Source organism: Pinus tabuliformis, chromosome J (assembly GCF_031772625.1).
Source record: "Pinus tabuliformis cultivar Carrire ecotype Pingquan chromosome J, CPIR1, whole genome shotgun sequence".
Lineage (NCBI taxonomy): Eukaryota > Viridiplantae > Streptophyta > Pinopsida > Pinales > Pinaceae > Pinus > Pinus tabuliformis.
The window spans coordinates 1221121263-1221193351 of NC_142295.1; the positions used below are offsets into that span (position 1 = coordinate 1221121263).

The 72089-nt window shown below is 35.0% G+C and overlaps 1 protein-coding gene across 1 annotated transcript; it reads right to left on the reverse strand.

The window, feature by feature from the left end:
• Positions 1–12046: 12046 nt before the first annotated feature.
• Positions 12047–18726, reverse strand: LOC149231526 (protein VARIATION IN COMPOUND TRIGGERED ROOT growth response-like). Its single transcript, XM_089379218.1, has 5 exons — positions 18354–18726; positions 15276–16224; positions 13990–15148; positions 13457–13873; positions 12047–13351 (listed from the first exon to the last, which is right to left on the reverse strand). Exons 2-5 carry the CDS (start codon positions 15788–15790, stop codon positions 12224–12226), a joined length of 3219 nt encoding a protein of 1072 aa, XP_089235344.1. The 5' UTR covers positions 15791–16224; positions 18354–18726; the 3' UTR covers positions 12047–12223.
• Positions 18727–72089: the final 53363 nt, after the last annotated feature.

Genomic DNA, 72089 nt, shown 5'->3' on the forward strand with positions numbered 1-72089 from the left:
AAACATCATGTTTCTTACTAATGAAAACTTTCTTGGGTGTCTTGAAGACCAAAGCTTGATGTGGGCATCTGTTTTGGACATACACAATGGTGTTGGAAACTTCTCCCCATAAGAATTTCGAAAGACCTTGTTCATGAAGCCTAGCGCAGATGGATTTTATGAAAGTATGATTCTTCCTTTTAGAAACACCATTTTTTTTTATGAGTATATGCAGTAGTGGTCTTCCTCTATTTCCATATTCTCTACAATAGTCTTTGAATTCATTTGACTCATATCTTGTCCCATTATCAGTGCTCAATATTTTGATCTTCTTCCCTATTTGATTCTCGACCAAGGCTTTGAAAGAGTGCAACCATTTGAATACTTCATCCTTCTTCTTTAAGAAATAGATCCATGATTTGTGAGAGAAGTCATCCACAAAAAAAACATATTACAAATATCCACCCAAAGATGTCACGAGAAACATACTTGATAGATCATAATGGACCAATTGAATAATATCGGTGGTTTGAGTTTCACTTGAGGGGAATGGTCCCCTTGTATATTTTCTAGCTTCACATCCCTGACAAACACCTTCATGATTTAAGTTGAATTCAGGCATACCTATGACCATCTTACTTACATTAGGTAAGGCTTTGAAATGAAGGTGAGAAAATCTTCAGTGCCATAATTTGAATTGAAGAGAAGTATCACAAGTCATTGCTCCCAACGAACTTCCTCCAACCTAATAGAGACCTTCAAACGTGAATCCAAGAGTGAATGCATATCTTGGGTTCCGTTTCCAAACAAAAACTTTTTTATCAATGAATATCACCTTGAAAACTTGGTCTTCCATCACATAAATAGAGACCAAGTTATTTTCAAATTAGGTACATACAGTACTTCTTGTAAATGAATAGTTTGACCTTGATTTAAGTGGAGAGTAACAATCCCAATTCCTTTTATGGGATCAGTGGCATTATCCCCAAGTATAATCTCCATATTCATCTTCTTTTCAGTCAAGTTAGAGAGAGATTCTTTGTACCCAGTGAAGTGCCTTGAGGCACCACTATCAATCAACAAATGATCCAATGTATCCAAAGGAGAGGCAATGGTGAGGGAAGAAATAAGATAAAATTATTTTTTCTTTACAACATTAAATTATTCATACCTAGAGTTTCTTGACCTCTTGGGAGGACGATCATTTCCATTTCAAGCAGCGAGAGCATTTCTCTTTCCTTTGTTATTGAATCTGATGTTCCTTTGATTATCATTTTCCTTGAAGTTGTTGTTATGGTTATCATCATCTCTTGGACTATCCTTCTTGTGATGACACTCTCTAGTGAAGTGGCCAAACTTGTTATAATTTAAGCATATTCCTCTTCTTCTTTCTTTGAATCCTTGCTTGAACCCTTGTCCTCGATTCCTTGGACCATCATTGTTCCTCCTTTTAGAATGAGAAAAGAAGGCGTACGATTGTTTCCATTTGAGGGCTTGTCTCTTTCCATCATCCTTATTTCTTCTTGAGTGCATCTAGCCAATAATTCATCAAATCACTGAATCTTATCATTGTTGAGGATGGTAGTGTTGAACAAATCTCATTCTCTTGTAAGGCCTCCAAGTGCGATAAGAGTAAGCTCCCTGCCACCAATGACTTCTCCAATAGATAGGAGATCATTCTTGAGCTCAATAATCCTCATGAAGTAGACCATCAGTATATAAAACCAAAACCAAAGTCATACCTTGGAACACTTCTATAATTAGAGGTTTGGATCAACACATCTTCTTGGCTTCACCAAATAACAGACAATGCAGGCATATCTGGATCACGGAGCTAGCTCCATTCAAATCTCTCTGCAAACATAACACTTTTCCAAACCAATATGCTTAGTCTCACATAAATAAATATTGTACAATCAAATCAAATAAGTCAACTCATCAAATTTTAGAAGCCAGATCAAAACTAATATCAAATTCATCATAGTATCACATTCTTTAGACCAAGTGACAGGTAGAGCTCTCATCAAGTCATTACTTCATCTATTATCATGCCAACAAGTTGTCATAAGCAATATCAACCCAAAATTCATCCAAATGTCAAGTTATGAATTTATCTATGTCAATAAGTAGTCATTTCCAAATAGTATGCTCATAATATAAGTCACTAGATGCAAATGCATACACTAAGAATAAGTCATGCAGATTCCATCCACTTATCGAGAGATTACTTCATACTAAAACACAACTGTCAAGACTTCAACCAATGTGCTAAGAATGAGGAGTCCAACACAAAACCATTATCGAATACCAATGTTAGTCACTGAAAGTCATCATTCCCACATAGCATTGTCATCAAGGAAAATCATCAGTCATCAAATCAAATCATTAGTCATCAGGTCAAATCCCAAATTCACTATCATAGTGATATCTATAGTCCAAAACATATCTCAACATCAAGGCAAAGTTCTAAGTCATTATCAAGTATCATGTTAAGACTCCAAACACTGCTCATCTATATCAATCAGCCAAATCATGTCAAACTCTTGTAGCACAAACTTCAATAGATAAATCATAATGACATATCTATATGCATGTCCTGGACACCTGTAAACACAAGTTTAATCTATATATTCATATTATAGTAAAAATTCAAACTTTACAGCTCACGTATCTTTCTTTTGTCTACTCCACATCTGTAGGATAGACATCTTTTAGGTGAACATATAATATCATGCACAAAACCTCAATTTTGTGTCCTACAGGCATAGTCGCACCCATAGGCCTTCCTTTGTGTGGTCAGGATACTACAGTCACACCCTTCAAGATGTTATGCAAGCAACTGTGGCTTGTTAGTCGCTCTCTGAAGCACTGTAAGTGAGCGAATGTGGTCAGATCTACCCAGAATTATCTCAGTGCCTCAATCGCACCCTTTAGCTTGCTTCCATGTGGCTGGGAGGCTATAGTCGCACCTGTAGGATTTCTTCCATCCGACTTAGGCTTAGAGTAATAGAAAACTCTCTCACCTCATATTAGAACTTTGTTGCAAATCAATATTGTCATATATTTGTCTATTCATGCCCATAAATTATACTTCAATAGTAAAGAGTATATAATGCAAATGAAAATAGGAGAAGGGATCTTATGGAGAGGTTCTCCCTATGAATGGGAATCCACTTCTGTCATCCTCATTCATGCCATCAACCTATCTATGATCATATCATGCATTAGCAGATCTGTTAGACCATAAATTCATATTATATCACATATATTTATCATGTTAACAACTACTTCATCATGGAATCATGACATCAATATTTCATCAAGGGTTTTTGTCAAATAGCTAATAGGATCATACTTCAAGAATCATGATCACATGCATTACTTCTTTGTCACATAGCTCAATCAATTCAGGGCATTCAATTTTACCATAATCCATAATTACTAAGCACATGAAAACATAACCATGGTCAACAAAAGATCCTGAATATCAACATCATTGTTATATTTCTATCATCACGGCTATCATTCTTTTCACAAACAATATTAGTAGCATCAAGTTACCATCTATTAGAATCAAGGTGCTAGCCTTCTTCATGGGATCAAGATACCAAAAAATGATAGATGTAAGTCAAACATCAAGTATGCCACTATATCAAAGATCAACTTTTAAGTAGTCTCATAGAATCAAGAAGTTCATCATGTCTAGAAGGTAAGATACTTGTTCAATATCAAGTATGAATCCAAATTTCTTTCATATGCATGCATGAACCATTTGAGAAGGAGACATTCTAATCATACCTTAGGGCTTTCATTTCTATCGAATATTACAGTTGAAACATAACATTGAAACAATATACCATGCATACCTTGTAGTATTCAAATACTTGTGTATCTTTTCATTTGACATAGGAAGCTTGTATCATTTTGTCATCTTTTCATCAAGTGCCTCTTTACATTTTCCAACTCTAGCCATCTTTTTTTCATCTCAAATGATCCTTAATAAGGATACACTTATCACATCTCATTAAGGATGTTAGAAACATCCATATAATTAAATATACATGATGGAAGTATAAATAATTATCAAAACAATAATAAGATCTGTAAGTCTAAACAAAAGTAAGGACATAAATAAGCATCATAAATCGGAATGAACTTATCTTCAATGAGAGGTGATCCTCTCCCTCTTGAACTAGACTTTAAGAGCCATCACTATCCATAGTCCAATTGATGTATTTACTATTTCAATTAACTTTATCAACAACCAAGCCTACTAGAGACTATCCCATCTAGGGCTTCATCAAATCTGTCCCGAGTGCTTGAGCATCTTTACTTTGACCATGCTATGGTTTCTAGATTTAATATCTCAAATATTTCCATAAATCATGGTTTATCTCAAACTCTCACCTCATGATATCCATCACACCCTAATACACAAATTGCCTAAGGTTATCTTCAAACCCTAGAATTATTGTAGGTCTCCTCCATATTCTCTTGCTTCCATCAAAGTTGTCTCAATGGGGGTGATCTCCATGAATTTTCTTCATCCCAACATTGATACCATGTTAACTTTTCATAGGGTTATATTGTTTTTCGTTTTGATAATTGCATTTCCTTATTAACACATTAAGTTCACCCCCATAACATCATAACATTATTCATATTACATCATTATTCATTATCATATGCAACTATGTAGAAACAACAATATCATCATCATCAATGCATCGAAACATAAAGGAACAATAGAAGGAAATCATTCACACATAGAGACACCACGATTGGTCAAAGACTAGAGAAAAACCCACTATGGGTAAAACCCTTTCAAATTCTTCTTCTTATTAGATCATCATCAAATGATTCAGAAAAAGAGAGTAAAATGACCCATATATACATATATGCAACTAACCATAAAAAACATCCATAAATGAACCCAACAAAACATATACTCAAAAATATGATTATGAAGTCTGTAATCAACTGTTATTGTCTGCAGCCAATTTCCAAACCCTGCAATCACTCAGTGAAATCTTCGGAAGATTGAGATTCAATATTTAAGGTCTTGGTTGCATGGAGGAGGGTGTCATGTGAGTGACGTCACTCCCTTAATCCTAGCATGCGAGCGACTGGGGTCAAATCTGGACTACAGAAACCTTAAACCCCCAATCACATGTATGGAGAGTTATCCATGCAACTGGAAGGCTCTAGTTGCATGGATGAGATTCTATGCGAGTGATTGCAACTCGAAAAGAGGAATTAAATGCAATCATTATCTCCATCAATTAAGCTATCTAAAGTGGAATTTGACCATAGTTGAAAATTTTTAACAACATCTTGCGCTAATCTATCAGCTTCCCTGGTTTTTTTTTTCCTTCTCTAGATGGTTCTGCTTGAGTGGATGTCTCCACCTTCTTCTCCTCTATTTTTGGCTGCTCTGCAACTTCTTGAGGCTCCTCCTTTGGAGCTAAAATCTCTTCTTCTTGTGGTATCTAAAGCTCCCTCTCAAGTGAGCACTGCATCGCTTTCTCCTCATCAAAATTTACATCCCTTCGCACAACTGTCATTCTGAGGGAAGGTCGGTACACCCAATAGTTTTGTAGAGTTTCATTCTAACCCACAAAAACTCCTAACTCTATTGTCAGCTAAAGCTTCTTCCTTCAATCTTTGGAGACATGGCAGTAAACAAAGGCTCCAAATATCCTAAAGTGAGATACATTTGACTTTCTCCCCAATAAAGCCTCCTCCAGTGTAATCATACCAAGAATCTAATGAGGACTCTGGTTCTACAAGTAGATTGTTGTGTTACATGTCTCTACACATGAATGCAATGGTAGTCCTTGGTCATGTAGCATAACTCTTGTTTCTCCAACAATTCTATGGTTCTTTGTGTCAACTACCACATTCTATTATGGGTTTTGGGGTTTTGTCATCTCTCTTCGAATGTCTTCTTTCGCAAGAAATATTTGAAGTCATTCGAAACATACTCACCTTCATTATCGCTCTTGAGAGCCTTCACCTTCTTATCGATCTCTTTCTCAACTAGTGCCTTGAATTCTACAAACTTTGAGAATGCCTCATCCTTTTTTCACATGAAGAAGATCGAACATTTCCTTGAGAAATCATCAATAAAAATAACAAAATATTTATGTCTAGCAATGGAGGTTGTCGAGAAATTTCCACAAACATCAAAGCGGACTCTTTCCAAGAGTGCATGTGCTTTGTTGTCTCAGTCATGGAATGTGGATTTTACTTACTTCCCTAAGGTATAGCCTTTGCAAAAGTCCCACTGCTCAAGTGCTCCTTTAGGAAGGCCGGTGTTTATTTGTTGCATAATCTTTAAGGTGTCGTGATGCAAATGGTTTGATCTCCTGTGCCAAAATTCACTGACATTGCAACTTTTCACTTTCAATTTCTCTTTCTTACTTCTTAATCCAGCACAATATTCCACATCAAGTTTATATAGGTTCTTCACAAGAACTTTGATCTACTTCACCTTTCCAGTGGCTATGTGTCTCCAAAATGATTTCCCTTTGTTGAAGATCACATCATAACCATAGTCTTCCAAAACTACTACAAATATGAGTTTCTTCTTTAGGCTTGGAAAAAACATGAAATCTTTGAGACGAAGAGGGGATCCGGACTCCCTCTTAAAGGTTACTATACCAATCCCAGCAACATTGTACCCTCTGTTGTCCCCAAGCTCAATATGCATATGGATATCTTTTTCCTCTAGGTCATTGAAAAAATCTCTACACCCTGTCATGTGGAACGAGGCATCAGAGTCCAATTACCACACACTCCCCATCATAGTGTTGACCATGCATACGATAAGGGTGAAGTCAAACTCGAACTGTGAAGTCAAAGCTTCACCTACTACTCCTACTGAGTTCTTCTTGCTAGAATTTTTGTGTGGAAACTTCATAGCATGGTGCATAAATTCATGACAATTGAAGCATTTTATGTTAGAAAAGTATTTCTTCTTGCCCCCTTGGTTAGATTCTTGTTTGGTTTGAGATTTCTTCCCTTCAACCTTTTTTCCCTTTCCAACCAATGCAAAAGCTTCTTCATCCTTGCCCTTGGATGAACTTCCATCTCTGGTATTCTGCCTAAACTCTTCTTGTACCAAATCGGACCACAAGAGTTCCCAATTTGGTAATTTCTCCCTCTTGTTCACCGAATCCTGGTAGCTATGCCAGATTTCGGGAAGGCCTATGAGAGCTAGGCTCACTAGGTCATATTTTGCAACATTCACACTGGCATGTTCAAGATTGTACCAAACTTGTATAAATATTATGAGATACTGCGAAATAGTATCATTCTTTTGCATCATGATGTTTCGAAGTTTGTCTTTGAGGGCCAATTTTCTATGATGACTATTATTCTCGAAAAACTCTGCAAGTGCCTTCCACTTTGTGAAAGGAGTTTCTCTCCCATGGAGATTTGATGCAATGCGGTCTCACACTCCCTCCAATATTATTCTCCTCACCTTGGATACATATTTCTTTCATTGGGCTAGGTTCTAGGCATCAGATTTTGTCAGTTTTACAACATTTGTCTTGATGTATTCTAGTAAGCCGTTGTCATCAAGAACTACCTCCATGCGATCCTTCCATGAAATGAAACTCAAGCTGCCTTTCAAGGCATACTTTAGTCTCATTCCATTGAAGGCCATTCTCCCAACTCTGAAGAGATCCTGCTACACTGAAGCTGCAAATTTGAACATCCTGAGAAAACACTTAGAAATTCATGTTCTAATGTGAATCATGCTTTGATACCATGTAGAAATTTGGTGATAGAATTGCAACTGCTCAAGAAATTTTAATCTAAATCAAGAAACACAATTATACTCTACTGCTCTGCGGAATTCAATTCACAATTTAGAAAAACAATCGCAAACATACAATTATAAGTAACATGCACAGAATTTTTTTCTTGAAGGAACCCAACTGGGAAAAAACCCTCAAGCCTCTTTGCATTAATCACATGAATAGAGATGTATTGCAATTTCTGGCTATGTTTGAGCTCAACCTACAAGTGAATAACCTATCTCTCTACTCAATGAGAATCTCTTATCTAGATTTAGTTAATTGTTGCCTCTGATTGAGCCCCTATTCCTTTCTTAAATCCTAGAGAATTAGCCCCTATGTTTTAGGAATTTTCCTCCAATTGATTGTGCAATTCCCAAGGTTTTATCATCTGACTCCATGTAACACGTGTACACTCAAAATAGTTTACAACTTCTTTTTACACTGCCCTGGAATCTCCACTATAGTCGACAACTCAAATTCTCTGCATGCATTAGTTATTTTAGCCTGATTGATCAGTTAACTAGATGATCATTGAGTTAGACTATTGTCTCACTCCACGACTAACCTTCCACTAGTTCCTACAACTTTTAAAATTAGTTTAACTTAACTCAACTAGATATGACTGAATTGGATTACTATAATTTATCAATCATGCATGCTTCACTGAACTCAAGCCCTCTAACTTGAATTTACTGAGCTAACTGAGTGACAAGAGCCATGTCACCCAAGTTAACTGCCTCCAAGTTGTCTGCTGGTGTGGAAAATCAATTTTTTCCAATTTAACTAAGGCAAAGTCAAATTGAGAATTTCTTGCTACAGTATTCAACATTTACTATATCTCATATAATTCTTTGTAAATAAATGGTGTACCAGATAGAGAATCTGACCATTAACTCAATCAACCTCCCATGGCGTGGATTAATTCATATTAAAAAATTAATTAAGGCTTAATCCTATGATTAATAAAATCTCCCCTTTTGTCGACACGTTTCGAACCAACTAGTGTGGTTCATCGTCAGGACAAGTTGAAAAATAGATCCAGCTTAGCCTGTTTAAATAGCTAGAGTAGAGACACCAACGGTTACCTGGGCAAAAAGTTGACTTCAGGAGCAAGGTCAAATTTAGTTATATTAGGTGTAAAATAAATAAACATATAAATATATAAATGAAAATATAAAAATAAATTATAAATAATTTATAATTTATTTTAATATTTTCATTTATATATTTATATATTTATTTATTTTACACCTAATATAGCTAAATTTGACCTTGCTCCTGAAGTCAACTTTTTGCCCAGGTAACCGTTGGTGTCTCTGCTCTAACTATTTAAACAGGCTAAGCTGGATCTGTTTTTCAACTTGTCCTGACGATGAACCACACTGGTTGGTTCGAAACGTGTCGACAAATGGTTTCTCATGTGATTTTCGCCGAAAAATCTATCATAAACTTGTTATGGATCACAGAAGCCTCAACTCTACAAAATCTCCCCTACAGGTAAATGTTTTTTTTCGCCATTTATTGGGCAAATCGACATGTAGTCAAGACATTGTTTGAGTTCTTAATAACATTTACTCTAAATCATTTTGTAATAATTACTAGTTGTAAACAAATGAAGAAGGTGTAGAGGGCTCTGCAATCAGTATTTGTCATAGTAGCTTGCAAAAACAAGAGGTGCAACACGAAAAAAACTATTTTCAAATAATGACAAAATGTGGACCTTGTACTTCCTCAACAATGCTAGCATACCGATAAATACCAAAAGAGGCAGGTACTATGTTGCTATATAGTTATCCCACTTGTTTAATTGATTGTGTAGAGTTTTGTTTTATTTGAAAATGTGGTAGCCCTTTCTATATTAATTTTTTTTTCTTTTTTCTAATAATGTTAATAATTTTTTATGCTTTGAATTATAATTTTTTTTTGTATTATTAAATTAACTAATAAAAAAGAAAAGAAAAACTAAAATAATGTCGAATGATATTTTATTAAAAAGTCAATTAATATGGATAAATGAACTAATGTAGTCATAGAAAATATCAGTTCAAAGAATTGTTCATACATATATATATACAAAATTTCATAAAATTATATTTTATTTTCAAATAAAAATATAGTATTATCATCGTTGTTTTGTTGATTTTCAAAATCTTTCAACAAAGTTCCTCGGGATAAGCTATGGTAAAGACTCGAATAGATAATGGTTCCTCTCGAGTTGACGGTTGTTGTGATTTGGCTATACGAGAATGTTGTCGCTAAGCTTAAGACCACCAAGGGTTGGTCTAAAGAAATTAAATGCAATATCGACGTTATGCAAAGGTGCCCCCTATCCCATACCCTTTTTGGCATTTACATTGATGAGCTAAAAGAGTGGTTGGAAGCCACAGGATGCAATGGCCCCAAGCTTGCTAGTATGGTCATTACTCTTCTCCTTTATGTTGATGATATCTTCCTCCTAACCAAAATCCATCATGATCTCGACAAGCAACATAAAATCCTCCATGATCATTGCTCCAGGATGGGTATGACTATTAATACAGACAAGACTAAAGTCATGATAGTTAAATCCAAAAATATCAATCATGATACAATTACTTGGATAAGTTTTCTTCATACAAATATTTAGGTATTGACATTAATCATCAACTCAACTGGAATTATAACATTGAGAAAAAGATTATTTGAGGATGGAAAACTTATTATGAGCTTGAAAACAATTGTAAGTCGATTGACCTTTAGGTTTGGAGTAAAAAAGAACTCCTCTTTGAGACTCTTGTCAGCCCTACTATTTTATATGGTTGTGAGGTTTGGGGTTGTAGTATGTCTAGAGAATCATGAAGGAAGATTGAATAAAGAAATTTATAACCTACAACCTTAAGATTAAAGGAAATACTCCCTATCATATCCTCTTGATTGAAGCTAGTCTTTCCCCCATTGAAAACATGGCTATGTTTAGGTATCTGTTGTATAAGAAGAAGTTTTACATGGAAGGCAAGAAGTTCCCCAAAAGTGTTTCTAACTCTAGTCAAAACCCCCACCTCCGGCTCAAGCGAGCATGGCACAAGGATGTCCAAGTTTGGCTCGACCATTGTTGGATAAAAGAGGACCGCATTGGTTGTCTCCTCAACCCTTATTGCGCTTAGACTAGTAGCGGTCGTCCCAACCCTCGGGCAGTGATCCCGCAGAGGAGCATGCCCTTTTATTTGGCTTTTTTCCACCTCTCAATCTAGACCCGTGGCGACGACATAGTTAAAATATGGGGTTCGGGTCGCCCGGCCGAGTTCGTTTTCTTGGGGTAGGGTCCTTCTTTCAGAGCAGGCGAAAATAGAAGTAGTTGACTAAGTAGCTTATTCCATGAGATATAAAAATACTATTACTTCCAAATTTAAGGATAAGTTGTGGGATGATGAGGAGCTAAAGGGGAAAGGGAAGTTGAGATATTATAAAGAGGTAATGAACCCCACTCTTACAAACTAGAATTATGTTTGTCTTTACCAATCCTAATAAGAAAATGAACATTGTGAAGATAAGAATCAATTCTTATGAGCTTCAAAGTGAAACCAAGCGTGGGTCTATTCCCATAACACTTTTGGGATGAAATAATTTGTCGCATCTTTTATACTAAAAGGGTTGAAGATGAAAAGCACATTATCTTGGATTACAAGGTTCTCATTTCCAATACATTTGTCACACTACCAACCTTCTTGACTTGTTAAACAAAATATTGTGATTTAAAAACTTTTATTCCCCTTCTTTTTTATTATAAAAATAAAATATTAAAAATTATGAATTAATTTCTTACTTTCTTAAGATCTAACATACCATCATATTCATCTAATATATTTAAAAATGAAAACATAAATTTTAATAAGAAATAATTATTAAATTTAAAAAACAATAATATTAATTAATAATAAATTTAATGTAAATTATTAAATTATATACAGAAATAAAGATAATAAAATTTTTCTTTTTATAAATTAACATTTTTCATAATATAATATATAAAAATAATAATAATAATAATAAATCAAATATATTATTGAAGTTTAAAAAATAACAATAATAATTAATAATAAATTTAATGTTAACCATGAAATCATTTATTAAAATAAAAATGAGATAATATTTTATAATTTAACAATTTTTCCATAAATTAAATTGAAAGTATTATGAATGAAGCAGAAAAGAATACGACATTTAAAATACCATTCAATCTACGGTTTATTATTTATTATTTTTCTTAAATTTAAAATAAATAAGAAAAATAATTCGTAATAAAGCTTTTCAATAATTACAAGTTACAATAATTAGCTGTATCGAGACTTCAACACAGATTGCACATTTCCAGCCCTCATCACCAATAACTTCTGGTGCTGGTGCATCGCATAAAGCCACGGTGTACTTCACGCCACCTGTTGAAGCCACGGTGTACTTCAATCCAGCTGCTGCTGTCTCTGTGGTTGTCCGTCTATATATACAACCACGCTACACTCTTCAAGCTGTGTCAGCTGCCCCAGGCCCTCTATTCTTTTTAACTTATGACACCTATCAACCTTGATACTCTCCAAAGATATTAACCTTTCAAGACACGGCAGCTCCTCCAACTCTTTACACTTCCTGATGTGTAGTTCTTGAAGGTTTGTAAGATTATGAAGCCCTTCCATTTTCCTCACCTTTTCACAATTAAACAAAGAGATCGTCTTCAAAGATATTAACCTTTCAAGACACGGCAGCTCCTCCAACTCTTCACATTTCTCAATGTATAGTTCTCGAAGGTTCGTAAGATTATAAAGCCCTTCCATTTTCCTCAGTTTGTCACATTGTTGCACAGACAGTTTTATGAGTGTTGGTGGCAGTGCTCCAACCTCCACCAGATCATTGCAACCATCGATGTAGAGATGTTTAAGGCTGGGACAAACACCCTCAACCAAACATATCTTCGATATTTCTGTTCTCCTCAGCTCTAAGTATTCCAGTCGGGACAGTGCTCCTTCCACCCCGCTTTTCAATGGCAGCTCGCGTATCGGACAGGATTCTACTGTTAACTTTACCAGGTTGCTCAATTTCTCCATTTCTGGCGGTAAGGACTCTATTCCACATTCCTCTATCTTCAACTCTGACAACTGAGTCAGCAGTCCCAACGAATCGGGCAAAGATTTCAGTTCTCTGCAGTGGACGAGCTCCATGTGCTTCAATCTGCTCAGGTGACCCAGCGAACATGGCAGTTCTTTCAAGGAATGGCTTCCCACAGTAAGTACTTCCAGATTCCTCAGGTTTCCGAAGGAATTTGGAAGCATTTGCAAACTCGAGGAAGAACTGAGATCAAGGTGCACGAGATTTGTTAAGCAACCAAAGGAATCTGGAAGCATTTTCAAGCGTTGGGAACCAGAGAGATCAAGGTATTTCAGGGAGTGCAAATCACAAAATTCTTTTGGTAACAATTCGAGACAATGAGACTTCACCACAATCTTTTCTATGTGCTTCAGCTGACCAATGGACTTTGGAAACTCGAAAAGAGAATGATGAGAATGAATAGTCAATTCCCGCAACTCTAGAGGTGCCTGCAACCCAATAGTGAAATATAAGATATTTTCATCTCATTAAATAGAGCGGCAAATAATAAGAATAATAGACATGCAAACGAAGGAATCAGCGTTAACTTTCACCTGAGATTTTGTTCGCCATAGTGTACCCAATTTCTTTCCGCTCACTTCTAAGACCCTTACATTCTTCATCAGATTCAGAAGCCAGGGAGGCAGGCAGCTGTCCGGACAGTCACTCCAGCGTAGCCATATCAAATCTGGCGACTTAACCCTATTCAATATGCTTTTTAAATCATCACCTTCAGTTGCAACAAGTTGTAACTTACTGAAACGATACGGTGAAGGATCGATCAACTTCCTCAGGCAGTTTCCGAACACCTCTTCACACCAACTTTTCAACCATGACGACCCTTCTGCTGAAAGTTCTTCGTCTGAAAGTTCTTCGTCTGAAAGTTCTTCTGCTGAAAGTTCTTCGTCTGAAAGTTCGGAGTATTTTGTGAGGCGATAAACCGTCTTAATTCCGCGCACCTCAGTTATTACCTGTTCATTCGTTTAAAACAAGCAACAAACAAATTAAACAGAGCAACAAGATTCCTCTTTTCTGCTTTTGCTGAATAAAGAAACCATAAAGTTGTATGAATAATTCAAGCACTTACAGAATATTGCCGCCACAACTCAGGAATGTCCTTCATCACACGCCATTCACGATGCGGGATTACTCCACATGACTTCTGCTGATCCACAATTTGTCTTTGGTCATCCACAATTTGTCTTCCCACGTCTCTCAGATGATCGTGCATTTTTATGGTATTAGTTTCTGTGTCAACCTCAACGAGGCACCTGTCCTGGAGATTTGCAAGGCCCACCAGACCGTTCCAGCCTGATCCATCCCATATTCTTATCGCCATATCCCTGTCTTCCCCAATGAAATAACAGGAAATGTCTAAGAAGATTTTCCTTTCCTCATCTTCATCCAGAGCATCGTAACTTATCTTAAGCCTCTCCATAATCTCATTGGGAAGTTTTTGGCGAAGTTTCTGCAATTGACCTTTCCAATAACATTGGTCGTCCTTTCCATAGAGAAGTGCCCCAAACACCTTCAAAGACAAAGGCAATCCATCGCAGGCTTTGCAAAACTCGTCTACAAGGTTCTCGAATCCTACCAGTGGATGAGGCTGCGAGAAGGCATGCGAACAGAAGAGTTGTCGAGAGTATTGATCATCGAGGCCTGTTAACTGATATATTGATGACTCTGCTATTCCTGAGCTTGTGAGGACATTCTTGTAGCGAGATGTAACCAAAATCAAGCTATTAGAATGGAGGACGTTTGCCACTGGCAAAAATGCATGTAACTGTTCTGCATCATCTACATCATCTAAAACTATTAAAGCATGTGCAGATGAAAGATGTTCTCTGAGAATATCTATGCCTTTTTCAATGCTATCTATTTGCTCAGTCCTCTTTGTCAAATCCTCAAGAAGGTTTCTCTGCAAGGAAGTCAAAGAGCTTGCACGCACTCTCTCTCTCACATCATATAAGAAAGAGGATTTGTTGAAATCGTTCCTCTTCCTGTTGAAGAGTTCTTTGGCTAGCGTTGTCTTGCCCACTCCGCCCAAGCCAACAATCCCCAACACCCGAGCTTTGTCATTCTTCTGTTGCTGCCATAACACACTCCTTTCAAAATCTTCTATTTTTTCTTGCAGACCAGCTGGAAAATCAGCCACATACAGCGGTGTCTTTCTGCGCTTTTTAAGCACGCATTCCACGACCTCCTCCACTAGCTTGTCTTCCTCCTCCAATAGCTTGTTTTTGTCCCTGGAAATTCTCAACAAAGCACATAAAAGCATTGTAAAATCCACTCCAAACAAACAAAACATTAAGTGTATAGCAATACCAGTTAGATAAATAAATAATAACGACAGGAAGAGTTAAGAGTTCCAACTCATTGTCGGCCTTGAGTTCGAAGCCGTTTATTAACGAGGCTTTGTTGAGGGCGATTCTCCAATTCTCAAGTGTTTTATCGTCGTATCTGCCTTTCTCTTCATGATCACTCAGTGCTTTAGCATACCGGTTTGTAATCCATCGCACCTCCGAAAACTCCACTTTATAAAAGATGGGAAATATGGTATCCCCAGACTTGTTCAATATAAGGAGCAGCTCATCCAGACACCACCTAGATTCAGCATATCTGGGTGAGAAAATGACAATGTGGATAGAGGCGGTTCGGATGGCATTTTCAATTTGAGCATCTATGTAATCTCCCTTCTGCAGTTCATCCTTGTCCAGGAAAGGTCGCAAATTATGTGAAAGAAGGCGTTTGTAAAGACGGGTAGCCAAAGTTTCTTTAACGTCGGGACCACGATGATTGATAAACACATCGTGGTAGTAGCTGTTTGGGTTCGTGGAGGTTGATGGCATATCCATTGAGGAATCGGTGGAAGTTAGCCGATCTGCCATTGAACAGAAATACAAAACAGAAGTGAAGCACAGGTTGATAGATTAAGAAAATGAAGGTATTTGGCTCCTCACAAACTGAAATCTAAATCTTATTTATATCATAGCATCTTAGTCTCCAGACCAACGTGGCAATGGCGCCAGCCGGTGGGCACACGATGGTAATTGGTGCAAGCTGGAACCCAATAGGAATACAACGAGATTATTGATTCAATCTCTCACCGGTCTCTCAATTTTCCATGAGTCTCTAACTGCAAGCTGGATCTCAATACCACCAGTCTCTCAATTTTCAATGAACATTTACCTGCAAGCTGCCACCCGTCCCTCACTTTTCTATGAATATTTGACTGCAATAACATAAACTAATCATTCCATTTGCCACCTGTCGCTCGATGCTTGACTTTGGAATGTGTATCCTTTAAAAAGATTCATTTTTCCTGCCACAACATAACACCCACACAGTTTAATATGCGTTTTTTAATTTGCATTAACAAAAAACATTGAAATGTTTGGAAACCTATTAATTTGTTATCAACTTTTGAATGATTTATTGAACATATTAATTTTAAATTCGTGTAAAGGTAATATTTAAGATTTGCTCGAGTACATAAGTGATATATTATATCCACTAGTCACGCTATGGTATTATTTCCAACTATTATGTTTATTAAATTTTTTTATTTCTATTAATTTTCTTTTATTTTATATTCTAACCACTATCTTTATTAACTCACTTTTATTTTTATTAATTTATTTTTATTTACAGGAAAATGATATTTTACATAATTAGGCTATAGGATTATTCTAATCACTATTTTTATTTTTTTTACTTTTATGTTTTTTAGAAAAATGCCATGAAAATATTTATCTAGTTAAAATTTGTGTTTGAAAAACTCCAACCACAATTTCTATTTTCTTTTATCTCAGATAAAAGCTAAATAAAAAAAATATTTATCTTACTCAAAAATCATGTTGAAAAGATAAAATGATAATTCTTTTAATGTTATATCAAAATCTAAAATCTTACACATATCATATAAAAACAATGATACTCAGAATCCATATTATTTACAGTCTATAATGCATTATTATGTATGGTTCACATTGTTTTTGAAATTTAAGAAGTTTTAAAATTTAAAACCAATTAAAAATATCATAATTAATATTAAAGAAAGTGTGACAAGAGTTTCACATTACTATGTTTGACATTACTCGAATTAAATGAAAATGAAAGTTAATTTAATATTTTCATATTTGAAAAAGTGTTATTCTCTTAAATATTTTAATAACTCTGAGCTATTAGGTGGAGAATTTGATTTTTCAAGCCTTGATGAAAGAGAGTTCTCTCTTTTTGGTGCTTTGCATGCTTTCTCTGCAATGAATGCCAATAACATCCCATCCCAAATTTTGACCTCACCATGGTTACCATTAACAAAGATGTTATCACATTTTAAGTCTAAATAGTTTTGTGTCAGCAGATAGATAATGACTCGTCTGATCGTCTGAACACGACCAACACGTCTATAGTAGTTGAAATTTACTCTTATTCATATATTTACTTTCTTTTTCATTATATATATATATATATATATATATTTCTAAAAAAACTGAATTGTGACTACAGATATAGCTTAAACACTGCAAAAATGGCCTATCCTAGCCCTTGATTTGATTTGCCTTGCCCAACCCTTGATTTTCAGACTTTCTGGATTATAAATATTTTACAGAAATTCACACGCGACAAGGCTTTGTATAGATTTTTTGAATTCTGAAACTGGTAATACGAAAAGTAATTAAATCAAACGTTTGGAAGAAAATATTCAGCATTTAATTTTTTTTTCAAAAATTTTAAAGAAACATTGTCATGAAACTCACCCAATTTCATACAGCATTACCGACTCGATTTGCAACACCCAGTATATATTAAACCCATTTCTTTTTGGTATAGCGGAATAACTTAATCTTGTAATAAAGGGATTCAAGTACCGATTGAAAGAGAGGTCACGGCTCGGGTTCAATTTTCTGGACATTTTCACTAATCTGGTCTTTTAATCACAAACGAAAAAAAATTATCTAGATTTCTGTCATAATTTAAAAAACTCTGAAACATCACCAGTCCAAAGTCCAATGGTCTAGGAACTTGTATAATCAAAATTTATTTCCAGCTTTGTTGTTTGGGGGACGATATAATCGTTTGCAAAACTAATTGAAAAAGATTCTGTCTCTTTCAAAACCTCTGTTATTATAAATCCGTAGGGCTTTCCTGTCTTAGTTGAGGCCATCTAATCTCCGCGAATAAAATATGTGTGAACTTGTTTAACGGTTTTATGTGATGAACTTTTATATGAATACCACTACCAGATTGTGCCAGTTAACCAAGCTTTAGCTAAACCAAATCCTGAAGAGAATGTAAAATATCATAGCACTTATGATACCACTCTTTCTGCTAACATCTCTCCGGTGAGGGGTGTTTTTTTTGCTTAAGAACCCTTGGTCGAGATTTTTTATTTATCTTGCTATAACATAATATAACTTTTATATGATTGCGAAAATATTGAAAACTAACCTGGATTCTGGACAGCCCTAGCCACTGCATAGACATGCTCTCCCAGAGTTGCACCTCTCAAATGGTTGATTTGAGTTCTGGACCTGCAATTCTTTCGAACCCAGAAACAGTGTACGCCCTGACGCTACGCAGATACCCACCTTGAAAGGTTGTTCCAAACGTGAGAGAGAAAAGCAAAATGGTTAATAGAAATACCCAACATTTCTGGATCATTGATCATGAAATCAAATGAAGTGCTCTTCACGTCCACAACGCAACTTTTCACGGCAATTATCAGAAATACGATAGTTAAATCAAGGGTTCCAACATTTAGGAGATAGAAACCAGTAATTTATACCCGGCAGCATCTTTCGGTGACAGTAAACCTCCCTGAAACGCATTCCCCAGACTCAAGTCCACATCCTAACACATTGGCATTCCCGCTGACCCACTCAACTCCAAATCCAAATGCATCGAGATCATCATTCGCCACCAAAGTCAAATACATCGAGATCAACATTCTCCACTAACTGTTTAAATATTGTACACAAACTTCATATTTTATAAAATATTTCATATATATTATATTCGTCATAAAATTTCATCTTATTTAGTTTAAATTAAAACATATTTGCATTATTTTTGCGTTGGAAATTAATTCAGCTTTAAATGCATACCAAACTTGTAATATGTTCAGTGCGTTTGATTGTGATACATCTAATATTAATTTTTTTATTTAAAAATGGTAACAATTATATAATGTGTAATTTTAAGGGCTAGTTTAATTGGAGGAAAGAGATTACATGGAGGATGGAGGGTTTTTGGAAAGCTTTGTTTGGATTTTGGCAATTTTCTATTTTTTTGATTGATTGGTTTTTTAAAGTTTTTTCTTTGTGGGGTTTGGTGGTTGCTTTTTGGGGTCTATGCTTAAAGGTTTCACATTATAAAACACTCGGATTATAGTAGCCCCAAACTTGCATATAAGAGAAAGTTTATCGAGACACCACAGAGATAGGCAGAAGTGAAGCAGAGATGGATAGATTAAGTGAAGGAAAGTATTTTGTGTTAGAATTAATAGAGAAAGTTACACTTACTTGTTTTGAGGATAGGATTGATACTGTAAGATTAGGTCTCAGATCTTACTATCTGGGGAGTGGTTGAAACCACCGTATTAGTGTGAAAGCCTACATGTACTAGGGTCTCCTGATTGAATAGCAGTGTGTATTGTGTGAAGTGCTTGGACACTCTTCAGGGATTTCACCTCGAAATACACTTAATTAATAGACTATCGGTTTTTATCACGGTATCAGAGCTTCAAGATTGAGGAAACCTGTAACCCTGAGTGGTGGCAGAATTTTTTACCTGTGTGTTTGGAGGGCGATCAGCGTGGATTATAAAGTGATAGTCGCGTCGAATTCACCTGTAGACTTGCATGATGTTTTTTATGTCCACAACAATGCGAGTGCGAAAGTGAAAATTGCACCGACTATAAAAACTCTGCAGGACTGCGTTTTTAGAATGCGGTGACAGTCTCTGTTGAAATCTAATTTCAACTGTGCTCCCCAAAACCACCGCAGCAAAACCACAAACTCGTTTGAGGCATATCGGACCGCTCTTTGGTATGGAGTGGTTTCCGTACACAAGGGCCCGATAAAATATGGTGCAGAGGCGTGGCTCTCCCCATACGTAAGCAAACGTAATTTTTCGGGTGCTATTGTTCAGTTATGTAATTCCTTCCGATATCCATTCCAGCCGTCCGATTTAATCCTTCGCTCTCCGTCGTCGATCGCCTGAAGCTGCATACGGGCCCCATCAAATCAAGGATTGCGTGGAGTAAAAGCCTTTGGGTTGACCACCGAAAAGAAATTTAATGAACTAATTTTTGTTCGTAGATAGTAGGTGAATATTGAAGTTTTTATATAAAGCATGTAAGTTTTTTATGTTGAAGGTATGGTGCATTTAAAGAAAGGCATGGTTTGGTCAGTGTGTTAAAAATATTTACGGCACGTAAAATGTAATTGTGTGTTTTTTGTTTTGTTTTCAAAAAAAATGAAAAGGGGTCGTGTGTTGTAATATATGTTTTTGTGTGATGTGTTGACCAATTGTAATGTGTGAGAGCTCGGGGGCAGCGAAAGAGAACAGAGAGAATTTGCACAGCAGTGCATGAAGAAAAGAACAGAGAGGAGCGCATTTGTTTTGTAAGCCTGTGTAAATTTTGTTTTTACAGCAGTATGTAAAAGAAGGTTTTACACCAGTAAGTAATATGTTTTCACAGTAGTGAATGTAAATGAGAATTTTACCCAGCACAGTAAATTCTCATGTGGAGACAGAGTAAATGTTTTTGTTGAACGTATTTTTGGTAAATCCCTCTCAGTAAAAGAGGATGAATATGTATGAGGCAATATATTTTTGAATAGAAATCATTTTATGGTGGTGTAATACTCTGTTCTTCAGTAAAAAAAAATTAAAGCTTCCCTGTGCACAAAAGATCCTGGAAAGGTACAAACAGAGCATTGCCTCTGTGGAGTTTATTTTTTTTGTTTTTGGGATTTTATCAGAAAAATCCCCAAGAGTGGTATCAGAGCAGGCTTAGGCTCTTTGAAAGTGTTCAAGAAGCTGAAAGGAGGAGTCTTTTGTTGCAACAGTAGATCTTCTCCAGCAGAGTGAAGCCTCAGTCAAGAAAATACTCAGGTATTTCACAAAGTTTTTTTGTGTGTTGTTGAAGAAGCAGTCAGTTGTTTTAAAATACATAGTCAAGAAATTGAAGCATAGTTGAGGCTGCAAAAATGGCTGGCGCAAGCACCAGTAATAGCGTGGGTATGCAGCTCCCATTATTTGATGTTAAAAACTATGACTATTGGGCAATAACAATGAAAGCCTTGTTTGCTTCCCAAGACTTATGGGAAATAGTTGAGGAAGGTTTTGAACAACCAGCAGATGAAAATGAGTTTAATGCATTAACTCAAGGAGAGAAGGATCTGCTGAAGAGCTGCAAGAAGAAGGATTCAAAAGCCCTTTTCTTCTTGTATCAAGCAGTGCATGGAAGCGTGTTTCCAAGGTTAGCAGCAGGTAAGACATCCAATGAAGCATGGAAAACCCTCAAGACAGCCTATCAAGGCATGGAGAGAGTGAAGACAACAAAACTACAATTGTTGAGAAAAGATTTTGAGAATCTGAACATGAAGGAGTCAGAAAACATTGACGCATTCTTCACACATGTAATTGGTTTGGTCACACAGATAAGGACTCATGGAGAAACCCTTGAAGATAGGAGGATTGTGGAGAAAATATTGAGGGTGTTACCCTCAAAGTTTGATGCGATTGTCCCCACCATTGAAGAGACAAAGGATCTCTCAAAATTTTCAGTTGATGAGCTACATGCATCACTGATAACACATGAGCAGAGGTTGAGTAGAAATGAAAACTCATCTCTAGAGAAAGCCTTCAAGACCCAGATGTCCTTTGGAAGATGAAGAGGTCAAGGCAAAGGAAACAAGAGAGGAAGAGGCAGAAGCCAGAACAGAGGTGGAAGGAACAACCCAGCAAATGCACAAGGAAGAGGCAGCAATCCAAATCAGAACCAAGGCCAAGGCAGTAGCCAACAAGGAGGACATCATGCTCAAGGACAAAGGTATGAAAAATCCAATGTCCAATGCTATTATTGTAAAAAATATGGGCATTATGTCAGTGAATGTAGGAAGAAGCAGCATGATATGAGTAATAGACAAAATGCAAATGTCACTACGGAAAACATCAGCCAAAATAATGTGTTGTTAGCTTGTAACATGGCTGAAACAAACAGTGAATACATATGGTTTTTAGACTCAGGTTGCAGCAACCATATGACAGGAAACATAGCCTTCTTTTCTGCTCTAGATCAGAATGTGAAATCAGAAGTTACACTTGGAACTGATAACAAAATCTCTGTTATGGGAAAAGGAGAGGTAAAAATATTTACAAAGCAGGGAGAAAGGAAAACCATAGCAGATGTCTACTATGTCCCTGGAATGAGGTGTAACCTCTTGAGTATTGGACAGCTTGTACATAAGGGGTACAATGTTTTCTTTAAAAATGATGTATGCACCATCATGGATATAGCACCCAGCAAAAGATGCATTACTGAAGTAAAAATGACAAGGAACAGGATGTTCCCTCTTAGAATCAGGGCAGATTTGAAAAACAGAAATGTAATTGCAGCAGTTACCCAAGAGGCCTTCCAAAGCGTGCCAAAGGATGAAAATTGGTTGTGGCACTTGAGATTTGGACATCTCAATTTTGGAGGTCTAAATTTGTTGAGTAGGAAAGGAATGGTAAGAGGATTACCATTGATAGAGAAACCGGACATCCTATGTGAAGGCTGCATTTTGGGAAAACAACATAGAGAAAGTTTTCCATCAGGGAAGAGCGTAAGGGCAAAGGCACCCTTAGAAATCATCCACTCAGATTTATGTGGACCGATGCAAGCTCCATCATTAGCAGGCAGCCAATATTTACTAACATTCATTGATGACTTTACAAGAAAGACTTGGATATATTTCCTTAAAAACAAAAGTGAAGTGTTTGAGAAATTCCAAAACTTCAAGGCATTTGTGGAAAATCAAAGCGGGCTGCATATAAAAGTTTTGAGAACTGATAGAGGAGGTGAGTATATCTCCAAGGAGTTTCTATGTTTTTGTAGAGAAAATGGAATTCATAAACAGTTTACAGCAAGATACACCCCATAGCAAAATGGAGTTGCTGAAAGGAAGAACAAGACCATCATGGATATGTCAAGGAGCATGCTGAAGGCAAAGCATTTGCCAAATGATTATTGGGCTGAAGCTATAAATTGTGCTGTGTATATTTTGAACAGGTGTCCTACAAAAGCAGTGATGAACAAGGTGCCAGAAGAAGCATGGAGTGGGAGAAAGCAAGGAGTCACCCACATGAGAGTTTTTGGATGTGTGGCCTATGCACACATACTAGATCAGCTAAGGAGGAAGTTGGACAGAAAAGGGGAGAAATGTCTTTTCATTGGATACAGTGAGGAATCCAAAGCCTACAGGTTGTATATCCCATCCACCAAGAAGTTTTTCGTCAGCAGAGATGTTCAATTCATTGAAGAGGAAGATTGGGATGGAAGCATAGAGAAAACAGTGAATGTCAAAAACTGTTTGTCTCATGATGAAGATGAAGAGGAGGTGTCTGAAATGCATCCCCAAACAGCAGCGCCAACACAAGGACAGCAAGGGACACCATTAAGGATAAATGAAAGTGCTTCTCCAAGCACACCACAAGGAGGAAATTCAAGTGCATCTTCAAGCACTTGCACACCAAATGAAAGAGGTAAGAAGTTTAGAAATCTAAGTGATATTTATGATGAATGAATGAATTCCTTATTTTCCTTGTATTGTCATGTTGATGATCCTATTCATTTCGAGGATGCAATTAAAGATAGGAAATGGGTAGAAGCTATGGATGAGGAGATGAATGCCATAGAGAGAAACAAAACATGGATTTGGTTGAGCTACCAAAAGGCAAAGAAGTCATTGGAGTGAAATGGGTCTACAAGACCAAAAGAAATGCTGAAGGCAAGATAGAAAGGCACAAGGCAAGGCTGGTTGTCAAAGGGTACAAACAGAAATATGGGAGAGATTATGAGGAGACTTTCGCACCGGTTGCAAGAATGGAAACCATGAGAGCAGTGTTGTCCATAACAGCACAAAACAAATGGAAAGTCTACCAAATGGAAGTGAAGTCAGCATTCCTAAATGGAGTGTTAAAAGAAGAGGTGTACATTGAACAGCCTCTCGACTATGAGAAGAAAGGTGAAGAGCACAAAGTGTGCAAATTGAAGAAAGCTATTTATGGGCTGAAGCAAGTGCCAAGAGCATGGTACAGCAGGATAGATTCATATCTATTGGATAATGAATTTGACAAGTGTGAAGGAGAACCCACCGTCTATATCAAACAAAAAGATGGTAAAATTTTGATTGTTGTCTTGTATGTTGATGATGTAATTTTCACAGGAAATGATGATCAGCTCATTGAGAATTTTAAATCAGTCATGAAGGAAGAATTTGAAATGACTGACATGGGTTTGTTGAGATACTTCTTAGGCATAGAAGTAGATCAAAATGAAAAAGGAATTTTTATCTCACAAGCAAGATATGTAAATCAAGTATTGGGCAGATTTAACATGCAAGAATGCAAAGCAGCGATCACTCCCACAGTAATGGGATTAAAACTCAGCAGAGAGGACAGCAGCAAGGATTTTGATCCTAGTTTGTATAAGAGTATGGTTGGCAGCCTTATGTATTTAACAACTACTAGGCCTGACATTATGTATGCTGTTAGTTTAATTTCCAGATTCATGGAGAGGCCAAAGGAGGCACATTGGCAGGCAGCAAAAAGAATTTTGAGGTATGTCAAAGGTACCAAAATGTTTGGCATATTATATAATGTCTCAGAACATTCATATTTAATTGGATACACTGATAGTGATTGGGCTGGAAGTGTAGATGATCGGAAAAGCACTTCCGGTTATGTTTTCCATATGGGTTCAGGAGCCATTTCATGGGCTTCTAAGAAGCAGTCCATTGTAGCATTTTCTACAGCAGAGGCTGAATATGTGGCAGCTACAGCAACACCATGTCAAGCAGTTTGGATGAGAAGAATGTTGAGAAGCTTAGGCCAAGAGCAGGCAAAAGCGACAGTGATCTTTTGTGACAATAGCTCAGCTATTGCATTGTCAAAGAATTCAGTGTTTCATAAGAGAACAAAACACATTGATACAAGGTTTCCCTACATCAGAGAATTGGTGAACAATGGAGAAATTGTCCTAGAACATTGCAGGACTCAAGAACAGGTTGCAGACATCTTGACAAAGCCATTGGATCAGAAAAGCTTTGAATTTTTGAGAAAGTGTCTGGGTATGACCGAATGCCCAACAGTTGAAATTAAAGGGGAGTGTTGAAATCTAATTTCAACTGCGCTCCCCAAAACCACTGTAGCAAAACCACAAACCCGTTTGAGGCATATCGGACCGCTCTTTGGTATGGAGTGGTTTTCGTACACAAGGGCCCGATAAAATTTGGTGCAGACGCGTGGCTCTCCCCATACGTAAGCAAACATAATTTTTCGGGTGCTATTGTTCAGTTATGTAATGCCTCTCGATATCCATTCCAGCCGTCCGATTTAATCCTTCGCTCTTCGCCGTCGATCGCCTGAAGCTGCATACGGGCCCGCATCAAATCAAGGATTGCGTGGAGTAAAAGCCTTTGGGTTGACCGCCGAAAAGAAATTTAATGAATTAATTTTTGTTCGTAGATAGTAGGTGAATATTGAAGATTTTATATAAAGCACGTAAGTTTTTTATGTCGAAGGTATGGTGCATTTAAAGAAAGGCATGGTCTGGTCAGTGTGTTAAAAATATTTACGGCACGTAAAATGTAATTGTGTGTTTTTTGTTTTGTTTTCAAAAAAAATGAAAAGGGGTCGTGTGTTGTAATATATGTTTTCGTGTGATGTGTTGACCAATTGTAATGTGTGAGAGCTCGGGGGCAGCGAAAGAGAACAGAGAGAATTTGCACAGCAGTGCATGAAGAAAAGAACAGAGAGGAGCGCATTTGTTTTGTAAGCCTGTGTAAATTTTGTTTTTACAGCAGTATGTAAAAGAAGGTTTTACACCAGTAAGTAATATGTTTTCACAGCAGTGAATGTAAATGAGAATTTTACCCAGCACAGTAAATTCTCATGTGGAGACAGAGTAAATGTTTTTGTTGAACGTATTTTTGGTAAATCCCTCTCAGTAAAAGAGGATGAATATGTATGAGGCAATATATTTTTGAATAGAAATCATTTTATGGTGGTGTAATACTCTGTTCTTCAGTAAAAAAAATTGAAAGCTTCCTTGTGCACAAAAGATCCTGGAAAGGTAGAAACAGAGCATTGCCTCTGTGGAGTTTTTTTTTTTGTTTTTGGGATTTTATCAGAAAAATCCCCAACAGTATCCATGCCACACGTCCGAGGGCTGGTTGATCGCAAAGTTTTTCTGATGCATAGAAGGAAGGATCGTGTCTACTGATCCGTTCTGCTGGAGATCCAGTCCAATTGTGGTGAATGACCTTCGCGCGGGAGGCCGAACAGTTGTGGAGAAAATGATTCGTGGCTACAGAGAAGCTGTTGAGCGTGGAGAAGTCAGCTCAAGCATTGTTGAGAGACGTGTAGCAGAGAATATCGCTAGGAGAGCTTGAGGCCAGGCTCTCAAGGGAGAGAGGCTGCCATGGTAGAAGAAGACATGATTGTAGGTGGGTGGAGGCTGCGAGGAGCTGGACAACCATTCCACCTGTAGAATCACTGGACTGCCAGATCACGTGAAATCAGTGGAGAAGAGATCGGCATGCCCAAATCTGCATGTCTATCTATTGATCAGTTGAGAACTACTGGTGCGTGGTTGGTTGAGGTCGCATGGCACTGTTTGGAGAGTGGGAAAACGAAAGTATTCCTGAAATGTGACATTAGGGTGTACACGAAAGTATTCCTAAAATTTTCGAGCAAATTCTGGCCCATAGGGGGGAGGGTACATAATTCTTCCTTCATGCTCACCAAAAGCGTGGCTCACCAAAAGCGTGGATATTACACTTTCTGGCATATCTAGATTTCATCAGTGGTAGCCAGTTCTGTCCCCAGTTCCACGTTAGTGGTAGCCAGTTTTAATTTGATGAACCAACCTCTTTACTCACTCTTTACCGATAACGTTCCAATGGAATGGCAAACTTTATTATGCTCCGAGGAAACCAACATTTGAGTTGGATGGGTAATTTTTAAGTTTTTTTAATTAAAGTTTCAATTCTTTAATTATAAAAAATATGGAGGCTCTTTATTGATATAAAGAAAGGGGCTTATTATTTCATAAAAAGGTGGCATAGAGGAGACTAAGGAAACAAAGATTACTCTTCCAGATGTGTATTTTTTCGTTGAGTTGAGTTTTTTGTTGCTACTTGTTCCAAGTGTCTTGACAGAGTCCAAGTTTGAAAGGTTGAATTCATTTTGTAATGATCCAATAAATTTCTCTGTTATTCTTTTAGCTGTATTGGTGATTTGCTTCAGATTTGGTTGTGTGGCATAGAAGCCACATCGTGCACCCCAAGGTTCTACAGTTGAAGAGCTGCCAAAGGGAGAGCTTCCCGCCTGCGTGGTAACAAGGTTGTTGGAGCTCTTGAGAGGACTGAGTGGAGTCAGAAAGAAATCTGGAAGCGAGATAAGCTGGACTTTCCCAATATGGCTGCACTTTTAGACAAATTTGATCCTGATGATATTTTTTTCATGAGGCTTAGCGGTTTTATTAATGACCACAATTATCAAGAGATACTATATGTTCTGCAACAATGTGAGACTGAAGACTCACGAGTTGTTTTTCAAGAAGGATGTAAAGAGGAACATATGGTTGAAGATCAAGAAGATCCATTAGTTGTTCTTGAGGAAGGAAGTAAAGAGGAACATATTGTTGAAGATCAATTGGACAAGCCACATGAAGCTAATTGCAAAGACTTGGCAGAAGAAGACAAAGATGGAAAGAATTCAAATTATCATGATCTCATGAATGTTGAATATAACATGATTGACATTCAGTTGTTTGACATCAGAAGTAGTGAGAGGAAAAATTTTCCTACCAAGCTTGTACATTCTAAAGTATTATCAATTACTAGCCTACAATCAAGATCGAGGAGGATAAGAGTTAAAGCATTGATAAGAGTTCAAGCATTCTGTCTTTGGGGGAGAAAACTAAAAAAGGAGGTGAAAATCTATCACTACCTCATGACAAGGAAAGTAAAGATGAAGCCTTTCCTAAGAATGAACAAGCATGGACTCTCAAGCAAGAAGACTAAAATGAAAACTCTATTACCAAGTTTTTATATACTATTGTAAGCCTAGCTGAGACTAGACCAGAAGGCATATGTTATTTTTTCAGTACCCCTTCCTCCATTAAGGGGGAGTGTTAGAATTAACTGAGAAAGTCATAGTTAGTTATTTTAAGAATAGGATTGAGACTCTAAGATTAGGTCTCAGATCCTACTATCTAGGGAGTGGTTGAAACCAACCTGTTAGTGTGAAAGCCTATATGTATTAGATTCTCCTGATTGAATAGCAGTGTGTATTGTGTGAATTGAATAGCAGTGTGTATTGTGTGAAGTGCTTGGGCACTCTCCAGATATCTTACGTGGAGAGCCACTTAATTAATAGACTATCGATTTTTATCATTTTGTCCCTCCCAAGCAAAAATCTAAACCTATTTCACAGTCCACAACACTTACATCTAGCGTGTAAAATAGGATGCCAATGACAACAAGCTGGTGGGCACACAATGGGAATTTGTAAAGTAATGATTCCTTTGCCACCTGTCCCTCTTCTGGTAAAGTAATGATTCCTCTGCCAGGATGCTAGCCACGGCCAACAGGTTGCTCCTTCCTTCCTCGCAGATCTACCCGCAATTTGCATGTGAATGGGTCCCTTGAAAAGAAAAGCAGGTGATAAAGTTAGGTGTTGCATGGAAAATTCCCCATCTCAATGACTGATGTTTAAATTGCGTGGATAAGACCATAGTGAACATAATCTAATTATGAAATAATAGATTATTATTATTTTAGGAAAGAAGTAGATTATTATTATTTTATTTATTTATTAAAAGAAGTAGATTCATTTATTTTTCATTGTTCAATGGATTCCTTTGAACAGAAAGGTAAGTGATAAAGTCAAGGTGTCACCCAGAAAATTCCCCATCTAAACCACTTGTGTTTAAAAAATCTAATTATTTAAAGTTTGGGCGGTGGGACAGGACCACTAAGCGTGTAGTGAACATAATCTAATTATGAAAGAAGTAGATTTATTTATTTTTCATTTCACTGTTGAATGTATTCTCTTAGAAAAGAAAAACAAGTAATAAACTCAAGGTGTTGCCTCAAATTTTCCCATCTCAACTAATGGTGTTTAAAAATTCAATTATTTAAAGTGGCGGAGCATAGTGAAGAGAATCTAATTGTGAAATAGATTTTATTAGAGCACAGTGAAGAGAATCTAATTGTGAAATAGATTTATTTTTATATTTTCCATGGCTTTAATGAATTTTTCTTTGAAGTTGAGAAATTTCGAGGAAAACATGAATCATGGTTATTATAATTTTTTTATTTATCATTGGGAAAACTAAAATAGCTTAAAAAAATAATGACTTTGTTGGCCAATAACTTAAAGAGTACATTTGATTAACTTAATGTTTCTATATAGATAATAGGAATTCAAAATTTATTTTTCTTATATGCATAAATAAATAATATAAAAATAAATAAATCAAAAATGTAATTTACAAAACTTAGAGTTATGTAAGTGACTCAAGATAAAGTAGAATCTTTGTCAAATCAGTAGAGAATATGGTGAGACTTGTTCTTTTCCCTTGTATAAAAGAGTCTCAATTCTTGCTTGGTATAAGGTCATGTCTCTATTTACAAGCCCATATCACGGTGTTCAAGTTGGAGTTCATTAAGCTATAACACAATCTCACTCTTGGCTTCATTGTGCTCTAAAAGGACCCTGCTGAGCAAGGATTTAATGTTCTAATATAGCTTAATGGTTCACAAACATTGGTTCTAGCTTCTGTGGGTATGATTAGGCACCCATTTAGCCACTAAAGTGAAGATTTCAACATTAGTATACTTGTCTTGGTCTGCATCAACTTCAACATTTGTTTGCTCAATTCCTTGTCGACAAGCTCGAGGGTCTAGTTCTGATAATGCCTACTACTGCTATGGGTGCAGAGGTGCATGAGCACTCCCTTCCTACTGACTAGCTGAGCTTATATATCTCTAGGCTCTTTGTCATGTCGTTGGTAGAGGCACAATGAAGAGGGAAATGGAGGGAGTGAAAGGGATGAGATCACAGAGTGAGTGACAAAGATAATCAAAGCTACATTGTCAGCTAAACCTAAGAGGATGGACAAGGCTGTAGTGAGAGAAAATGAAAGAAACCCAAGGCTTTAAATGGTTGCAGTGAACAGACCAGGGGACACAAAAAATATGCTCTAAAAGAAAATTTTAGATGCCAAAATATCGACTATATTAGTACCAAAAGAGTCCACCCATCAAACTCTTCTTGTGCGTGTAAAATACCATTGAGTAAACATAATATGCAAATCTATATTAAGAAATGTATACCCAGATGTGCCTCCCACCATGAACAATTCCCTCCGAGGCTAAGCAGACCAAGTGACGGGTTATGAATGCATACTTCCTTGCCTCCTACATGTTGCTATTGAAAGAAAAGCACCTCCCTCTAAAGTTATTTTTATCATTGGACCTTGTAATCTTGCTCAAAAAGCACTGAAGGCAACCAGAGGAGGATGCCAAATTAGGAGGACCTAGACCTGCCCCCTGCAAAAAATAAGAAATGGCAAAGTGAAAGTGGTAAATACTCCTTGTAAAAGGCAATAAATCCAATGAAAAACACCAAAACTAAATGCATCAATGTGAAAACTAAAATAGAATGAAACTTGGCTTGCTTGTTAAGAATGCTTCCATTGGGAAACTTCAGAAGATTGACCACCCAAATCCTTAATTGCAACATCATTAATATATGTGTGGCAGATTCTCATTTAAGAATGGATAATATGACAATCATGCTTCCTCCCTCAATTGAATATGGTGACAGTTGTGTCAGCATCCCCTCCTCTCAATAATATCATTGTTCATTGTGGTCAAGGCTATAAATACTAAGTGTGAACCTTTCTCGTAATCAGGGGCATTGTTTAATAGATATTAAAAAACATATATATTTAATAAATTTGAATTTAAAATTTCAATATATATTTTTATATTTATTAGTTTTGAATTATATATGTGTGTGGGGCACTAATATTCATTAAAAAGTAAAATATTTTTTAATAAATTTTTAATGAATATATATATATATATATATATATATATATATATTTGATTTTGGGAAAATTTTATGGGCTAATATTCGCAGGTAGGCTAATTTTTAATTTTTTTTCTAAAAAAAAAATCACCAATCTCTATTTTTTTCTAAAAATGTTTCACCCAAGTTTTATAGTACAAAATTATTTCAGCTTAGAAATCGCCAAAATTTTATAGACACTATATAAAATAATTAAAAGTTTGAATATTTTTATTACAAAAATTCCAAGCATTTTACAATTTGAATATTAAGGACTAGTAAAATTCACCAAAGTTTCTAAATCTTAAAATCAATTTACATTCTTAAAATTTTCCTTGATTTGACTTTTTAAGTTATATATATATATATATATATATATATATATATATATATATATATATATATATATATATATATATATATATATATATATATATATATATATATATATATATATATAACCTATGGAGATTAACACAAGGTCTTTAATTATGGTACAAAGTAATGCAAGCTAAATATTTTCCTAGAGAATCAATTGTGGAATGGTTCAGAGTGCCAAATAAGTCCTCCAAAGGCTCAATAATATGGAAAGCAGTGGTAAGAGCCTTTACCCTAGTTGGAAAATGGGTCGTGTGGTGTGTAGGGGATACACATCAAATATGAATAGGACATGACCCTTAATATGGTGTAGGTAATGATTACAACCTCTCTGCTCTTCTATTATCCTCTCTTGATCATCTGAATATTACTACTCTAGTAGATGCTAGTGCCTAACCCCCTAGACCTATGGGTCTAGCGAGCGAAATAACAATAGAATGGGATTGGTACATCAACTTGCTAGTGGAGAATCATGTGTATATCAGAGATAATATTCCAGACCTGCTTGTTTGGTCAAAAAGTCCACACAAAAGGTTTCAGTGCCAAGATGGGTTATAAGGTGTGGTTCGAAGAACAATTCATTGAGGAAAGAAGTTGGTTGTGGAGATATATCTGGGGAGTCAACGCCCCTCTAAAATCCAAACTCTTTGCAAGGATAGCTCTCAGTCATAAGTTACTCACCTAGGACAAGTTTAGAAAGTGTGACTCTTCTGGTCTTAATCAGTTCCCCTATGCAAAGCACGGGAGGAGTCCCACCCTCACCGTTTTATGAGATGAAATTATATATATCAAATTTTTGAGTTTTTGTGGAAATCGTTAATCCAAATTCAAGGTCGATGGGTTTGGATTTAGCTAATTATTTTAGAATGTGGTGATCCAATAAAAAAAGTTTCTTATTTTAAATTTCTACCTTGTCTACTTATTGGTTTTGTTTGACAATCACAAAATCGTGCAATTTTTCAGGACAATTTCATCCCCTGGTCTGCATGTGTTGCAAAGGTAACCGCTCTAGCCCAGAAATTCAAGGAAAACCCTCCCCTCCCCAAATAAAGGAGCCTATGTATTCCCGAAATTGATTTTGGTTCTCCCTAGGAGTTCTTTGATGGTGTCAACCATGGCCATCCTCCGCGATGTGGTGTTGGGTAGTCTTGTACTTAAGTCACTCCCATTTCTTATATGCATGATATGCCCCTCGTATGGGGTCAAATAACAAGGCCAAGTTTGTATCCTTATGAGTTCTACTAGAAGTGGCCTAGAAAAAAGGTGTTTCAAGTCTCTAGGTGATGGGAGATTGAAAGTTGGTCATTGATTGCGCAAACCATATGGAAAGTGTATGCATAATTGGCATGGACATGTTATTATCAGAGATTAGGGTTGTTCATAATTATTTTTATCAAATCTTTTTCTATCATATTTTACATGAGCTCAACATTGAAGTAGGTGGTTTATCCAAGGAAGCTCTCCAACTTCCAGCAGGCTTGGTTGGACTCCATGAATTTACACATGTTGAAGAGATTGAGTTGTTCACAACCAATATCTCCTTTTAGCATTTTAATGCCTTTATGTACCCTTTTTCTTTGTTGCAAGTCATGCAAAAGATGTAGACATAAAGTTTTACTCCCTTAAATTTTTGGTATCTAGACAACAAGACAACATTTGATTATTTTTAAATCTAGAAAGATAAATTTGAAAAAACAAATAACAAACAATATATATACTTTACCTTATCAATATATACAATATTTTTCTTTTAGTATATATATAGTTAGTAAAAGTATCTTGTATTTCAATAATACAAAAATATTTTCTTACGAAAATGTGAGTAATGAAGTGTATATATGTATAACTAATAACAAGAGTAAAATATGTCACTCACTATTATATTTTTTCATGTTATTAAACAAAACAAACAATCACATGAATAAGCATGAAAGTACGAGTAGGAGTAAGAGATGATTGAGGAGAATGATGGACCAAGACGAAAAAAATGCCTCATTTCGTTTTATTTTGTTTGACAAACCAAACAATCAAATGGCTAAGCATTGGGATCAAGATTTTTTTGCCTAGTTACCAAATAATGAAACGAATAAGCATTAAATTACAAGGTAGAAAATAAGCTTTTAGATTTATTTATAAAAGAAATAACATAATTTTAAAATTTTAGTTTTATTTATAAAAAGTAATATAATCTTAAAAATTTAGTTTCATTTATAAAAAAATTAATATAATCTTAAAAAGCAGTGGTATAAGAGCATGTGTTTCCTCCTAAGAGGTCACATGTTCAAAACCAGAGGGGGGTAGAGTATGTATGCCTTCGTAGACTTAGGAGTCAAATCGCTGCGCGGAGGTGGGTCCCTTGTCCCACAAACAAGGGGGTCTCATACACCAATTTGGTGCCTGCCTTGGCCGTGACCTTAAAAATGGATATTATTATTATTATTATTAATGAATTTTTACATTGACATTTATAATGTTAATCTAGTTTTGTATGTGTCTTATAGTTAAAAAAAAATTAGTATTCTGCTAATTTGATTATGCAAGTAATAATAATTAAATTTATGTGAGAAAAAGCAATTAAAATAGTATTATAAATAATAATAATATATATGATTTAATTTGGAAAACTTTAATGGAAAAGAACAAGCCAATAAGACATATATTTTTGAGTTTAGTCTTTTGTGCTTTAAATTGTTTTGATCTATTTTTTCTAGATCCGTCATATCAAATTATTGGTGCTGATGTTTGAACCAATAGGTGTTGTTCACTTTTAGGACAAGTAGTCATTCTTTACTTAAATGCAACCAAGGTGTCTCTCTAGCTAACTAAGTCTTGTTCCAAACTTCACACATTATAATGGAGAATCGTCAAAACTTTAAAAATATTCATCACACGTAATTTGTGGGCTCTAACATGACGAGCTACTAAAACCATTTGCTTGAAACCACCATTGTTGACCTAACTACATTGATTATTTCATTGAGTCAAGTTTAACTTAACATTTCCCCCCTTAAAATTGATTGGGAAAATCCGCATGCTCTTCCCCCCCTTAACCTACATTCCTAACCAGGTCTTATAGTCATATGACCATATACATGTAATTTAAATATACTTCATCTCCAAAGTAAAAGGAAAAAATTTTATTTTTGTCACATTTATGCCGCCCTTCATGCCAATTCATTGAAACCAACATCCTATTTTCGTTTCTATCTAGGTTGGATTTGTTTTATGCCTTTGCATCTCCCTATTGAACCAATGATCCCATGGAGATATGTCATCTCCAGGTGGGTCATCCATGCTCTGTTCTCTGCCCCTTTGTAGCTCGACAACACTACATTTCTCTCTTCACCAGGCAACACCTTTTCCTTTTTCGACCCTTCATTTTCTTTTGATTAGATTATTAATCATGGAATATTAAATCGATCAATAAATCTACCAAGAATAAAAAAATATTCTTAGGAAGTTGGGGAGTGTGGAGCTCATTAATGAGCAAGTAACTACCTACCACCTAATGGATAAGGGAGGAGGCAATTACTAATTGCCAACAAAACTTTGGAAAGGGTCCATTTTTTCCTATATTGTAGTTAGACTCTTGCAATGTAGAGCTAGTGTGAGGAGGTATAATGGATAGAAAGGAGAAGAAACATATTTTATGCTACCCCGAAGTCCATTAGAGCTCAGGGGGACTCATCTAGGAGGAGGAGTCAAGGTTGGGAAGAGAATTGTAGCTCCTGTATTATTTTCCATAAAAATATTGACAAGATTGTACACTAAGTAACTTATGTTTTAAATAGTTATTACATGCTAAGAGTTTTATTGTTAGAAATATATGTAGCATTATAGTTATTATAGTTTTGCAAAGTTCTTTGAATATGCTTGAGAATGAAAGAGAAAGAAAAATAAAATAGAAATCGTATTCTAAAAGTATTTGAAAATGGTTTAAGTACTATGTGTATATATAGAACAATTAACATTATAATGCATATATTTGAGTAGAAAAATTAATTGACTTACTGTGTAATGACTTCTGGAATGTTCTATATTATGTAGTTACTTAGAATGCACAAACAATAATCTAATTTAAGAGGTCTAGCATTTGAGTAAATAATGGTAGAACAGTGAGTGATATATTTTAGTAATAGTTCAAAACAATTTACATGGAGAATGTTGGAAGCGTTATGTTCATGTGTGTAAATATAGTTAAGGGAAGAATTATAAGCATAGAACTAATGGAACCAAATGGTAAGGTCAAAATTGACTTGACACATTTGAAAAAAAGAACAAAATTTGGGTCACAAATCTAACTTAAGCATATTTTAATTATAAGGGATATGGAAAAAAAAAATGTATTCCAATAAATCTTGAGAGAACGAAAAAATTATCTATGAGAAACTTTAGGTAAGGTTGTTACACAATTGTAAGTGATCAGAAGAGGAGTGGTAGTCAACTACTTAATTTGTGCTAAAAGAGGAAGAAACTCAATAATGGATTTAGATATTCTGTAACTACTATTATAGAAAATTCTATTAAGGAATACAAACATGGAAAGTTAACCAAAAAACATACACATAACATATGAAATAACTGAGTGAATAGAAAGTTATAGTTGTATAGAAATTCCTTTCAAATTAACTTAGCATAAAGAATTGAGCTTACAATTGTAGTTTATAACCAAGGGCCGAAAAAAGTCATATTATAAATAAAAAAATAACAATAATTTTGGACTGAAGGCTCTCATCCTTAGTCATTTTTAATAGTAAAATTAAAGCACAAAGCCATAAACAATAAAAATACCCTCAGGGTAAAATCTAAGCATTTTTCCATGGTTGAAGTTAAAGTAGAAAGTGGGGTGTCTTTATTCAACACATGAATCAACTACACACACAAGAACAACCAGGAAGTTCAAGAGCATCCAACCTATAGGGATGATATCAAATTCATTAAGAAATTGAACGATTCCAAAGTAAAATAAAAAATAAAAATTGCAAGTGATTCGTCCAAGTTTAGTATACCTGTGAATTATTAACCATATAAAATGTGATTTGAAAGCTTATCAAGAGGTATTATTGTTAAAGAAAAAAAATATGAGAATAATTTTTTAAAAAAAGAAGAAGTTATACTTGAGAAAAACCATGTCCAAGAGACCCATAACTTTTACCTTTAACAGATGTTAAATCCCTTAAATATATTGTAATGGTTTATCCAAATTAACAAGAATTGAATAGGGTGAAAACCCTTATACTTAAATAGGGTGGAAACCCTGAAGAATAATTTAAGAAAATTTCCACATAAGGAAATGTGGCCATTACAGAATTATTATAAATGCAACCATGGTAAAAGAATGATGCCAAGATTGATCGACGGTTATATAAAAACGCATGGGATTAAACCTTGAAAAACAAAATTAGAAGCAAATTGACCAGAGCATAAGAAAAAATTGCAAGAAAATAATTAAGGGTCTTTCCATGAAAGGGGAAATTTATTTTACTTGCCAAAAGTAAAAGCCCTCCTAAGAAATGAAATCTTATCGAGAGTAAAAACTCTTCTGAGGAATGAAACCTTGTCAAGAGAAGGTCGAAGGAGCCTTCATATCTCCGTGTCAAAAATGTGTACTAAGAAAAAAGGGGTTAAACCCTTGTGATCCGTAAACTGTCATGCATATTCTACTGGATAGTTCATCACAACAGATATGATAATATTATATTAAAAATCCGAGATTCTACACTATTACAATTTTATTTAATTTCTATAAAATTAACTGTAATTAGTGCATGCATGTAAAAGTAAATTAAACACAAAAGTATAGAATGAAAAAATAAGCTCACACACACATAATACACAAGATATGCTCTCTCGGAAACCCTTTCAGGAAACAACCCACTTGGAAGGTGAGACTGATTCGCTCTCTTTCTTTGTCTGAAAATATGGCTGCAGATACAAAGAAGTAATGTCTGTGGCTTGTGGGCTACTATAGTGCACAAAATCCTCTCTTTGTGCTCTACCTCCTATCTCTATTGGCTATATTTTCTCAACTATGGAACAAAGTGGTCTTGAAAGAATGGAATGCCTCTTCCTCCTAGTGCTCCAGTTATAGCAAAATACGATAGTCTACCAGTGGTTAAGTTTGACTACATAAAATCTTAAATAGAGTTACAAAATAGGCTCTTCTAGACTATTTTACATCAAAAACACGTGGCTAGTCCCTTTTCCATGAATAATGGGGGCTAACATGGCATCCTCTCGAACTATAGATGTGAAAACAGGAAGGTCAACTTCTGAGTGACATAATTTTTTCTTACGGACTCCGATTGGCACAATTCTTTTGTTGTTGGAAATATTTATGTGTGTAGAATAGCATGAGAATGTGTGGTGCTTGAGTGGCAAAGGGCTACCCTGAAAAAATGTCATTTGATGCTTCAAAACACTCCTAAAAGGTTTCAGACCCCGTTTCGCCAAACTGGGTCTCGTCGGTAAAAATGGTTTCGTGAGCTGATTCCTCCACTTTTTTCCACTCCAAAAGCATCGAGATGGATGAAAAAATATAACGATCCAATTTAGATCACATCTCCCAGTTTTGGGAGGCTTTTGGTCTCCAAAAGATTTTACTGAAAGAGGTGAGGAAATTTTTCCTCCAGCTTCTCTTTGGTGTACCATTTACCTTTGCATGGAAATTGTCCCTTCAATCCAATCTGCCAAAGGTATTGTTTCCCTTGTCCTATAGTTCTGGAACTCTTCTGCAAAGTTGTATCTTCTGTCAACTTTGCCTGAGCGTCAGTGCCAAATCCTCCATAGAAGGTAGGACCTATTCCTCTTACTGATCTAGCATGGAAAGCTCATAGAGTTTCAAATTATCTACATTTACAATTAAGTAAATGCACATACATGGTGGTAAAATGATTCGATAGGCATTATCACCCACCTTTTCGAGTATCTCAAAGGGACCATACCTTAGAGCCTTGATTTTCTTACCAGAACTTTTCAGCCTCTCCTTGTTCAAATGTATCCATACTCTATCTCCCACCTTGAATGATTTCTTTGTTCTGTGTTGATCATGCCTAGCCTTATACTTCACCTGTGACTTCTACATTGTTTCCTATACCTGTAGATGGATCTGCATGATCTTAACTATAATTTTTTTAGCCCTTAAATCATCTCCTGTAATGTCTTCCTTCACTCCTCCTTGCTACCCGTATGCAATATCCAAAGGTGGAAGGTGGAAAATATCCAAAACAAGTTTGAAATGGGGACTTTCTTGTAGAAGTGTGCACTGCTTTGTTATAGTAATGTTGTATTTATACCATATTTTCATCCCAGGTCTTCAAATGCTTCTAGTTGTAACCCTTGAGAAGTTGCACCAAAATCATGTTGACTAGTTTTGTCTTCTCATATAGCCATGGATGGAATGTTTTAGATCTCTTCAACTTCGTCTCCATCTTATCCCACAATGTAGTTCAGAATGCACTGAGAAATCTTATATCCCTATCTAAAATGATGCTCCTTGGTATCCCAAAGTGTACCCAAACCTGTCCAAAGAACAAGTATGTTGCTTCTTGTTCACTGATGATCTTTTTACATGGCATCAAAACACACATCTTGTTGAACCTATCAATTACCACAAATAGGTAGTCATGTCCCTTCTTGGTTGTCGGTAAACCTCCCAAAAAGTTCATGGAAATTCTTTCCCAAGGACGAGTAGGTACAGGTAAGTGATGATACATACCATGTTTCCTATTGCTAGGTTTGCTGGTACAAAGAAACATGCATCGTCTTATGAACCTAGCTACGCATTCTTGCATCTTGGGCCAATATGCATACCTTTGCACGTTAGCATGGTCTTCCCTACACCAAGTGCCATGCAAACTTAGAGGTGTGAGCCTCTCTAATCAACTACAAACGCTCACCTTTAGGAACACATAACTTATCCAACCTGTAGAGTAACCCACCCTAGAGATGGTAGTCAACAATGATGTCACCATCATGCACATGACTCTGACTCTGCAACTGTTGATACACCTCCTTGAAGTCTTCATATTCTGAATATTCCTCTCTATATGCATCATGGGTTAATGGCTCCATGTGCATAGAGTCCCCAAACCTGTAATATTGGATGTGGGAGACCTTGAAAGCATATCAGCCAACTTGTTTGTGCTTCCCCTCTTATACTTGATCACCAAATGAAATTGTTGTAAAAAGCCCATCCACTTGTAATGTCTGGTCTATTGTAGCTTATTTTGGGCTTGCAGGTACTGTAACAGCTGGTGGTTTGTGTGGATTATTGTCTCCTTTCCCATCAGATAGTGCTTCCACTTCATCACAAATTCCACCATGATATAAAGCTCCTTATCGTAGGTAGGGTAGTTAAGAACTTCCCAATTAAATACTTCAGAATGGTAGCAAACGAGCCTTAAGACAACTCCCATAGCATACCTACTCGCATTTGTCTCCACTTCAAAGGTTCATTGCAAGTTTGATAATCCCAAAACTGGTGCTTCACTGATCTTCTTCTTTAACTCATTGAAATCCTTCTGCTGCACTTTTCCCCACTGGAAACTCTTGCCACTTGCTATTATGGCGTGGATTAGTGTTGTTACCGCTAAAACGAGGCTATGAATTTCCTCAGGTACTTTTCTACTACAATGAAACTCCTAACCTCAGTAACATTAGTAGGCACCAGAAATTTCACGATGGCCTCCATCTTGGAAGGATTTATCTTCAATTCTCCTCCACCAATCACATATCCAAAATACACCAAGGATTGTTTCACAAACTCACAATTCTTAAGATTTGCTAGCTGCTGGTGCTTCTTCAATGTTTCCAGCACCTACGTCAAATGTGAAATATGCTCCTCCCAAGTAACACTATATACCAGTATATCATCGAAATAGACAATAACAAACGAATCTATAAAAGGGCATAGTACATCATTCATTAATCTCATAAATGTAGTTGGTGCATTACATAGACCAAATGGCATAACCAACCACTCATAAAAACCTTGCTTGGTTTTGAATGCGGTCTTCCATGTATCCCCTTCTTTGACTTGAACTTGGTGATATCCAGACTTCAAGTCCAACTTGGTGAAATACTTTGCTTTTTGTAACTGATCTAGCAGATCGTCTATCCAGGGCAGGGGGTATCTGTTCTTGAGCGTGATTTTATTCAATTCCCTGTAATCTATAAACATCCGCTAATTCTGATCCTTCTTTGGCACAATGATGATGGGTGGCCCACATAGTGATGTACTTGGTCAAATGACACCTTGTTTTATCAACTGCTGCAACTATTTCTTCACCTCACTTACTTCTATAACAGAATACATGTACAACCCAATATTTGGCAATGGGGAATCTGGCAATAACTGGATCTCATGCTCCACTTCTCTCTTAGGGGGTATCCCTTTAGGTTGTGGGAACATATCCTAGTATGCCTGTAAAAACTCCTCCAATTGTTGTTTTTGTTTCTTAGTACACCCCTCTAGGGATTCCTTGCGTCTTATTAACTCCTTTACAGACTAATTTTCACTTAAAAACAATAAAACATACTTATTGTTGGAACTGATTAATTTCTTGGCTTGGTTGGCACTTATCAGTGAAATTTTCAGCTTACCTTTGTGTGTGTTGATGATGAATGATTTTCCATCCTTGATGAGCCAGTACTGGTTAGCTCTTCTAATGTATATTGCATCACACATGTACATGTATAGACTCGCAAACATGACTCCACATACATCAAGGGGAACCACATCCAGATCTACTTCATCATTAAAATCAACATTGATAGCAAATCTAATTTTACATTGTTTTGTAACCTTTAGCTCTTCATCCTTATGTACCAAACCCAGTGGATATGGGTTTGGATGATCATGAACTTCCAACCCCAACTTCTTGACTAGATCTGTTGCAATGAGATTTTCTTGTGATCCTGAGTCAAACAGAGCATCAATCTTCGTATTCTTGACTTGTATCTTTACATGGACGATTTTGGTCATTTCTTTCTCTTCCTATTGCTAAAGGCTACTTAGATTCACCTCCTTCTGCACTGATGTATAGACAATCTTCTCATCCACATCTGAGTTGCTTTCAACTTGGTTTCTTGAATCAATGGCCATGAGATTCTTCTTATTATAATCTTTCTTATTGTTCTTCGAGTTTAGCTCTGGATGCAACTTCCAACACTTCTCCTCTGATGGCCATCAATCTTGCAGTGCTTACTAGGATCTTTTCACTGGTGTGTTGTGGCTATTGTCTTTTTATATTTTCCCCCTTTTGGCTTCTTCTTCCCATCCTTATAAGCATATTTTTTTCTCCTTTTGCTTTGATCCTCTTGATTGCGCTCTTTTCAGGCCTATGTTCTCCAGGTATTGTGCCTGTACGCAATCCTTGTCCATCGTTTTGGGCTTGAACAACATCAATATCTCATGTAAATGGTGGTGTAGACCCCCCGAATACTTGAGGAGTACATCTGGGTTCTTTGGAGAGATACCCAACATTAGAGTCATCTTTTTGAATTCCGTAGTGTACTCCTACACGCTTTGGCTTGACGTTTGCTTGAAGTAATTCCACCACATCAACTGGTCTTACATGTACCCAATGGGATAAAACTATGAGTTAATGAGGGTTTTGAAAAGTGTTGATGCTAGTATGAACAATTTTTTTTTTGTTACTGATTTTCATGCTGATTTTGAAAAGCGTTGATGCAACATCAACAAAAAAAATTTAGAGGGCTTATTTTTTACACTTTATTTTTTATTTTTTATTTTTTTTATATGTATCTAGTATGAACATTTTTTGTTTGTTAGTGATTTATATCTTGATTTTGAAAAGTGCTAATGCAATATCAACCTTTTTGTTTAGAGGACCCATTTTTTACACTTTAAATTTTCTAATGTGTTAAGTGTAGATATTTTTTAATGTTGGTGCTTTTCATGTTGATAATAAAACATAAAAAATAAAATAAAATAAAAACATGACAAAAAATCAAATAAAAAAAAAACAATAAAAATATCAAAAAAATCAAATATTAAAATAATAATAATAATAATAAACACAAAAAATAATGCAAAAGAAAACAAATATTAAAAAAAATTGAAGCAATAAAAAAAAGGACAAAAAATAATACAAGTAATAAAACATAAAATTCAAAACATGACAAAAAAATCAAATACAAAATATATATAAAGGACAAAAAATCTATAAAATGTAAGAATAAATAAAAATTTAGGAGTAAAATTTAAAAATTTAAACAAAAATAAATAAAAAATAAATTGGAAAATACTTTAAAAATACAACACAATTTAGGAGAAAGAATGAAGAAATTAACAAAAACAAAATTTTTTGAAGTTAAAAAAAAAAATTAAAATAAAAATGAAAAAAAAAAAATGAAAAAGAAAAAAATTAATATTAAAAAAAATTAAACATTAAAATAAAAAATATTTAAAAACAAAAATTAAATATTAAACAGAAACATTACAATATAAATCATTTAAAAAATATCAAAAATAAATAAAAGTAAATAAATAAAAATTTGAAAAGAAAACAAAGTAAAAAAGCCCTGGACGGTAGAGGCCAATTTTGGAAATAGACCCATGCTACCCCTAGCCTGTTGGGCCGCAGAGGTGGCCTTGAAAGGTAATGGACATCATTGTTCTTTTCATGAAATGACTAGCCTTCGTGTGCCTTTGCTACCATCTTTCTCCTATGTTATTTCAATATTTATCAAATGCAGTGTACATTTCTCTCTGTCGTGATGTTGACCAAGCTATAGGTGTGATTTATGACTTTGGTTTTGTCGTAATTTTTAATTCTGTAGTAAATTGCATTAGTTATGCCTATCGTAGGTCGTAGACAAAGATGTCGATCAAACCTTTCACATTGCATGGCTATATGTGCTTGCTCATGATTCCCCATGTGTCGCACATCAAAGCCTTCCTCGCTTGTTGTAACGCAATATAATATAGCATTGGTCACATTCATCAATTAGTTGATGTGTTTAACATGCTTTTGCTTACGCCAATAGGTAGTGTGCATGGTTGACTATAACATTTATATCACCTACACACTCTGTCATGAATAGGTAGTGTGCATGGTTGACTATAACATTTATATCACCTACACACTCTGTCATGATTCTAGTGGCGATGACACCACATTGATGATATTTTTTTTATCACAATCCAATATATGGCATGGCCAATGCTCTATTGTTCAAAATTTCCAATGCAATGAATGCACATATGTTTTCCCATCATTGATATATCACACTAACTGTGGCTATATGACCACACTACACTTGGAATATTACTTCAACATTCCTTTTCACGTAACGTTGCATGATTTATATGGTCATTTCTTCCATATATGTTTGTAATATGCTACTCTTTACTGAAACCATGGTGTTATTTCCCTTTTCAGTCTTGGTACTAAAACCATGGTGTTATTTCCCTTTTCACTCTTGCTGCAAACTTCTTGTTATCATTATAAATATTCCCAATGCATTATTCTATTGCTACTTGATACACACTCTGTAAGAAATACATATTCAATATACAGTCATAACTTCAGCATTTTCATACACATCCTTGTCCTTAGATTCTTAATGGAGTTTTCCATCACATCTCATCATTAAGCACACCTTTTATGATCCAAACTTACGCTAATCATGATTGTCGTGAGTGCCTTTAAGGTTATCGCTCCTTATGAGTGTAAACTTTGATATTTAATACAATTCTTTGCACCAACTATAGGTATTGACATATAGGAATTTTTTTTTTAATTATATATATATATATATATATATATATATATATATATATATATATATATTTAACTTTATTTTTTATATTTTAATTTTGTTATTGTTTTTATTTTCATTTTCAAATTTTTAATTATTTTATTTCTATTTTATTTTATTGTTAACTTCAAAAAAAATGTTTTTATTGGCTTTTGTTAACTCTTTTTTTTGGGCTTAAATTATGTTAAATTTTTTAAATATTTTCCATTTTTTTAATTTTTGTTTGTTTTTTAATTTTTAATTTTTTTTGTTTAAATTTTTAAATTTTACTAGTAAATTTTGATTTTTTTTTTACATTTTATAGGTTTGTTTTTCTTTTTTTTTTTATATATTTTTGTTATGTTTTTCATTTTTCATTTTATGTTTGATTACTTGTTATTATTATTTTTTAAATCGTGTTTTTGTTTTTTTATTGTTTTTATATTTTTGTAATATTTGTAAATTTTTTTTTGTATTATTTTTTGTGTGTGTGTTTTTTTGAATATTTGAATTATTTGATATTTTTTATTTTATTTTATTTTTTTCTTTTTATTTTTAAGGTTTTTTAGTCATATTATTTTTTCCATAATATCATGTTTGAAATATTTTGAAAACATATTTTTTTTTTGTAGTCATAATCTTTGGTTTTAATTCCATGGTTGAAAAATTGTCAATATTTTAATGTTTTTCTAAGTCATGAATATTTTATCTTTAATGCTATGGTTGAAAACAATTATAAGTATTTTTTCTCAAGTTCATGCTTGAAAATTGTTGGAAATTTAAAGATTTCCAGAGTCATGATATTTTATTTTTAACGTCATTATTAAAAATGTTGAAAATTAACCGTGAAGAAAAAAGACGTTATTCTAGCATCAACAAATTTTTTTCAAGGTGTTTTTTGCACACAAAAATTTGTTTTTTACTACCATTTTTAAAAAATGTTGAAAATGTACAAAAAAAATGTTATTCTAGCATCAACACTTTTCGTTTTCATCTTGTTTTTTCATGTTTTTGGGGAGTTTTTGGGCTAGAGTACTCATTTTGAGGTAATAATTCTCGTTTGATCGGTAACTATGTTTATTCCTTCCAAAATTTATCTTATTTTCCAAACTCAAAAGTTTAATCTAAAATCCTTCCCTAAATTTAAAATCTATCTAAATTCTTTTAGCAATTAATACATATTTAAAAATTAAATAATAAAAACTTATATAAAGTTTCCCTTAGTATAATCAAATTTGATGTTTACACATGATTTTCTCACATCACAACTCAAATTCATTCTTTATTGCTTTAACTTTCCAAATCTCCGAATGAAACAATAAAATTGAAAAACCGAAAAATTAGAAAGTTTCTGCACTTGCAATCACGCTACTATTCATTCTCGCCGCCATTCATTTCATGTGGACATGAAAAATAGGAACCCGACTTTATTTCATGCAGACATTAACTACTTATCTCGTAAACTAAACTGAAAGGAATATTTGCAAGATTATTCAATATACGAATTGAATTGTCGAATTATTGTATTTTTTTCCCAAATTCGAGTGAATTTTGTAACTATGGTAGCCACCGAATGTGGAGGGGGTGTGGACCGAGGGATGAACGATGGATATTTGCAAGTTTTCCATTGAAACATAGATACAAGCAGAAGTGAAGCAGAGATGGATATATGAAGTGAACGAAATTATTTTGGCCCTCCCAACAAAAATCTAAATCTAATTCACAGTCCACAACACTTACATGTCTCGCAATAAATCGAAATTGAAATCTGCAAAATACTATGGTCGCGATGGCCAGCTTGTGGGCACGTAATGGGAATTTGTAAAGTAATGATTCCTCTGCCGCCTGTCCCTCTTTTTTCTTTCATATGGTTGCTTCACATGTTTCTCCTTCCTTCCTCGCAGATCAACGTCACTCATAGCTTAATTTTCATGTGAATGGATCCCTTGAAAAGAAAACCACGCAATAATGTTACATGTTCCCTTATAAAGAAAAGCAAGAGATAAAGTTAAGTGTTGTGTGGAAAGTTCCCAATATCAACGAGTGATGTTTAAATCTAATTATTTAATGTATGGGTGGTGGGATGGGACCGATAAGAGCATAGTGAAGAGAATATAATTAGCAATTGCACTGAGAGGTGCAAAGGAAGGTCGATAGGGGGTGGGGAATGTAGAAGGCAATAACAAAGTGAGATATATGGAAAATGAAATACAAGTAGAATTTGAGTTTCTAAATCTCTTCTGCAGAATGTATAAGGTGGCTAAATTTAAGAAGAAAGTCACATTGACATAAATGTTCCAAAACAATGCGAATAGAAAAATAAATAGTCACAACTCTTCAAAATGTAGGCAACTACTATTTTAATAACAAAGTATAATTTTGGCTACACGAGGTGAGTTGAATCATTGAAAGTAAGGCACACCTATAACACCCATTAGGGATCAAATCTTGTTATATCATGTGTACATTACCAATAAAGTGGGTTTGTGCACCCCCACAAGGAGGTTGTTGTTCAATGAATGCCATCATGGTCATTAATTCTAGTCATGTGGGCAAGGACTCAATCAGATTTGAATCTGTGACCTATATCCTTGCCATTGTAAACATGCCTTAGGTGGATGTCTCAACCTAAAGAGGTAAGATCCTTGAAGTTATATTGTCGTTTGGGGAAATGCAACACACAACATCATAAAGCCTTGAGTTGAAGACTTCCGTCCTATATTTTTGGAGTTGCCAACCATTCCAATTCTTGGAAAAATTCAAAAGTGTCTCTGTATATTTGGGTGCAAAGTTCTTTGAAGGACATGGGAAATGTTATTAGCCAGTTTTTCTCAATTTCATGAGAAAGAGTTTCATTCTATTAGTGAAACTCACATCGAACTGGTTTTCAAAAGGGTCTTCCGCAAACAATCATTCTTGAGTATGAACACATACACTAGAAACAAAATCTGGAATATGAAAGCATCATTTTTTAGGTCTACACAAAGTGACATCCAACCTCAACTTGAGACTCGTTCTTGCCCAAAACTCTGCAAAACTTTCCCATGACCACAACAACAAAATAAGAAACATTTTTTATCACATTTTTAGTGAACCTTGGTGGGGAAATTGTTTTCATAATCATTGTCAATTAACACCTGGCGAGTTGCTTGCAAGAGATGAAGGCAGAATCTGCCTAGATTCCCATCAATGGTTGGCCAGAGCAACACGACGATGGATTACTGAGACCGCCCAAGACTCATGAGTTGTGTTGAATCCATTCATGAAACGATTCCTTGGTGAAAACTCAACTTGAGACTGGTTCTTGCCCAAAACTCTACAAAAATTGCTCGAAACATGTTCCATGTGTTAGCATGTAATTAGCTCGAATAACAAAAATGAAGCTGTTAGATTGGCCCAGTGAACAAGTTTTTCCCACCCAAAACCTGTAGAGAAAATGTGTAATGAAGTAATTAATAACCAATGTTATTCTTTCCTCCTTTCATAGCCCTTCACTCTATCTCAATGGGTAACTGAACAACACATTTTCTGGTCTTTTGTATAAGGGTGGTTTCCATTTTAATGCTTCAATGCCTGCAAATGGGCAGTGCAACAACCCTAGACCATGAGAATTACAATACTATCTCAGTTGAAAACTTCAAATGGAAAGAGCCATAAGGGTTTTCCAAATGCCTAGCTTCATTCATAGGTGAGGTAATTTTTTTTGTTTTAATTTTTCAGAGTACTTAGATAATTCTTTGACCAAGATGCATAAATCACCTAGAACTTGCATTTGAAGTCATCCATGACTAGCTTACTTTCATATCTACTTTGATTTCTATGAACAACTTCATTTCATGTTGTTCTACTTCAATGAGGGTGCATGTGTAGCTAAATCCCATGAGAATTACCGCCCTATCACATTTGAACACTTCTAATGGAAAGACACACGAGGATTTTCCAAATTCCCAATATGATTTGTAGCGAAGTTGATCGAATGAATGTTGACAATATAAAAGTAGGGGAATTTATATTTACTGAGTTCATCTGGATGGATAACCAAAAAATGTAGGCTCTCTCATTTTTTTTGAAGAGAAACCACTAATATGCTTATGCGAGCTCATAGGCCGTTAAGCATCTCAGTATCATCAGAATCAGTATAATATCCCAATTCATATGTAGGGATTTTCCAAATGGTTCTAGATTTTTTTTTGGTGGAGACGAATTCCTTTGGTTGAGTTTTCTTAGTACCTTAATACTTGCATGTCATCTCATCCCAAGTTCCTTTCCTATATACATATTCCATCTCAATAGATATCCAAATACCACATTCTCTAATGTCATGTTTAATAGTGGTCATTATTTGGCTCATGGGCATTTCAGCACCCCCAGACTACTATAATTACCACTCTATCTCATCCTCAAACTTCAAATGAATAAATTCCCAGGAATTTTCCATGTGTTCAACCTCATTTGCAGGTTGTGTTAGGTTGATTCTAGTAAATTTCAGTGGATTAATTTTCAGGCTTCAGGTTTATGAGAACTCTTGGTTTTGATGGGTGGGATGAGAATTCATGGTTTTGACAATTGAGATCCTAATAAGGATGTTTTTAGACACTACCACTTATCTTTATGTTTAGTGATACTAACATTTTGGCTGAGTTGTTGAGTCACCTAGTATTGTTTCCATATATTTACTGGGTGTTGAACATTATGGCAATGCAAATCCAACCACCCAGTTACTTGCATGTTAATGTTTTTGTTTTTGGTTTATATTAATAAGAACTGGATCACATGGCTACTTGAATTTTTTCATTATTGGTCAAACAAAAAATTAGAACGCTTTATATTTGCAATATTCACGTGCTCTACCAAAATAATTAATCATAATTTGCGTGTGCATGTCAGGAAGCACTAAATCAAGGAGTGAATATAAGATTGGATCATATTGATGGGGTTTTCTCACCTCTCAGACTCATCAACTCGAGCTCATGGATAGACTTGGTCTCTCAGACTTTCGAATGAGACAATGATTGTTTGAATACAATAAGGTCTCGAAACAATTACACTTATTCTCTAGTGAGCAATGTTCCTCTTCAACCTGGAAGCAAATTTAGTACAATAAACTATATTGTAACAACAGTGTTTGGGACACAAGCTAAGAATTTGTTGCTAGTAATTTACACGGGAAAGAATGTGACATGGATACAATGCAGGCCTTGTTCAAACTGTTATTCATAGGTAGATACCATATTCGATCCTCAACATGTTGAGAAATGACAACAAGGAATTCCAGTTTAATTTTTCCTTGAATTAAACTGTGTAATAAATTTGAATTCTATTCTCATAGCAACTTAAAATAGCTAAATTAAGTTTATTAAACTTATTTAACTTAGGAAATTCGAGTTGGAAGTCTTTTGTAATTCATCTATATGTTCTCCCTACTTTGTAGGAGTCCAGTGTGAGTTAATTGTGAGTTGTAAAATATAAGACTCAGTTTCATGGGTCATTTCAATTAAATTAGTTCTCAAACTGATTGAGAGAACTAATAGTGAGTTAATAGTGAGTGGTGACACTAATGAACTCCACCAGTGCTACTCTAGTTAACTGAATATTTACTCATCAGAAACTCATGCATGTCAATTTTGAAAAAGACCCAATTGAGACTAGAGTGCAGGGACAATGCACTATTTGTTTTAGATTTTTCCGAGTTTCACTAATAGTGCATGCATTCAGGAACTGGTCCTTGAGGGATTACGTTATTTTTAGAGGCTTTATTTCCCTTTAAATACAAGCTATCCTTCATAGGAATTACACATTGGAATAGAGAATTGGAGAGATTTTGAAGAGGCTAAGCTTTGGCCTTGAGCTTGCTTATGAGTTGGAGATTGAATTTGTTGAGTGCTAGGATTGTTCTAGAGAGAAAAAGAATTGTAAATTCATCTTGATTTTCTGGATTAATACAAAACAAAAAGTGGAGTTTAAAGTTGTGGCTTTCCCCAAATATTTATTGTGTTATGTGCCTTTTATTCTCTTCGTCTATTGTTTATTGTTTGCTCGATGTTTATGGGCTTCTGCTTTAAAGTGTAGAAGTAGATTCTTGTCTCTTGCTTTAGCAAATTGCATTAGCTTGTGAATCTATAGGATTTTATACATGGTATTGACGCAAGAATGTTTTTTGGGACGAGAGTTTTTAGAGAAGATCTGAGAATTTCTCTGAGAATTTTCATAAACAAATTGCTAATATGGATTCCTTGGGAAAAGATGCCCAAATTCAAAAAAAAGAATCGGTCGAATCGGAGTTCGAATGAGGGAGATATTGCTGATTTAAAATCTGTTCTCTAGAGGATATTTCAAATTTTTGAGTTCCGTGTTACATGTGAAAGTCAATTTTTCATACATACTTCAGGATCGGAAAATGGCATTCCAGGGGTTGAGGCTTGAGTATGCCTTGGAATGCAGCTCAAATTTTATAGCCTGGAGGGACAAGATGGAGGTTGTGCTGGAAGATAATGGCTTGAAGGAATTCATTGATCAAGAAGTCCTTAAGCCAACAGCTATGTATGCACATAACTTGGCCAAATGAAAGAAGTGTGTGGTGAAGGCAAGGCATATAATCCTTGAGGGAGTTCGAGACCACATTGTCTCAAGTCTCCGTGGAAAGGAAAATTTGCATGTTATGTGGAAAAAATTGACAGAATTGTATCAGAATAACAATGATCAAGGAAGTTGGCACTGAAGGATAAACTTTGTAAAATCAAGATGGAGAAAGGCGAGACGATTCCAAAGTACTTGACCAAGTTCACTCAATGTCGGGATGAACTTGGAAGGAGGACATGGTGAGCCTTGCTCTTCTTGGACTCCCAAAGAGTTGCCATAATTATCAAGATTCTATCAATGATCAGGAGAAGCTGCCAGATTGGGAATGACTATGGTTGGATTTGATGTCGGATGAGATTAGGAGGAACAATAGGGAGGGCTCTTCATCAAAGATTGATGATGAAGAGAGTCATTCCTTAACGATTAAGGCAAGGAAGGGGAAAGGTAAAATTTCTCATTCCAAATCAGATTCTTATCATGGAGGTAAGAAGAAGGACATGACAAAAGTTAAATTCTTTCATTGTCTCAAGATGGGTCACTTTGCTATAAATTTTCCATTGAAGAAGTCCAAGGAGAATTCCTCAAGAGGAGAGGTGAGTGAGGCTTTGGCCTCCCAATTCGAATTGGACTTTTCCCTCATTGCATGCATGGTGTCTTCAATGATGGGAAGTGTCTGGTAATTAGACAGTGGAGCTTCATTCCACATGACTGGCGACAAAGACTTATTCAGTGAAATGGAGGAGAAAGATCTCAAGATGCATATCAATATGGGTGATGGTGGTAAGTATAGTGTTACTCGTGTGGGAACTATTACTTTTCAGAGGGAGCATGTAGCTTCACTCACCTTAAAATGTTATGCATGCACTTGCACTGAAGAAGAACTTGGTATCCATTGCCATGCTTGAGGATAGAGGCTATGATGTGATCTTTTCGAAAGGAAAGGTGTTCCTTCAACACATAGCCACAGGTCAAGTAAAGAAGATAGGGATTCGAGTTCAGAATCTCTATAAGATAGAGGTAGAGGATTGGGTTGCTTTGAGTTCAAAAGCGGAAAAGATTTTGAGCCGAGATGTCGACGAGTTGTGGCACAGGCGATTGGGCCACTTGCATCATGGGGCTTTGAATATATTACAACAAATCTCTACTAGTCTTTCCAAAGGTATGCTTGAGCAAGTTGATACATGCAAGGCTTATACATTGGGAAAATACACCAAGTCTTCTTTTGGAGACAAAGATAGTCAAGCATAGTCTATTATGGAGAGAGTCCATTCAGATGTGTGTGGACCATTCTTGACAACATCCATGACCAAACATATGCATTATGTTATGTTTGTTGATGAACTTTCTCGTAAATGTTGGGTATTTTTTATGCAGAAAAAGGATCAAATTTTCACAAAGTTTTGTGAGTTCATGACATTGGTAGAGAAAGATTCTAGCAAGAAGGTTAAAGCTCTATGGAGTGATAATGGTGGTGAGTATGTCTCCAATGAGTTTAAGAAATTCTATGCAGTGGAAGGGATTAAACGATAGTTGATGACACCCCATAACCCTCAACAACATGGGGTTTTGGAGAGGAAGAACAAGAAACAATGTAAACATTGAAACGGGAACTGATATTGTTACCCATTTTGTAGAGATGGAAAAAAAGTGACTCGATTTTGAAAAGGGGTGATGCAGAACACGCATGTTTTTTTAGAGCATAGTTTTTGGCACTATAAATTTTTTTATGTACATTGCGTTTTAGAATGGTAGTCATTTTGATGCTGATTTAAAAAAGTGGCAATTCTACACCAGGCCCTTTTTTTAAAAGGCTTTTTTTTTTTACTTTTAATTTTCTAATGTATGAAATGTAAATAATTATTTTCTAAATTTAATAATTTTTTAAGTGGTTTTCTTCTTCATATTTTCTTCTTTTTGTTTTAATTTTTTTTTGTAGTGAGATTTTTATTGTTTTGCATATTTAAAGAAGAAGGTCGATATTTTGAATTTTCGATATTCTACATATTTGTACATAGTTAATTAATTTTTCAATCCACATGAAATAATTGTCTCTAAAAAACAATATTTTTTAACAATTGACATACAAATAACCATTTTTCACATAAATATAACTAAAAACTACATGTTTTGATAATTTTTTTCTAGAAATGACATGTCAAAATCACAATTTTTATAGGAAATTTTTAACTAAAAATGGTTAAATAATAGTTTTTATAATGAATTTCATGTCAAAAAAATAATAATAATCATTTTTCTTTTCAAAAAATAATGATTAACTTAAAAATTAATGCGAAAATCACATAATAAAAATATTGAATGCATAACAACCTTAATTGAGTGTATATTCTTCTCATAAAATGTTAAAGTCAAAACGTTACAAGTATAACTAACTAATAGTTACAAAAGATGAGCTTGATTTCCAAGCATAACTTAAATTTAATCAACAATGTCACGTAATCCAAACTCTTCGTCCTCTAGAGTTTCATCATTGTCTTCTTCCACAATATTTTCAGCTTCATTTTGCTCATTTTCCTCTTCTAATGGATCTTTGATGTCTGTAAATCTCCCAATGTATGCCTTTCCAATCATTCCATGTAATGGTGGTTGGGGTTCTTTTTCCTTTTTTGCCACACGTGATTCACTAAAGTCCCCTTTCTTCAACCCAATTTCTTGCATTGCATCTAGAAGAAATTGAAGGGCATTAATTCTTTGTTGAATGAAATTGCATTGTATTGGATCTTTTTCAATTGCAATGCAATTTCTTCCTTTTTGAATGCAACATGCTAGTGTTGTACCTAATTATCAAGCAGAAAATAAATAATGAAGTAAATTAGTACAATGACATATTAATTAAGAAATAACATATTGAAATTCAATTCCATATAATAAAACTTATTTGAGCCAGAAAATAAATCCAGAACCCAATCTCCTTCATTTGAATATATGTCTATAAGATAGTTAATCAATAACTCTAGTTTTTGGTGAATGTTAACTATCTCTCCTTTTTCTTCTTTGTCTTCATATATTAGTTTTCTCACAACAACATCATAAGTCAATATTTGGCTATGACTCTTTCCATCTACCCGATTAAAAATCATGGACATATAGTTATCATCTTTTTCTCAACTATCAATATGGATGAACTCACAATCATTTATAAATAGTTGATCTTCATGGTTAAGAAGATTTGACTTTTGTCCGTAACATGAAATAGTAAAAGTTCAATTAACTTGTACATAAATGATTTTTTCAACATTAATCAAATATACATTTTAAACGTCTTACCATGTACTTTGCATCCTTGAATTTGGTTTCCCCTTGAAGCTCGACAGTAACATTACCAATTGTGTGTCTAAATGAATTATCACAAATCTCCATAATGGTGATGACGTGACTTCTAGAAATCCCGCAACCACTTTACTAAGAGCTTGATAAGTATAAGGGTCACTATCATAGTCAATGTTTGGAATATTGAAACCATGGGGAATATCTGCAATAACTAGGGCATAATCCCTTTTAGGTATGAGTTTAACAATGTCTTCACAGTCGCCTTGTATTACTTGATATTGAATAGTGTCTAGCCCATTCCAAATGAAATGAGTAAGAGTTGGATCAAGTTCAACATTCTTAATACATTGCTTCTTCAGTCTTTCGATCTTTATTTTTTCAATAAAGGTTCTGAAACTATCTGGTTCTCCATTATTATCCTTCCTCATATTTTATAAAATAAACAAATATATGTGTAAGTTATAAATTAAAAATAGTACACAGATGAATAAAAATGAATGTATAAATCAACATACCTTTTTAAATGAAAGATAAAAAAATTTAATGTTGATGTAGAACTTGAATTTGGATAGTTGCGTACAACATCATCACAACTATCTTCATTGAACAATTTAACCATTTGTTCGTGAATTTTCATGTAAACTTTGTGACTGCGTAGATAAAGTAAAAAAAAGTTAATATAATGATATGTATAACAAATACTACCAAGAACAATATGTTATATTTAAAAGAAAATTATAATCTAGAAATAAATAAAAATAATTTAACAAAATTACTTTTGAAATTCCTTAGACATTTCCTCCAATGATAATTCCCCTGACTTCACACGAGATAATATTTTTTTGACAATTTTTTCGTCCTTCACTCCTTGCAATGCTCTCCAAGGTGTGATAGTCATATCTTCTGGAAGTTGCTTCATTTTAGGACCTGATTTACTGTTGCTAAATATCAATGGCTTAGACTTTTTAGCCTTCTGTTTTTGAATGCCAATGTTTTAACACATGCTAAAAATCTCATTAATCAACTCCCATATCTCTCCAGTTCTAAATGCCAACTAGAAAATGTTATCAACACCTCTAAATAAATCACTAAATTTGCCACCTTTGCCACCTTTTGAATTGATTTTCTCTTCAATTGGATAGCCTATTTCCATACAACATTCCTTTCAGAATCTACAGTAACATTTATCCTATCCCCACCACATTTTTCTTCAAATTCACTATGGATAAATCTAACCCTTTGGATGAAAGTCATAGACATCCTATATTCATTATCTGAATTATGATCCCATGCCACTAACTTTTCTTTTGTATCTGATAAACCAGCATAAATGATACATTTCATTGTTTCAAAACATGGGTTATTGGGATATTCCTCCATCAATTGTCTTTGATCTTCTACAAAATGGTTCCCCCAAAGCACATAATAATTGTATTCAAAACATTTTGATTTATCAAATGCTTCTTTGTTGGGAACTTTAACTGGATCAACAAGAAGCACATAACTAACCACATGAGCATATGGATTGTACCTCATCAATGTCTTCAAGTTGTGAACATGCAGATGATGTGGCTCTCTGATTTGATATTGACATTGTCCTTCACTTGCCTTATAGATTTGTCTGACATTAAGCTGAAATGTACGACCACCCTCAATTAAGTTTTTCTTTGTCAAATTCTGTCGAATAGCATTTTGTTTTGTTTTGATAATGTCATCCCCTAAATAAGCTCCTCGTGTAATGATTTCTCTGCTTTCTTTTGAAGTTTCACTAGGTTCTTGATTGTTGGTAATGAATATTTCAAAATCTTCAACTTTACTTTTCTTCTTCATAACATTCTCATCATTAACTATAATAGATTTATTCTTGGGCATTGTTACTTTTGGTCTTTTATGGCTCTTCTTAGTTCTAATGTCATCTTCAATAACGAAAACATATTCTTCACTTCCAATTTCAACTTCCTCGTCTTCAAAAGTAACTTGTCTACCCTTGCTAGTTTTATCCACTAGAGGCCTTATTTTTTTATCCCTTGGATGTAGTTTTGTAGCATCATCGATGACTACATTTTGCTTGTTTGCCATATCTTCTTCTGACACTTAGTAGAAACTGCTAACAACTTTCATAATATCATGCTCTATGAAATGAATGCCTCCCAACCTAATTGAACAACTTTCAACAAAATTCTGCCAAACAAAAAATCATATGTCAATAAAACAAAGTTAAAAAAATATAGTGAGACAGTTATAAGAACGCAAAACACAAATATACATAACAATACTTACGATATTTTGTTTCATCTCATTTACGATTTGTTTACACAACTTTGTAGATACCTCTCTCATGTCATACAATGAATATGATAACTGGTATTTAATAATTTCATGTGACTTGGGTAGTCTTGTAAGTATGTAAACAACTTCATTGTCTGGTACCGAACACATGTCTATGACTCTTCCCATCATGTCATAAATTCCATTATCATTAGGTATATCAATATGTAGATATATCTGCACATTTTGGCTTTTCTCTTTCTTTCACATACCATATTTTTAATGGAAGTTTGACTTCTTTTGATTCCTTCCAGTATGAAATCATCTTCTTATCATTTGAGGCACTTGAAATATTTGTAGCCATTAACTCAAGTGGAGCTCGTTCACCAATGTTTTCTGAAGATCCACCTTTAAGAGTCTTTGGTCCAGAAAGATTCACAGAAATATTCTTTGATGCAATTTTCCTGGAAAAAAAAAGAAACACATAAATCAGTAAATTACGAGAACATATTAACTTAAATTAACAATGAAAACAATAAATTCTATTTAATTTTATAAATCATAACAATTTCGAAAAAAAAATACATCACCTTGTCGCTGCCCCCTGAAAATCGGCTGACCAACCGAGCCAGCCCTTGGGTCCAGCCCCTAGTCCACCATAGCATCCCAACCACTGTCCTTCGCCCATCCTTGGACTGCACCACCCCAGTGGGCCACACACCCGTGGGGTGGCGGGGCGATTCCATGGGCGGGCAGGTCGTCGGGGTGGCGCGGGTGGAGGGCTCTCGGAATCACCCCGCCACCCCGCGGGTGAGCGGACTGCTGGGGGGGCATTGGGGGCGGGGGGCTACGCCTGCCTCCCCCCGTGGAACCTCGGCATCCCGCCCGCCCCCGAGGTGGCTGGGCGATTCCGAGATTCGCCCTGCCACCTTGCGGGCAGGCGGGCTAGCCATCCCCATCGCCCCTAAACTATGGGCCCGTTTGGCCGTTGTGAGCATTACCGGGGTCGTTTGGCCGTTGTGAGCTTTCCCGGACCCACCATACCCACAGTAGACGTAGTGGGTAAATTTGGCCCGCAAAAAGTTTTAATTTAATTTAAAAAAAAAAAAATCTACTTCATTAAACTTATTTAATATTAAAATTTGCAAGGAAAAAAATTAACTAACCTTTCAATTACGAGAATTCTCTGTTGAATATGTTGTTGATAGCAATGTAACTGCTCCACAAATTCGCTTCAAGTCTTTCAACGAACCTCAGAAAACCTTGATGTGATGTGAGTAATAGTGATAATGGAATTTATTATATAGGTGAAATTATGGAGATGTTTTACCGTATGGTTAATGTGGGATTAATTTGTTTTAAAAAAAAATTAACATGTTAATTTTTTATGGCGATATAGGAAACTATGATAAAGCTAATATTATGGAATCATTTTACAGCGGGGTGAATGTGGGACTAATTTGTTTTAGAATGTATTATAAAAATTAAAAAAAACATTCAGTTGTTTAGTAAATATTATATACTTTAACTATTAAAATAATATAGGTAAAAGTTTTAGTTTAAAATTTTAACTTTAAAGATTTATTTCATAAAAAATTTAGTTTACATTTTTCAATAAATTGTAGAATAAAATAATGAAGGGAAATAAATATAACAAAATTTTCGGAGGGAAATATTTAGGCGAAACTTTTTGGAGGGAAAATTCCGTTCTCTAAGCTATATAATATATTTAGGAGACTCTACATTTGTATCATTCAACCTCTTCTATTTGAAGGGGATGGATTCTCCTGATAGTGAAGTTTTGTTTTATAAAACATCAATATCTTCATCGCGTAACAATGCTAATCATATTGATGAATATAACGGAAATTCTTCCACAATGAATAGAAAGTCAATTCTTCCACTTAGTCCTAATCCTAAGGACTATGGGAGCAGCACTGATGAAAGAGGGGATGGAGAATTTCAAATAAATAAAGAGTCACGGATTCCATTTAGTCCTAATTCTAAGGACTATGAGAGCAGTAGTGATGAAGAGCATGATGATGAATTTCAAGAGAATGGAGTGTCACGGTGTCCACATAGTCCTAATCCTATGGACTATAAGCGAAGCAGTAATGAAGATCATGATGAGGAATTTCAAAAGAATGGAGTGTCACGGTGTCCACTTAATCCTAATTCTAAGGACTATGAGAGCAGCAGTGATGAAGAGCATGATGATGAAGTTCAAAAGAATGGAGTGTCACGGTGTCCACTTAGTCCTAATTCTAAGGACTATGAGAGTAGCAGTGATGAAGAGCATGATGATGAAGTTCAAAAGAATGGAGTGTCACAGTGTCCACTTAGTCCTAATTCTAAGGACTATGAGAGTAACAGTGATGAAGAGCGTGATGATGAATTTCAAAAGAATGGAGTGTCACAGTGTCCACTTAGTCCTAATTCTAAGGACTATGAGAGTAGCAGTGATGAAGAGCATGATGACAAATTGCAAAAGAATGGAGTGTCACGGTGTCTAGTCAATCCTAATTCTAAGGACTATGAGAGCAACAGTGATGAAGAGCGTGATGACGAAGTTCAAAAGAATGGAGTGTCACAGTGTCCACTCAGTCCTAATTCTAAGGACTATGAGAGCAGAAGTGATGAAGAGCGTGATGACTAAGTTCAAAAGAATGGAGTGTCACGGTGTACACTTAGTCCTAATTCTAAGGACTATGAGAGTAGCAATGATGAAGAGCATGATGACGAATTTCAAAAGAATGGAGTGTCATGGTGTCCACTTAGTCCTAATTCTAAGGAATATGAGAGCAGCAGTGATGAAGAGCGTGATGATGAATTTCAAAAGAATGGAGTGTCACGGTGTCCTCTTAGCCCTAATTCTAAGGACTATGAGAGCAGCAGTGATGAAGAGTGTGATGAAAATTTTCAAAAGAATGGAGTGTTATGGTGTCCTCTTAGTCCTAATCCAATGGACTATGAGACCAGTAGCACTGAAGAGCATGATGAAAAATTTCAAAAGAATGGAGTGTCATGGTGTCCACTTAGTCCTAATTCTAAGGACTATGAGAGCAATAATGATGAAGAGCATGATGATGAATTTCAAAAGAATGGAGTGTCACGGTGTCCTCTTAGTCCTAATTCTAAGGACTATGAGAGCAGCAGTGATGAAGGACAGGATGATGCACTTAGTCCTAATCCTAATGACTATAAAGGTAGCATCGACAAAGGACAGGGTGTAGCATTTTCAGTAAGTAAACAGTCACCTTTTCGACGTAGTCCTAATTCTATGGACTATGAGAGTAGCACTAACAATGCACGAGCGGAAGAATTTCCAATAAACATCGAGTCAAATTTTCCATTCAATCTGAATTCTAAGGACTATGACAATAGAACTAAAGAAGGGGAAGATGAATAATATTCTCCAAGTAAATATTTGAAAATCACAATTGATCATAGTGTGGATAACATTCCTCTTAATGATGATGAAAATCCTTATACAAATGATGATCCAATGATGGAAAGTTTGCCAAGAGATATTGTATCGAGGAGTAGGAGCAGAACTTTTCATATCAATGCAAGATGTTCTAGTTATACAAGGGGTAGAGCAGAATATCTGATGAGAAGAAGTTCTATCAGCCCTCTCATTTCAAGTGAATGTTGTCAAAAATATTGCTTGAAACATATGGATTTCAAATTTGCATTAGAGAGCAGAAAGAGATATTTGTCAATGAATAAAATCATGCAAAATTTATATTTAGCTGGGTGCATGCAATCTACATTGTCAGGTTATCATTATCATATTGGGTCTTTATTTATCTATAGAAAGGCTTTCAAAATGTTTCATTTGATTGGGAATTTTTGTCTCTCGAGAATTCAAGAAAATTTGGAAAAGGATCCCACATTTTATTCAGAAGTATGTCATAAAAGATAGTTTGGGCCATTATCAAATATTGCAATGTCATGGATGAAAGATTTCTTTTCAAATCATGGAGAGTGTATGCGAAATAGAGAGACAACAGATATTCCAGGTAATTTTTCAAGACGAGAAATCTACAACTTATACAAAGAATATGCAGAAAGTGTTGATGGACATGGTTGGTTTATTATATATCAATATTTTGTGAAGGTATGGAAGAAAGAATTCAACAATGTCTATATTCCTAAGAAGAAAATGATGGGGATTTGTAGTACATGTGCTTTTCTTAAATAAAGAAGGCACAAATGTGAAGGGTCAAAAAGAGGTAAGCATTCATAACTTTAACTTTTAAAATTGTATAGTCATCAACTATGAAAACATATTTCTTAATGGCTTTCTTTTATGTTGTGTAGATTCAATTGTCAAAGAACTTCAGGAGCATCACGAACAACAAACAAGTGAAAGGAAAAAGTTGTACAAGCATCGAAAGAAGTGTTATGATAATCCGAATAAATATTTGGGTTTGATAATTGATGGTATGGACTAGAAGAAAACACTTTTACCACATTTTGTTCACACACCCAAAAATTTACAGGAGGAAAATTTTATTCAGTATCACTTGGTCGATTGTATGGTCTTCAATGGGAAAATGTTGCCAAGGGTGTACTTCACAGCTCCAAATATTCATAATGATGAAAATCTGACAATAACCATAATTCATGATGTGCTTTCTCATTGGTCTAGTAATCTTCCTGAAGTTTTGTATCTACAATTGGACAACACTTGCCGTGAAAACAAAAATAAAGTTGTTTTTGGATATCTAAACATGCTTGTTGAATTCAAAAATTTTCAGAAGGTAAAGGTTGGTTTCCTTCTTGTTGGGCACACTCATGACCATATTGATAGATTTCTCAGTCGTTTTTCAATCACATTGAGGAGGAAGGAAGTTTGGAGCTTGCCATCATTAATTGAATGTATTAAGAAATCATACATGCCAGAGCCTACTTTTGATGTGTTGGAAGAAACTGTTGACATGCGAAGGTTTATTCTAGGATCACATGGTGAGGGGAAATGCATTGAACAACTTAATTACATTGGCTTCAAACATCAATTTCGTATCAAAAAATTGATGGGAAACAGTAATATGGGGCAAGAAGTATTCAACTACTGCAGAATGGGCACCGTCATCAGGTTTGGAATTTTTGAATCAAAAATATTTTTATTACAATTAGTTGGTGAAGTTCATAATGCACGCAGACATAATAGAGATATAAATTATTCTGATTGCCTAGAAGAAATAAAAAAATGTATTAAATATACATATGAGTAATTTGACATTGCTAATTCAGTTTGGTGGGAGTCATTTTTCAATAATCAAAGTGATATCATTTCAACAACAACAAATGAAGATATACCTTTGAAAAATCCATTTATTTGGCCACAAAATATTTCGAATAAGCATGAGGAAATAAACATTGTTGAACAATGACAATCTCAAGGTATTATTAGTTCTTCATTGGTAGAGGAAAGAGAGACGTATATTGGTTCCAGAAGATCTCATGCACAACGTGGAGCCATGGAAGACCTTTATAGGGGTTGAGTATAGGATATTAAGGAGGGTTGCATGATCGAAGTGCTAGCAGATGGAGATCCCAATGGCTATCCATTCTGGGTTGCTAAAGTTATATAGGTCTTTACAGAAAATGAGGATGTTACAGGTGTTGAAGTACATTGGTATGCCACAAATACACACCCATTCAATGGCGTGTATAAGCCAGAGATGGTAGTTGACAAAAAAAATGGTGGAAAGAGAACAAGAAAGGGTACAAATATAAATCGCCGCCGCACAAACATATTAAAATTGTAGGATGTTGACATACTTGTTTATGACTTCAATTTAACAAAGAGAGGAACTCTTCGCTTCAAGACGATAGAGACTCTGAAAAGGTTGTTACCAGAAGGAATAGTGTTGAGATGGGAGTCTGTTGAAACCAGTCGTAGATCTAGAAGAATTTTGAAACCTGAAATGGTAGGCATGCATGTGGACTCAAATGGGGCACTAGTTGATGAAAGAGAAGAATATGGAACATCTTTGTCAGAATCCACTCACTCATCTAAAGATGTGAATTTTGATGATGTGCAAGTAAATATGAGTGATTTTGAATAATTGTTTAAGACAGTTTATATAACTGATGTTTGCATCATATCTTGAAATAAAATTTTTGATTTTCGTATGGTGTTAAATGAGAAGTTATGAGTCATTTTTATGTTGTTGGATTATATGTCTTAATTATGATAATTTTTATTGTTTAGAATATCTACAATGCAACATTAAATTAGATATATAATGTATGTTTCATTCAATATACAAATAATGACATTTGAATTCATTTAGTCATGTAATTGTTCATAATGTCATGGTTTTTTAATTTTATGGTTGAAAAAATATCAATTTCTTTTGTATCTAGCATGTTATGGTTGAAAACATGTTGAATACTTAGGAAAGAAAAATGTTATTCTATCAAAAACATTAGTGTGTTTTTTCCTCATAAACAACTTTTTTTGGCACATAAAAATTCGGTTGTACTAGCATTTTTAAAAAATGTTGAAAATTGACCCTAAAAAAAAGCATCATTCCAATACACCACTTTTTTGTTTTCAAGGTGTTTTTTGTACGAAAATTTCATTTTCACTGCCATTTTTAAAACATGTTCAAAATTGACCCAAAAAAGAAAAAACCATCGCTCCAGTATACACACTTTTCATTTTTAGCACTGTTTTTGATGTTTTTTCGGGGTTTTTTGGCTAGAGTTCCCATTTTGAGTTTATAGTTCCTGTTTCAAAGTTTACATTGTTAAGAGCATAGTAGGGGTAGCAAGGGTGATGCTCCATGATCAGGGCCTACCATTACACTTGTGGGTTGAGGCATGCAACACAATGATTTATGTCAAGAACCGTAGCCCACATCAAAGACTTGAGATGAAGACACCAAAGGAGGCATATTTCGGTAAGAGGCAAGATGTTGGTCACTTCAGGATTTTTGGGTTATCGATTTATTGCCATGTGACCAAAGATGCGCGGAAGAAGCTTGAGCCAACAACAGAGTTGGGGATATTTTTGGGGTATAGTGATACACCCCACAATTATCGTGTGTACATGCTGACCAGTCGGATCACAGTGATTTGCAGTGATATCAGGTTCGATGAGGAGAAGGTCATGCAAGTATTCTTTAAGAGGGAGCTTGAGCTACATGCCGATGAGGAGCTTTTATCTCCTAAGCTTGAGGGGCCTCAGATTGATGTGGAATAGCCACATCCAAAGGTTCAAACACTGGAGATATCCACTCAGGCAGAGTCTTCCTAAGAGGGATTAAAGCACACTAGAGAGGATGGCAGATTGTTGGATGATGCATGGGAGAATGTGGGAGCAATCTCTTCTCAACGCAGACAGAGAAGGTTACCAGAGAGGTACACTCGATACATGGCACTTATGGGTGCATGTGCTGTGACAGAGCCATCTTTCTTTCAAGACGCAGTGCAAGAACCGGTTTGGGTTGATGCGATGGTGGTGGAGTATGACTCCATAGTTAGAAACAATGTTTGGGATGTGGTCCTAAGACTAGAGGACAAGTCAGTTATGAGATCTCGTTGGCTTGACAAGGTAAATCAAGATGCAAATGGTAGTGTGGAGAAGCATAAGGTCATATTTGTGGCCCGCGGGTTTTCACAGGTAGAGGGGATTGACTATGATGAGACCTTTGCTCCTATTTCAAGGTACTCGTCAATCAGATCTATTTTGGCACTATTAACATAGATGGGTTGGAAGATCCATCCGATGGATGTGAAGACTGCCTTCCTCAATGGCATGATTGAGGAAGATGTGTACATAGAGCAACCTAAAGGTTTTGAAACCTTGGACCATAAGTCACATGTGTACTGACTCAAGAGAGCGTTGTATGGGTTAAAGCAAGCACCCTGTGCTCGGTACACCAGGATCAATAGCTACTTCACTGGGTTGGGCTTCGTGAAGAGTGAAGTGGATGCAAACTTGTATCACATAGTGGTGGAATGTAAGATGTTGATCATTGTACTTTATGTATGATCTCATACTAACAGGTGATGAGAATCTCATCAAATCATGCAAGGAGGACCTTGCAAGAGAGTTTGAGATGGAGGACACGGGGCTCATGAATTACTTTCTTGGCATGGAGGTATGGCAGGGATATGGGGAGTTGTTTGTATCGCAGGGCAAGTATGCCAACGAGATACTCCTTAGATTCAGCATGGAGAGCAGTAAACCCATGGAGACTCCTCTAATTGCTAACTGGAGGAAGGAGGATGCTACTTCAAGGGAATTAGTGGAAGCTACTGTTTACATGCAGCTTGTGGGTTCACTCATGTACTGTGTGAACACACGACCGGATATGTTCTTTGTAATTAACCATCTTAGTCAAGTGATGTTTAGGCCTACCGAGTTGTATTGGAAGACAACAAAGCATGTATTGGAAGGCAACAAAGCATGTATTGGGATACCTCAGAGGCACTACTCAGTTTGGGTTATGGTATAGACAGACAAAGGGAGTGAAGCTTTAAGGCTTCATTGATACATATTGAGCAAGGAGTCCATCCCACAGGAATAGCACATCAGGAGGGATCTTTAGTATTTGAGTCAACAACAATTTCTTGGTACAACAGGAAACAGAGATTAGTTGCACTCAATTTGGCAGAGGCAGAGTACATGGTTGCAAGTCAGGCAAGATATGAGGCTATCTGGATGAGGAAGATCTTGGTTGGTTTGTTTGGTCAACAAATGGATCTGACAGTGATTTACTGTGATAATTAGAGTTGTATCAAACTCTCTGAATCCAATCTTTCATGACCAATCCAAGCATATTGATATCTGGTATCATCATCTCAGAGATTGTGTATTGAGGTGGATCATGTTAGATTACATTCTCACGAAGGAGCAAGATGTTGACATATTGACAAGGGCATTGTCAAGATGTAAATTTGAGTTTCACAAAGACATGATCGGGGTAGTTGATAAACCCTTTTTTGTTGAGAGGGAGTGTTGAGAAATGGCAACAAGAAATTCCAGTTTAATTTTTCCTTGAATTAAATTGTGAATTAAATTCGAATTCTATTCTCATATCAACTTAAAATAGTTAAATTAAGTTTATTAAACTTACTCAACTTAGGAAATTCGAGTTGGAAGCCTTTTGGAATTCATACATGGTTGCAAGTCAGGCAAGATGTGAGGCTATCTTGGTTGGTTTGTTTGGTCAACAAATGGGTCTGACAGTGATTTATTGTGATAATCAGAGTTGTATCAAACTCTCTGAAAATCCAATCTTTCATGACCAATCTAAGCATATTGATATCTGGTATCATCATCTCAGAGATTGTGTATTGAGGTGGATCATGTTAGATTACATTCTCACGGAGGAGCAAGATGTTGACATATTGACAAAGGCATTGTCAAGATATAAATTCGAGTTTCACAGAGACATGATCGGGGTAGTTGATAATCCCTTTTTTGTTGAGAGGGAGTGTTGAGAAATGGCAACAAGAAATTCCAGTTTAATTTTTCCTTGAATTAAATTGTGAATTAAATTCGAATTCTATTCTCATATCAACTTAAAATAGTTAAATTAAGTTTATTAAACTTACTCAACTTAGGAAATCAGAGTTGGAAGTCTTTTGGAAGTCATGTATATGTTCTCCCTACTTTGTAGGAGTCAAGTGTGAGTTACTTGTGAGTTGTAAAATAGAAGACTCAGTTTCATGAGTCAGTTCAATTAAATTAGCTCTCAAACTGATTGAGAGAACTAATAGTGAGTTAACATTCAGTGGTGGCACTAATGAAATCCACTAGTGCTACTCTAGTTAATTGAATATTTACTCATCAGAAACTCATGCATGTCGATTATGAGAAATATACAGTTGGGACTAGAGTGCATGGACAATGTACTATTTGTTTTAGATTTTTCTGAGTTGCACTGATAGTGCATGCAATCAGGAACTAATCCTTGAGAGATTGCACTATTTTTAGAGGCTTTATTTCTCTTTAAATACAAGCTATGCTTCATAGGAATTACACATTGGAATAGAGACTTGGAGAGATTGTGAAGAGGCTAAGCTTTGGCCTTGAGCTTACTTATGAGTTGGAGATTTAATTTGTTGAGTGCTAGGATTGTTCTAGAGAGAACAAGCATTGTAATTTCATCTTGATTTTATGGATTAATACGAAATAGATAGTGGGGTTTTAAGTTGTGGCTTTCCCCTGATATTTATTGTGTTATGTGCCTTTGATTCACTTCCTCTATTGATTATTGTTTGCTCGATGTTTATGGGATTCCACTATAAAGAGTAGAAGTAGATTCTTCTCTCTTTCTTTAGAAAATTGCATTAGCTTGTGAATCTACAGGATTTTCTACGTAACAGTAATATTCTTATAAACACTTACCCTTTCAATTGACTTCCTGTACTGAATTGACCACTTCAAATAAAATCAGAACCCTTGCGGTGTTGGGGCTATGTTTATGAAGTCAACTACAAGGATGGATCAAGAACCCAAGGATATTTTAGCCAGGAGACCTTCACTCTAGGTTATGATTCTTTCCAAGGCTTCGCCTTCGAATATGTGCATTCCAATACAAGGGGCTTTAAAGGTTCGATTGAGCTTTTAGGATTGGGGTAGACTGACTTTGCCTTTCGTTTCCAGACAAAAAGAAAATATGTCGGCCAATTCTCATAATGTCTTACGGATTTCCTATCCTCCACAACAACAAGGCCACTCAACGTTGGCCAGAGTTCGATTCCTCCTAGTGCCGCTTTCACCCCTTGCCTTAAATTCTGATTATCCGAGCTTTTATTTCATGGGATTGAATAACATAAGTGTAGGAGGTGAGAGGCTCTTGAGTCCGTGTGCCACTCTTGGAGGATAAGTCACATTTGTTTCCTCTGGAACTGTCATATCTTGGCTTGCCCCATACGCATATGATTCCCTGAATACTTCATTCTAGAGCAAGACCTAATATCTTCTGAGTGCGGACTTGGACCCAAATTTGCTCTTGGACACCTACTACGACCTGTCTGGCTCCAGGCAAGTCAACCTTCCAGCTACAAATTTCCACTTTGAAAAATGTGCATGTGACTGTGACCAACAAGGGGATTTTGTTTCCCATTTAGGATGACGAATCTCAGATGTGCCTAGCATTGGAAACTACAATGCAGGCGAGCAACAAGGTTGGAATTTGGATTTCTCTTTACATGTCATACAATTTTATTTTAACGTTTTGGGTCCTTATGTTTACCATCAAGAAAAGTTATGTTTCAAAACTTTCCCTTCAAAGGTGATGTGCTCATAATAAATTAACCCTTCACTAATAATATTTTTATTAAAAAATTACATTTCAATAACATAATTATGCTAAAATTTTTCACATATATGTCATAACGAAAAACAAAATTAACATAACACAAATCATTTATTAAATCTTGAATCTTGGTTTGAAATTGCATGGAGCACTCACAATAAAATCTTTCAAACCTGAAATCAAATGTCCTTGACCATGACATGCCATAGCATTTGTATATATGAGATATGACTAAGGAAATTTTATGGGACATATATGATGACTAACACAATAAAACTATTGAATGTTATCAATAAAAACTCAAAAGTAGATTAATTAATATAGTTTATGTTATGATTTACATAATCTAATATATATTATTGGATCTAAAAATAATGTATACATTTTACCTTATATATTTTAGCATTGCTTTGGATCATGGGATATACACTAATATTAATAAGATTGAATGCATAATATCTGAACCTTTTAAAAATTAAAAACTAAATGTATAATAAATGGACATTGTGGATCTCTTAACATCGTGTTATAGGATTATGTTATGATTTCCTCCTTCATTATTACATTCTTAGACAACATTAAAGCTTGAACATGTGTGAAGTACTAAAGGAAATTTGAAATAATAATTTGGTTGGTGTTTTTTTTACCCTACTCCAATGTGCCTCATATTCCAATGCATTGGTGCATTGATAGGTATGGGGCACATTTCTAACATGTTTTCCTCTATAAAATATCTTAATCTACCCTGTTACATATGTTTGTGTTATGCACCAATGTGTAGGTATGTTTAGTACACTTCAAAAACCAATTTTTAAATAAATAATTTAATGGGACCTTGATGCAATGTTCCTTGTATAAAGATACATCAATGCAATGGTCTATTTAGAGCACACTAGAGCAATGGTATGTTTAGTGCACATTGTACAACAATCCTTTTAAAATTTATTACACTACACATTGTATCACTTGAATCAATGTAGTTATTTTATTTAGTGCATTAACATTTTTTTATTATCAAATGTTAACCTAATGTAGTGTGCATGGTATTATACACATGAGTGTCTCTTTCTTTTAAATTGACATTTTAGTGAAATTTAGGTTTCTTATTAACCCTAAAACTAGCATGTCTGATAACATGATCTAAATGTGTGTTGTACTTAATAACAATCATTGGGAAAAATATATGTTTTCCTTACCATGTTGCATCTTTTTCAATGTATGTATTTTACAAAAAATGAGCATGGGAGGATGTATATCTATCAAGAGAGAGGGGGGAGTTATGAAAATGTAATTGTAAGACTTTAAAGGTTTATGTGCTAAAACAATGCCTTGTTAAAATTTTTTCCTTGTCTATTCACCTCCATTAAAAAGAGAACACCAATAAGTGTGTTTGTTAAAAATTCTATCAATTGATGTTTTATTTGTAGTGATTGGACCCTTCTTTGTTGAAGGACACTCCCCTACACAGGAGCTCAAGGTGTCATGAGAGTCGTTAGTCTTATTACCCTCTCATAGGACTTATGGAGATGGTGCCTAAGTAGGTCTTATGATTTTTAAGGTGGAAAGTAGGTATATATGCTGTTGTCTCTTAATATTTGGTGTAATTTATTTATTCTATGTTTTGATCTTTTTGTCAAAATTTGGTGATAAAATTCTTGGCAAGATTGTAATTTTCCATTATTTATATTGTTTTTTTGAATGCATAAATGCACTGAATGCCCTAAAAAACCCTTGGAGTACTTAAATTGTGTGAAATATATAACTAAAATTTACAATCCAACAAATCCATTAACCACAAAACTTACTCAAAAAAATCAAAACATAAAACAATTAAACTACACTTTTACATTTTAATATCATCTTAGATTTCACAAAACCCTTTATCCACATATAAAAATATAAAATTATATATTTTGTAAAAATAAAAGAGAAAAAATTACTAACTAATATATTAAGATTCCATCCAAAAGTAAATATGAAAAAAAATGTACTTGTTTTTTAAGTTTGTTTGAAACTTACTACGTTGATATGTGAATGTTAAAATACCTTTTTCGTTATGAATTAATAATTTTTTAATTTTATTTATTTTATATGACTTTTCTTTTTTAATCACTAATATTCAATTAATTTAAAATATAAATACATTTATATTTATAAATAATAATAATTTAAATATGATGAACCTTTATAATTAATAAATAGGAACAGTGTGCGGACGGCTGCGCTAACCAATAACAGCATGTCCGACAACATCCTAGAAATTCGTCCGTTCTTCCCCAACTCCAAGATCCTCCAGTCCGCCCGCAAACCCGGTCAAACACTTGTTTCTACAAAAGACGACAATGGAAAATTCCCCATCTCAACCACTAGTGTTTAAAATTCAATTATTTAAAGTTTGGGGGGTGGGACACGACCAATAATTATATTTCAGCGAGATACACAAAGATGCTCATTGTAACTAGCCAAGACGTCGTTTTCTATATAACCTGTAAACTTTTCGTTATTAATACAATAAACGTACCACGTGTCAAAATGTAATTTGATTGAACGATGACCCGGTGAACAGTATTTGCCCACCGCCTTCGTCGTAATTATGAAAGAGGTAGATTATTAATTTATTTTTCATTGTTCAATGTATTCCCTTGAAAAGAAAAACAGGTGATAAAGTCAAGCTGTTCCCTGGAAATTCCCATCTCAACCACTAGTTTTAAAAAATTCAATTATTTAAATATATTTCCAATAAATATATTTCAGCCAAGACGTCGTTTCCCATATAAACTGTAAACTTATCGTTATCAATTAAAAGCACACGAAAAAAATCTTTGCTCAACTCAAAATGAAATGTAAATAACAAAATCCTGGGAGAAAAACACGATGATCCCTCTGCGATCTCCAGGAACGCGCCTCCCCAGATCTGGATTCTGCCCTCAGGATTCTTTGGATTCATAATAAATGTAAATGTAGTATTAACATCTATCGTTAGCATGAAAAAATAAAAATATTTGTTTTATATTTGAATATTAATTTTGTTATGGAATTTAAATTAAAATGTAATTTTGTTATTGAAAGAAAAAACAAATGTTAGACAAACAAATATTGAATAATGAAAAAGAAAGTGAAAACCTAACAAGAGTACTCTGATGTGTCTTGAAAAAATAATGCTCAACTTTAATTATTATAAAAAAAAAATATTAAATTATATGCTTACGATGAAATATTTAGATATACAAAATGTAATCAAACTTTGTCAGTGTTAACAATGTTATATGGGTAAATAAATAATATAGATCAAAAACAGAAACTACAAAACTTAGAGTTATGTAAGTGATTCAAGATAAAGTAGAAATTTCTATCAAATCAGTAGGTTGTAAATACTAAGAGTGGACCCTTGCCCTAATTAGGGGCTAGGGGCATTGTTTAATAAATATTGAAAGTTAATTTTTATTTAATAAATCTGAATTTAATCTTTTATATTTATTAGTTTTGAATTATATATGTGCCGGGCACTAATATTCATTAAAAAAGTAAAATAAGTGTTTAATATATTATATATATATATATATATTCAAATTTTGACATTTAATAAATTATATATATATATATATGATTTGGGAAAATTTTATAGATACTATATAAAATGAATATTTTTATAAGAAAAATTCCAAGCTTTTCACAATTTGATTATTAAGGACTAGAAAGATTCACCAAGGTTTCTAAACCTTAAAATTACATTCTTAAAATTTTCCTTGATTTGATTATTAAGTTATATATATATATATATATATATATATATATATATATATATATATATATATATATAACCTATGGAGATTAACACGAGCTTGTTTAATTATGGTACAAAGTAATGCAAGCTAAATATTTTCCTAGAGAATCAATTGTGGAATGGTTCACGATGCCAAATAAGTCCTCCAAAGGCTCAATAATATGGAAAGCAGTGGAAAGAGCCTTTTCCCGTGGTTGACAAATGGGTCGTGTGGCATGTAGGGTATGGCCATTAAATATGAATAGGACGTGACCCTTGGTATGGTGTAGGTAATGATTAAAACCTCTTTGCTCCTCTATTATCCTCTCTTAATCGTCTGAATATTACTACTCTAGTAGATGTTAGTGCCTAACCCCTTGGACCTATGGTTCTAGCGAGCGAAATGACAATAGAATGGGATTGGTACATCAACTTGTTGGTGGATAATCATGTGTATATCAGAGACAATATTCCATACCTTCTTGTTTGGTCAAAAAGTCCCCA

Excerpts from the sequence above, each read along its gene's own strand:
- LOC149231526 (XM_089379218.1), bottom strand. The coding sequence starts at position 15,790 with ATGGCAGATCGGCTAACTTCCACCGATTCCTCAATGGATATGCCATCA. Across the intron at positions 15,149-15,275 it reads GAACTCAAGGCCGACAATGA|GGACAAAAACAAGCTATTGG; the intron begins GTTGGAACTCTT and ends GAGAATTTCCAG. Across the intron at positions 13,352-13,456 it reads TATGGCGAACAAAATCTCAG|GCACCTCTAGAGTTGCGGGA; the intron begins GTGAAAGTTAAC and ends ATTGGGTTGCAG.